We start from the raw sequence: 72,089 nt of genomic DNA, 5'->3' as shown, positions 1-72,089 counted from the left end.
ATTTTCAATGACAGCTCTAATAGCTATCGAGCCTGGAGCAGGACCTTGCCACTGTCCTTAATTCTTCTATGGTCCACTCTCCTCTCCTATCAGATCCCTTTCTCTCCAGCCCTTTAGCTTTCCCACCCTCGGCCTTGCCTATCACCTTCCAACTATCCTCTTTCCCCTCCCCCATCCTTTTTATTCTGTCATCTTTCCCCTTCCTTTACAGTCCTGAAAGGATCTCAGCCCGAAATGTGGACTGTTTATTCATTTCCATGGATGCTGCCTGACTGCTGAGTTCTTCCAGCATTTTGTATGTGTTGCATCAGCCAGCCATCTGTGCTGGGAGAGAACCTGCACAGTACTGCATTTCCCTGGTTTACACCAATACGTTGGGTGCCAACTTTCCAGCCCAAGGCTGCACATAAAACTACATTGAAGAAAGCAACCTGGTTCAGGGCAGTTAGCCAAGCACAAGCAGCAAAAAAACCTAATTTCCCCCTCAAAATTACAAAATGAAAGTAATTTCAGGATAATACCAAATATCAAGAGTGTCTTTCTACATGGTTAGTGATTAAATCGATTTGATATTCAAAACGGATTCTACACCACATTCAGAATGTTTAGACAACTTCTGGTCTTTAAGTCACATTTCCACCTCATGCCATTTTTCTTTTCCACTGCAGCACGGTTGAAGGAAAAGGAATAATGAAAGGATTGGTGAGGAGGCGCACGTGATGGACTTCCATTCGTAACATTTCTTGTTCTCTATAGAAGGACGTCTTTTCTAGTCCTTTCATTTTTCCTATTTCTTGATGACCGGCACATATAATTTCTTCTTCATACAGATTTTTGAAAATATAGTGGAATAAGAACATAAACAGTAAAAAGGATATGGCGATCTTCAATTAATAATTTACTTAATGTTTGCAAGAGAAGTCTAAATATTGTAAAACTCTATCATTAGGCCAGCAAGCACAAGGTAATCTGGGGTTTTATATGGTTTCTCAGGTTGTCATAGCCAGGGGTGGGGTGATGGGAAGTAGTGGGGACAAGCTCCCACTACCTATTAAATGCTCCCAATGGTGTGTGTCTCAAATAGCCTATGATAACTAAGTCCAGCTCCTATCCGTCACATCTGCTGAGCTACTAAGTTTCTACTGACAGGAGAAGGAGCAAAGGCAGATTACTGGTGCCTTAAAACCAGTCACTCCAGGCTGATGGGGCTCAACAGCACATCTAAAAGGAAAACTCTAATCTCAAACCTCTGCTGCTTTGTGGCTAAACCCACTTGTGGGGAAGGCTTCGGGAGTAAACTCTGAGGAAAAATCCAGAGATGAAGAGAAGAAAGCAACCTCTCCCTCAATGTCGCAAAAACAAAGGAGCTAGTTGTGGATTACAGGAGGAATGGAGATGCGCTGACTCCTATTGACATCAATGGATTTGGGGTTGACAGGGTAAATGGCTTTAAGTTCCTCGGCATCCACATCACTGAGGATCTCACGTGGTCTGTACACACCAGCTGTGTGGTGAAAAAAGCACAACAGCGCCTCTTTCACCTCAGACAGTTGAGGAAGTTTGGTATGGGCCCCCAAATCCAAAGGACTTTCTACAGGGGCACAATTGAGAGCATCCTGACAGGCTGCATCACTGCCTGGTATGGGAACTGTACTTCCCTTAAGTGCAGGACACTGCAGAGAGTAATGTGGACAGCCCAGCGCGTCTACAGTTGTGAACTTCCCATGATTCAGGAGATTTACAAAGACAGGTGTGAGAACATTGCCTGTGGGATCAACGGGGACCCAAGTCATCCCAACCACAGTCTATTCCAGCTGCTACCATCTGGGAAACAATGCCACAGCATAAAAGCCAGCACCAACAGGTTCTGGGACAGCTTCTTCCACCAGGCCATCAGACTGATTAACTCACGCTGATTTGCGTGTATTTCTATGTTATATTGACTGTTATATTTATTATAAATTACTATGATTGCACATTGCACATTTGGATGGAGACGTAATATAAAGATTTTTACTCCTCACGTATGCGAAGGATGTAAGAAATAAAGTCAATTCAATTCAATTCGATCCTAAGGCAGTCCTACGTTGAGTTCAACACTGACTGGCAACTCCTGCGATGTCACTGGTGTCAAACTATGGGGGTCTCTAGCATTCCTTTGGATTCATCAGCTGCATGGAGAGGGGGAGCCTGCTGGATTGGAAACTGCTTGCTCTCCAGAACATACTATTGCAGTTTGTGTATTATACAGACAGATAGGGTGCAATATTCATGGTCGACCCTCACCAATGGAGGACCTCAATCACTCTATATGATTGCATAATGTATATGGAACATATACATTAACCATCATATAGTTATTTTAAAGTGATATTTGATATTGGATTACCACATTGAAATTGAATTTTCTTGTGTTTCGGGCCAATGACTAATAACATTTGATATTGAGTATGGAAAGATCCTAGTCTTGGAAGAGGAATAAAGGTCTCAAATATCAAGACATGGTCCTGTGGGTATAAGAGGTTGTATTGTGATTTGATCCCATGTCATTCTCCTGGGAATCATATGAAAATGCTAGTTCCTGTGTCAGGAGATTTTGGTCCTTGCCCTAATTCAGAATGTCTTGCATCACAGCTTTGGAAATTTCAGAATTGTGGTTTGATTCACTCGTCTACAATTTGGCAGTCTTCTAATTAAATATACTACAGTGGGAAACACAGAAGTTAGCATGTTGATTTTCATGTTCAAAGATCCATTTCAGCTTGACAAATACTTACAATCTTTCATTAGCACGCAAATAAAATCGTGATCTTCACTAAGGGCTGATGAGATCTGTGCAAGCTCTGCTAGGGTCTCGGCCCAAAACTTCAATTGTTTATTAATTTCCATAGATGCTGCCTAACCTGCTGAGTTCCTCCCGCATTTCATGTGTGTTGCTTTGGACTTTCCCCATCACAGAATTACTTGTGTTTATGATTGAAGAAGATACAAGACTTCCAGGAAATGGCATAAAGAAGAGACGACTTTGCAGTCATCTGAGGCACCAGGAGACATTTCAAGTTCATAAGGGGAAATTATTTATTTACAGAAGGGCACAGAATAAGCCCTTCTGGTCCTTAGTGCCATGCCACCCAGCAATCCCCCCAATTTAATCTGAGCCTAACCAAGCGACCAAGGGACAATTTACAATGACCAATTAACCTACTTTTGGACTGTGGAAGGAAACTAGAGCACCAGGAGGAAACCCACGCCATCACAGGGAGAATGTACAAGCTCCTTAAAGGCAGCTGCAGGAATTGAACCCAGGTTGCTGACAGTATGAAGGATTGTGTTATCTACTACACCACTACAGTACCCTAAATTAATAGCTGCTTTAAAGCTAAACTTGTGTTGGCGCGTGGCCAAGTGCCTAAGGCATTGGTCTAGTGATCAAAGGTCGCTAGTTTGAGCCTCAGCTAAGGCATTTAACCACACATTTCTCTGCAACGACACTGGTGCCAAGCTGTATTGGCCCTTGCCCTTCCCTTTGACAACTTCTTGACGTGGAGAGGGGAGACTTGCAGCTTAGGCAACTGCCAGTCTTCCATACAATCCTGCCCAGGCCTGCGCCCTGGAAACTTTCTTTTAGCATAAAAGATGACAGGGGAGTATATGGAACAAATTGCCTGAAGAAGTGATTGAACAGGTACAAGTTCAGCTTCTAAAAGATATTTGGACAAGTTCATGGATAAGAAAGGTTTAGAGGGATATGGGCCAAATGCAGAAAAATGGGCCTAACTTGGCTAGGCATCTTGATCAGCATGAACAAACGGGGCTGAACTGCCTGCTTTGATCCTGTTTAACCCTATGTCACAGATGCATCATGTGAATGATGCTCAGGAAGGTTAATCTTCCCAGCAAGAATAATTCCATTCCAGAGTTTTGTAAAGAGATATTCCATTATATACTATTTGGTTGGATGCTGAGGGAAAGATATTTTTCACTGATTTTAATTACTTTGAAGAAACCTGTGTTAAATAGGTCCCCTTTCTGTGGCAAAATTTATTTATTTTTATTTATTGAGATACAGCGTGGAATAGGCCCTCCAACCCTTCAAGCTATGGGCCCAGCAATCCCCCGATTCAATCCTAGCCTAATTGCACAGCAACTTACAATGACCTATTGAACTACCAACCAGAAACAGGAGAAAATCTGCTGGTGCTGGAAATACAAACAACACACACAAAATGCCCAAGGTTTTCAGCCCAAAACATCAACTGTACTTTTTTTTCCATAGAAGCTGCCTGGCCTGCTGAGCTCCTTCAGCATTTTGTGTGTGTTGCTCGAACTACCAACCAGTACGACTTTGGACTGTGGGAGGAAACTGGAGCATCTGGATGAAAACCGGCGGCAGAAAATGAGCCCGGGTCCCTAGCATGGTAAAGCATTGTGCTAGCCACTATGCTACCATGGAAACTTTTTGTTTTGTAATCACTGTGATTCTTTTATGGTTATCAGATTTATAGAGTATGCCCACAAGAAAATAAACCTCAGGGTTGTACATGATGACATATATGTACTTTGAACTTTGCACTCAGCATGGCCACGAGCAGAAGGATAACAAGATCTAAAAACAAGGTTACCTTACCAGAGCAAGTCAAAAGAAGAGGGAGAAGTTCTGCTGCCAGAGGGACTTAAGCTCCATTATACTGACTGTATGCCTGAGGCTTTTATCAAGGAAGTCATACCAGAGAAGAATTATTCTGTCCAGCTACAGAGTTCTGCCTGGATCTCTAAATTAGTGATATTGAAACCCACAGTGGTGTTTAGCATAAATAAATAAAAAATAAAGAAACTGGTGGAGGAACTATAATAAATTGATGGCATGAATTTCTAGTACAACTTGCACCAAATCAAAATGGTTATCCTTACCAGTTTGGCCAGGTATTTTCTTAACTGTGTATATGTTCTCCCCATATTGTCCAACTCATGGCATTAAACCATGCTTTGGGTCATTTTCACTTCACATTTTTGAAAATAAGCCTATTCAATGGTAATATGCCTTTTAATAAATTTGGAACAGAGTCCCAGTAATAAAATGATTAGATCGAAAAATGATTACAGATCATTAACATCCATAGTGTCTGTGTAAAACTCATTAAAGAAAGTCATTGTGAACTCATTGTAAATTGTAAAGGGTAATGCCAAGATTCCAGAAAATATTATTAAGAAAATGTAAGGACAAAATGACTATGTGATAATTGCTGGCAGCAAATTAACCCCTGATTTGAATTATAGATGAGCAGAATCAAAGAAAAATAATGTTTGATGGTGTATGAGGCAGTGGTACAGATATAGTTAGTCATGTCAAAGTGAACATCAGTGTTGAAGATGCTGTGAGAAGCTGACTATAGTCAAAAATGGCATAATTCATGAGCAGCGTGAACTTATATTGAAAACATTAGCGTGATCTAAGGAAGTAGCAGCTGAGAAGTAAGTACAGTTATATATAGCTGCAAGACAATATATATTTCAAATATACATTTCAATATTGTAAAGAGTAAAGCCAAGCTTATGATTCACAAGTTATTGCATAATAGATCAACTAAAATGGTGAAGAAGCATTTGGGACATTACAGAGAACCTTGATATCATTGGAAGAATAGAAACCCAGCAAAGACAGCTCAAGGGATTTGTCACCTCTAAAGCTACCCACCCACCTACCCTATCAAACATTCTACCCCACTTATGGCAACGTCTGCATATTGCACAATGGCTGCATTCACTGGACCCAAGGAAACGGAGCAGAAACAACTTACCTTCAATGCAAAGTATCTGCTGAAAGATATCTTTAAATAGGAAAGAGTGCAGAGAAGAGTTTCATATATGCTATCGACAGCTGAGAGCCTATATGGATGAGGGCATATCCTAACGTGAGGGCAGGCTAGGATTTTAGTTTCTGGAACACAGAAGTTTGAAGTGACTGTATAAAGATCTATAAAATCATGAGGATGTAGACAGGGTAAGCATACTGATGCACCATCAATACCTCCCGGAGACGTGAGGCGAGAGATAGGCTTTTATTAGCTGGAAGAGAGCACTGTCAGCAGCAAGAGACCATCACACAACATCCTGGAGACTGAGGGAGGAGCAGTGCCTCCAATCGCCTTTATACCGGGGTCTGTGGGAGGAGCCACAGGAGCAGTCAGCGAGGGGGGCGTGTCCAGACAGGTATATGTAGTTCACCACACATACATAATCTTTTTCCAGAGAAGTGGAACTAAAAGCTACAAGACCTAAGTTTAAGCTGAGAGACGAAATGAGATGAAAATTCAAAAGGGATCTCTTCATGCAGAGTGTGGTGTACATATAGGATGAGCTGCCAGAGGAAGTAACTGAGGCAAGTACAATAACAAAATTTAGAAGACATTTGTATAAGTATATGAGTAGGAAAGGTGAAAGGAAAATGAGTCAAACATGGGCAAATGGGAATAGCTTGGTTGGTGCCATAGTCTGCATTGACTTTGGGCCAAAGAACTTCTTTCCAACCTATGTTCAAGCTTTCTGTGACTCCAATTGAGAGAGTTCAAAAGAAGAAAAATTGAAAATGGAAGTATTGACAAGTAAAAAGAGGTAAGGAAGTGTAGGGCTCTCAGTACCATTAACTCTGATGTTAACTGTTCAGGCTAACAAAATGGCTTTTCTGTATCGTTGTAATGAAATGGCTTCCCTGTAGTGTTACTTAATGCTGTAATGGGTTTCTGGAGCTGGAATGTTTGGGTTATGACTGCAGATAAGGGGGAGAACTAACCAGTGGAGAATTGTTATGCTATCTTGTATGTGTGAGCTGAGCAGGAGTTTGCAGTCTTTTTCGGGAGGCGAGCGAGAAGGACGGATGTGTGAGGAGTGGACAGTGGTTCCAGGGCAGCGGATACAGGAAGTTGGTGGTTCGGACGGTGGCCGAAGGCTCAGTAGGTCATTGTGGATGGAACCGAAGGCGTGAGCTCAAACATATTAAAATATTATGTGCACAAACTGATAGACTTACTGATTTGGCGCCTTTAAATTATTTGTTTCTACTAACCCATCAATACGAAATAACTATAAAGTTGTAATTATTTACTTGCCTTTGGGTATTGTCTGATATTTGTGTCGCGAGCGTGTACGGGGGGGGCATTACACCGTATTTACACTGAAGTATTGCACTGTTGGCAGGGCAACGGCGTTTTGCCCTAGGCGAACGGGGGTAAATTGGGGGCACAGATACTACAGAAGGTACTAAGAGGCATGGTGATTGATGACTCAGCATCAAAAGTCTAATAATGATTATGAAGAGGAGGATTTTACAGTAAGAGGTTTTATTAATTAGAATCAGAATCAGGTTTAGTATCACTGGTATATGTTGTGAAATTTTCTGCTTTATTATTATGCAATACACAATAATACACAATACACAATACCCACTCATGGGAAAGGCTTCAGGGGTAAACACTGAGGACAAATCTGGAGCTGGAGTCCCTAAGGCAGTCCGACGTTGTCTTCAATCTCGCTCTGGCAACTCCTGCGACGTCACTGGTGTCAAGCTATATCGGCCCTTGCCCTTCCCTTGGACAACATCGGTGTCGTGGAGAGGGGAGACTTGCAGCATGGGCAACTGTCAGTCTTCCATACAACCTTGCCCAGGCCTGCGCCCTGGAGAGGACACTCCAGTAGACTGTCCAGGCGCAGAGCCATGGTCTCGCGAGACTAACGGATGTCACCACACAATAATAAAAACTCTAAATGTGTGTGTGTGTGTGTGTGTGTGTATGTGTAAAATAAAATAAATTACAAGTAATCTGATACTGGGTGGAAGAAGCTGTTCCTGAAACATTGAGTGTGTTTCTTTAGGCTTCTGTAACCTCCTCACTGACAGTGGCAATGAGAACAGGGCATGGCCTGGGTGATAGGGGTCCTTAATGATGGGTTTTGTCTTTTTGAGGCATCACCTTTTGAAGCTGTCCTCAATGCTAGGTGGGCTAGAGCTCATGATGGAGCTGGCTGAACTTACAATTTCCTGCAGCTTTTTTCCAATCCTATGTAGCGGCTTCTTCCTAGCAGATAGAGACACAACCAGTTAGAAAGCTCTCCACCGTACATCTGTAAGAATTTCCAAGTTTGTTTTGGTGACACACCAATTCTCCTCAAAATGCAAATGAAATATACTCATTGTCATGCCTTCATTGTAATTGAATCAACATGTTTGGGCCCAAGATAGATCTTCAGAGATGTTGACACCTAGGAACTTGAAACTGCTCAACTTTTCCACTGCTGATCCCTCAATGAGGACTGGTGAGTGTTCCTTGACTCCACCTTCCTGAAGTCTACAATCAACTCCTTGGTCTTGCTGACTTTGAGAGCAAGGTTGTTATTGCAACATCACTTGGCCAGCTATTCTACCTCACCCCTGTACACATCCTCGTCACTATCTGAAATTCTGCCAATAATAGTTGTGTCCTCAGCAGTTTTATAGACGACATTTGAGCTATGCCTGGCCACACAGTCATGAATACAGACAGACCAGAGCAGTTAGGAAATGACAGAACAAAATCAACAAAGAACAAACAAGACAGGAGGACTGCTGCAGAGGCAAATAGGGAAGGTGGGAATGAAGCAAAGAAGGGCGGCTGTAGCAAACTGTAGCACTCAAATGTGTCCATGAGTTCCATGTATTTTGAATTAAAGCAAGAATAGACAGGAAGATGATGGAGAAGGGAAATGGTGGTTTGAGACGATTGAAGAGAAGAAGAAGAATCTCAAACTTTTCCTGCTGTCTAGCTCTGTTAAGTTCTAAGTGCTTAACCACTTGGCTGATGGATTTAAGATATCAAATCTTGAGTAAGAGAATGGAATCTGATTGTGCAAATAAATCCGCATACATCAAAACAAGTATAGATCAATATTATAAATCATGTGTACTTCTATAGAATGAAAATTGTTAACATATAGGTGCTAGCGACAGCTATAGTAGACATAGTTAAGAAATACGGTAACAAAACATAGCTCATCAAAATGGTTTCACATTTTAATTATGTGTGGAACAGAATGGATTCCAAAATAATGATAATAAAGATTATGTTTAGTTTGTTTAGATTTTGTTTAGTTTAAGTAAATACAAGAATATTCAGAAATAATAATGAATAATGCAATTAAAATGCATTCAGGTACAAAGTTAATGCCTGTTGGTATAGTATAGATACCAATAATCATAACAAATCTTGCAGGCTCAAAACTAACTCTTTTATGATGAGTTTAGGGGTTCAATATCAGCCTTTTTCCAATTGTTTGGTTCATTTCAGTCATTTTTAAGGATATCATTATTGAAAAACAAATGGTTATAATGAAATCACATAATGTTTACAGAATGATCATTAATGATTAGTATTTGTGCTATTTCCCTGATGTCTAAATTTTTGCAACATTAAATTTAGTTCAAAACCAAGTCTGCTTATTGATTTTGGGATATCAGTTGAAATAATATTCCGTACAGTTTTGTACTTTATAGATTCACATCGGCATATAGAAGTGACAAATATCATTTTCAATAATTACATCATTGCATAACACATCAATTCAATTCAATCTTGATATATAGCATTGCAAAAATCTATTTTTAAGGAGTTTCAGATTAACTTTATTAAGATAATTGAGTATTCTAATGGAATAGACAATAACTCAATTCTTATAGAAGCTTAAGATTATACATCTGCTATATTGAGAATGAAGACAAACATTAACTGAAATGCTTATTGCATAAATTCAAGTTCAACTTTAATCATCATTCAACCACACATGAATAGCCATGACTAAAGCCAAACAAAACCACACTCCCATGGTGCCAAGGTGCAAAACACAGTACCAACAGTTACAAGCAGCAGAAGACACATATAGCGCATATAAGGTAGCAAGTAAGCATACAATCACACAAAAATTAAAAATAAGAACTCATAATTCAGATTCAGTTTATTGTCATTTAGAAACAACAAATGCAATGCAGTTAAAAAATGAGACAACATTCCTCCAGAATGATATCACAAAAGCATATGACAAAGCAGACTACACCAGAAAATCCACATAACATTTGGCAATTCCCAATCCAGAGTCCAGAGAGGCTGCTGCGTATTAATATCGCGCTACTATCTTAGCACATTCCCCGGAAAGGAGCTTCAAATCCACCAGACAAAACAAGACTAAAAACTAAAGCTACAAGACCTGCACAAAACCACATAGTTACAACATATAGTTACAACAGTGCGAACAATAGCATAATTGATTAAAAAACAGACCATGGGCACAGTAAAAATAGTCCAAAGATGTTAAAGGACTATAAGTTCAAAATAAATCACCACACAGTTTCCACAAGTCCCCAGGGTCCCGACAGACTTGCCATCCCACGCCGGCAGCAGAAGGGAATACCCCCACTATGGACTTCCACGGCACCGCCCAACTCAGCCTCACAGTCACAGCACACAATGAAAGCTCCATTGAAACCAGCGTCGCAGACGCAGCACACACCGAAAGTGACCTGACCACAGCAGACTCCGAGCCCATCGAACCTCCGAGCCGACGACCATCCCCTCCGGCACAGCTTCTCCAAGCACCATCCTCTGCCGAACGTATTAAGATGGCCCCGCCAACGACCATCGGCAATGTGACCCCGAGGACTGAGGGCCTGTTCTTCCCAGCAGAGACCCAGACCTCACTGCAGCAACAGCAACAAAGAAGGTCTTCCTGGAGATTTCCCGATGTTCCTCCATGCTCCCACGTCTGTTTTCAATGGATTATGATTGCACACAGCACCCTGCTTCACAAATAACAGATAATCAGCTCCGGAGTGGCTGCTGCAAGCTGCGTCGCGCCGCCATCTTGGAAAGAATAACCACTAGCAAATCAAAATAATAACTACTTTTTCGCAGCAACCTATGCCTGTCTGTTACATTTGTTCCCAGATATAGCAGAAACCAAAGGTTGCATTTACTACTCTGTCCATGAAATTTACTCCTACCACTCTTTGGCAACAGTGTCACTACCCCTCATTTTACTTCCTCTGAAAATACCTTTGACTTGTTACTGGAGGATGAAGCTTGAGGCCCAACCCTGCCCCCAAACAGATTTGCTTTACTAAGATAATAGACGAGTCAGAAGAAAAGAGAGACTTAATGTGCAAATAAATGTGCTGCCTGCAATTTCATTTGATTTGCTGAATGGCTAGAGATGAGCTGAGCGGATCTACTCAATGGATTATCCACAGTCAGCCAACGTGCCATTGTTCATTACAGTGGCAAAGAATCCTAAAGACACCTGAAATCTGGCAAGACATCTAACAAGAATGAAATCCCAGCAGTTAGCAAAATTGTTCTTGTAAAAATACACGGACCAAGTAAAACAGCTGCAGAAGTTTAACTAGGCTTCCACTGCTCAAAGGCAGAAAACGTTCACTTTGCTTGGAGCAGAAAGTGGAACCAATATAATTTTAATCAGGTCAACCAAACCTTTTTTCTTTGAAGAAGTTTTGGGAATTACTCTGCATAAACTGGGCAGCTTAAATATGTTCAAACAGATCATGTGTTGAGAAAGGATCTAGTGCTTTCCCGGCATATATGATGAGTAAACTCTCATATAAACAGGTCATATTCCTGAAATGATATCTCTGCTTCCCTCTCCACAGATAATGTTGAATTGTAGTGTATTTCCAGTAATTTTGCTTTATTTTCAGATTTCCAGCATGTACAGGCTTTTTTGTTCTTTTTTAACATTGAGTACATGACAACAGAACAAAAACCTTCACTTCCCAAAATAGATCTTGCATGGCAAGTTGAGTCAGCGTAGAAATGTTATCTGTATACGTACTACAAAGACAATCTGAAGAGTAGTTTCTAATGAGTCAGTAGCAATTCCTCAGATTCTATGCAAATGGATCATGATACTGACAAATACGTTTTATTCTCCAGAAAATTGTAGATTTATTATTCTGATTATTCCTTAGTCTTTGCTTTGTTGTTCAATTTTGATGAGTTGGTCTGCTATTACATTGAACGTTTAATGATACATGACATATTTTGTTTAGTTACCAGTCATTACATATTATACAGTTCCATTATATTGCTCAACAGTTTAAAATTACCAATGATTGCTATTATTACTCGAGTATTCTTTACTTAGTCTTTAGAATCACTGTTGTGCTCTACTACTTGTGACAATCCTGTAGAGTTTCTGTTATAAATTGGTCATTACATTATATAGGTTTGAAAGTAACAAATCAAATCATCTTGCAATTCCCGAGGAATTACAGTTCCCGAGGAGACATGGAATTGTGTAGCAGGAGAAAGTGTTTAAAAGAAGCAAGCAGGGTCAGTCAGCATATTTTGCACATCACAGTTCCCAAGAAGACAGTGGATTGCACATAATTAGCATATTGGCAAGGTCCAATAAAAAGAAGTTAGGTTTAAATAGCGTAGCCATTGTGTGAGTGGGACAGTGTTAGAGCGAAAGTTGAGTCTTTGGCAAAGAGAGGTGTAGGCTGTGGGTAGATTTCTTTTCATTATTTATTCTTTTTTTGTTTTTTATTATACATTTCAGAACAGTGGCGATGCCAGGATAGTGGAATGCTCCTTTTGCAGGATGCAGGAAGGCAGGAAGACCTTTAGCATCCTGATGCAACTTCTAACAGACCCTAGAGGCAGTTGGAGCTGAAACTGGATGAACTCTGGATCATTTGACAGGCTGAGAGGTTGATAGACAGGGCATGCAGGGATGTAATTACAGCCAAGGTGCAGGACACAGGTAACTGGATGACTATCAGGAGGGGAAGGGGGATAGGCAGCCAGTGCAGAGTACCTTTCTGGCCGTTCCCCTCAGCAACAGGTATACTTCTTAGGATACTGTTGGGAATGGTGGGGATGACTTAACAGTAGAAGGCCGCAATGGTCAGGTCTCTGGCACTATCTGGCTCAGAAGAGAAGAGGGGGAAAGAGGCAAGCTGTAGTGATCGGGGATTGGTTGGTTAAGGGAACAGAAAGGGGGTTTTGCCAATGAGAATGAGATTCCCAGATGGTAACTGTGAATAGGGATAGGATGTTTTCTGACAAAGTTGCACTTGGTAAGTGGGAAGCCTTCAAAAGTGAAATTTTGAGAGTACAAAGCTTGTATGTGTCTGTCAGAATAAAAGGGACCCTTGGACTTTCCAAGAGATACTGAGGCAGGTAGGAACATACGAGGTACTTGGTGAGTATAAGAAATGCAAGAGAATACTGAAGAAGAAAATTGGGAGAGGTGAAAGAAGACATGAGGTTGCTCTAGCAGAGAAGATGAAGGAGAATGCTAAGGGCTTCTGCAGATATATTAAGAGCAAGGAACAAAATTTGTCCTCTGTAAGATCAGAGTGGTAATCTATGCATGGAGCTGAAAGAGATGTAGGAGAATTTAAATTGAATTTTTTATCTGTATTTATTCAGGAGAACACAGATTCTATAGAAATGAGGCAAAGAAGCAGTGAGGGAATAGACCCTATACAAATTAGACAGGAGCAGTTGTTTGCTATCTTGAGGCAAGCTAAGGCGGATAAACCTCCAGGCCTGACAAGATGTTCTCTCAGACCCTGTGGGAGGCTAGAGCAGAAATTGCAGGGGACTTAGCAGAGATACTTAAAACATCCATAGCCAAGTATGAGGTGCCAGAGGATTGGAGGAGAGCCAGTGGGTTTCCTTATTTAAGAAAGGCTCTAAGATTAAGCCAGCAAATTATAGGCCAGTGACCTTGACATCAATATTGGGAAAGTTAATGGAAGGTATTCTAAGGGACCGCATATATAAGCATTTAGATAGACAGGGACTGATTAGGGATAGTCAACATAGCTTTGTGTGTGGTAAGTCATTTCCAACCAGTCTAATAGTTTTTCAAGGAAGTTACCAAGAAAGCCAATGAAAGCAAGGCAGTGGATGTTGTCCAGATGCACTTTAGCAAGGCCTTTGACAAGGTCCATCATGGGAGGTTGGTCGAAGAGATTAGCATTAAAGATGAGATAGTAAATTGGATGAGATATTGGCTTCAAGGGGTGAAGTTAGAGAGTGGTTGTAGATGGTTGCGTCTCTGGACGCCTGGGACTGGTGGTGCACTGTATGGATCGGTGCTTGGTTTGTTGTTGTCCGTCATCTATATCAAAGATCTGGATGATAATGTGCTAAACTGCATCAGCAAATTTATGGATGAATGATTAGGGGTGTAGTGGATGGCAAGGAAGACTATCAGAGCTTGAGGTGGGGTCTGACCAGCTGGAAAAATGGGCTGAAAAATGGCAGATGGAATTTAATGCAGACAAGTGTGAGGTGTCACACTTTGGAAGAACCAATCAGAGTAAGATTGTAGACAATCTCTCCTTCATCAAATAATAACGATGTACAATTTTAAATTGAATCAGTGAATGGCTAGCATAAATCAAGGAAAAGTTAACCAACTTCAAGATCCACATCCAGTTTGTTATAAAAGTCAAATTAAGTTCCTTTTCCCAATCTTGTTTAGTCTTAAAAAAAGGGCACTTATCCCATTGTAATAGTAAATTATAAATTCTTCCAATGGAACTCTTCATCAAAGGGTTCATACTCATAATAGTATCTAACAGGTCGGCCTCTAATTTGCAAGGAAAATTATTTAAATATTTTTGTAAGAAATGTCTAACTTGAAGGCATTGTAAGAAGTGTGAATATGAAAGAGAGTATTTATCAACTAATTGTTCAAAAGACATCAGTCTATCTTCTTTAAATAGATCCAGAAAAGAATTAATATCTTTATTGTTCCAAAATAAAAAAATTGGATCACTCAAAGAAGGCTTAAAAAATAGTTTCGATAAATTAAACTACAAAGTTTAAGTTTTTTAAGATTAAAAAAATTACAGAACCGGAGCCAAATTTGTAAAGAATACTTAAACACAGGGTATAAATTTAAATTAGCAACTTTAGCTAATTGTATAGGTGGAGCAGCTCCCAATAACGAAGTTAAATAAAACTGTTTCACAGCTTTCAATTCCAAATCTACCCAAATTGGCCGCTCATTCTTATCAACCCAGTATAACCAAAAGGACATATATCGCACATTAACAGCCCTGTTATACATTCTTAAATAAGGCAAAGCAAGACCTCCGTCCTTTTTCAATTTTTGTAAGTGACATTTTCCAATTCTTGGCCTTTTATCATTCCAAATAAAAGATGAGATAATAGAATCAATTCGATCAAAAAAACTTCTTAGTCAAAAAACAGGGATATTCTGAAATAAATATAAGAGTTTTGGTAAAATCATCATTTTAACTATATGGATGCAGCCAGGAAGTGAAAATGTAAGTGGGTTCCATCTTGTAGTGTTCTCGCTCGGCATGTTAAGATAACGCTGAGCTAAACACTGAGTTAAACCTTTGTCAATGATGACAGGATCCCAGTAAGATTAACCGTTTACTGTTCACTCTTCCACATTAACGTATGGTGAAAACTGTTGATAAAACAATACAAGATTTGTACAGCATTTGTTTCCTTCTTGATATTACAATTACATTGTAAATACTTGCAAAAGTAAAACTACAACAACTACATTACATTAAAGTGCAGCATAGTCAGAATCTACCTACGCCATTGACTGCTTTAAATACACTTCAACACAAACTATACCGCAACTCTTTAACTAATGAAAACATAAACATTATCGACCGTCGTTACTTTTAACAGGATCAGCGTTAACATTTTAATTCAACATATCGATTATCTCAGCGTTGCCTTCACAATGTTCCTGGTGCGTAGAGAGAAAATGTTGCTGCTGCTGCTTGCGCTCGCACATGTCTCGACCTCCACCTTCCCATTTCTCCAAACCGGAATTTTCCCACAGGACGCGGCGAAACCAGATGTGATGTCATCGCATGCCGTGATATCTCACAGACAATGAATTTACATTAAACAATCCTAACTTTAACTAGAATGCTAACAAACGAATTACTAAGCAAAAATATTATAAACTAAATAACTGCCATAAAGGCAACACACATCTGCTAAATAAATACTTCATAGAATCTACCGAGGAAACAAAATTAGCCTTATAAAGATCCTTATATTTTTTTAGTGATTATAATGCCTAGGTATTTAAAGGAATCCATAACTTTGAAAGGAGTATTATCATGTATAGAAACAGATTCATTTAAAGGAACCAATCAGAGTAGGTCTTACATGGTGAGCAGTAGGGCACTGAGGAGTGTACCAGAACAGAAGGATCTGAGACTACAGATCCATAATTCCTTGAAAGTGCTATCACAGGTAAATAGGGTTGTAAAGAAAGGTTATGGCATATTGGCCTCAATTTTAATATTTAAGATAAATTTGGAGAGGTAGATGGATGGGAGTACTATGGAGTACTATGGTCCACGTGTAGGACTAGGCAGATTAATAGCTGGCATGGGCTAGATGGGCTGAAGGGCCTGTTTTGGCACTGTAGCGTTCTATGATTCTATGATATTAGTAAATATGAATTTAGAACATAGAGTGATAGAAAAGTACAGCACAAAAACTGGCCCTTTGCCTATCCAGTACACACTGAGCCATTTAAAATGCCTACTCCCATTGACCTGCACCAAGATCATAGCCTTCCATACCTCTATCATTCATATACCTATCCAAACTTTTCTTAAACTTTGAAATTGAGCTCACATGCACTATTTGCGCTGGCAACTCAGTCCACACTCTGACTACTGTCTGCATGAAGAAGTTTTGCCTCATGTTCCCCTTAAACTTCTCACTTTTCACTCATGATGTCTAATTGTAGCCCCACGCAACCTCAACAGAAAAAGCCTGCTTGCATTTACCCATATCTGTATCCCTCATAATTTTGTATACCTCTATCAAATTTCCTCTCAACCTTCTACATTCCAAGATATAAAGTTTTAACCCATTCAGTCTTTCCATTTGACTCAGGTCCTCCAGACCCAAACTCAATGGAAAAAGCCTGCTTGCATTTACCCATATCTGTACCTCTCCTAATTTTGTATACCTCTATCAAATCTCCTCTCACTTTTTTACTAAGAGAACTCTTACAGCATTTAAGAAGCGCTGTGTATGTGTGCACAACAAAACTATAAATAAAAACACTTTTGATTTATAAAAATATAAATATGGAGCTAAGTTAACAGGGATTTTTACTTACGGAACCCAAACTGAACACACATATAAAGATCAATACACGCCCAATAGCACATGCTCAATAACGTGTTACTGCAACATAAAATAGTCCCATATTATACAGTAGGCTATATGGTACAAGAAGTATCCCGGCAAGCCAAGGCACAAGAAGACAACAGACCAAGTGACAGCAACTGGGATTAGAGCAGATGAGCACATCATGTTAGCATGGGTATAGTGAGCTGAACAACATTTTTTTTTGTATTTATGTACATATGTATGTACTTATTAATTAAGATACACTGCAGAATAGGACCTCCAGGTAATTTAACCCTAGTCTTTGGACTGTGGGAGGAACCCAGAGAACCCAAAGGAAACACATGCAGTCATGGGGAGAACGTACAAATTCCTTACAGTGAGAATAGAACCCAGGTCTCCAGTACTGTAAAGCATTGCGCTAACCACTACACTACTGTGCCGCATATTTTTATACTGCATAACTTTGTGATTCTGGACTAACTTTGAGAAGCATGTTTGCATTGATTATGCTTAATAATTCAAATAAATTTCCAGGTAATTCAAGGCACGTTCATGTATCCAATATATGTTTATTCATCAGTGAAAATGCTATATCTCTCCTGCCTGATCTTAAGAAAGTTCTTCAAATCATAATTGCCAATGGCATTGCTTTGTAATTACTTTGTTTTGTGCAATCAGTACTGGGAGTTAGAGCTATGTTTCAACTTAATTAATATATGTTTTAGAAAGTGGAGGCCACTGGCAATATCAGCTTCTCTTGTCCATCTCTAATTACCTTTAGAAGTGATGGTAAGCCACCTTTTCAAACCATTGCTGTCCTTCTGGTATTCCCACAATTCTATTGAGCATGAAGTTCCAGGATTAGTCCCAGTGACAATGAAGGGATAGTGATACATTTCTAAGTCAGGCAGGTGAGCATCTTATAGAGTTACAATGGGCCACACAGTGGAATAGTTGCCACATCTGCTGCCTGTGCACAGATTCAATCTTAACCTCCAGTCTTGTATGCATGGAGTTTGCACTCTCCCTGTAACTGTGTATGTTTCCTCCTGATCTCAAAAGTGTACAAGTTGGAAAACTGGAATTTGCCCTAATGTGTGGGTGAATGGAAAAATCTGGGGATAATGAAAATATGAGGACAACAGGTAAGAAAAAATTCTAGTGAAGATGGAATTCATCCATCTATTGGCATATGCCCAATGGTACAAATGTCTTCTTCTTTGTTGAATGGAAAGAGATAATAAATATGAGTTTTCATTGCAATCCTCCTACTGCCTTTGGCCTTTGATGTTGGAAACTCAAAGTTTGACAGATGTCATTGTTACAGCCTAGGCAGCAACTGCAGTGCACTTGGTAGGTGGCAGACAGTGCACCCACGTGTGACAGTGATGGATGGAATCTCCTTCTAATGTGTGCCTTGTTGATGATGGGAGATGAGTACCTCAACAACTTACCCAGCTTCATGCCTGTTCTTATGGCAAAGGTATGAATGTGGCAGGTGACGTTGAATTTCTGGTCAATGGTGACTTCTAAGATGTATTGAGGGGAGATGTAGTAATAGTAATGCAACTGAGTGCCAAGGATAGATAGTCCGACTCTCTCTTTTTGTAGGTAGTTCTTCCTTGGTATGTATGTGGCATGAATGTTATTAACCACATAAGCCAGTTCTGAAAGTTGCATATAGGCATATACCACTTCATTTCTGAAATTCCCACGAATGGATTTTAACATTATGAAATCATGACCAAACATCCCACCATAAGACCTTAGGATAGAAGATCACTGATGAGCAGCTGAAGATGGTTATCCTAAGGAATTCTTGTAGAAATATCCTGAGGCTTGAGTGATTGATCCGAACAATCACAACTATTGTAATTTGTGAAAAGGATACTTTTGAGTCCATGACACTGTCTTTAATTACATCGTTCATATCATCAGCAGTAGGCACTATTCAGCTAAATATCCAGACAGCTTTGGTTCTGCTCTTTTAATTGTAGTGACCAACTGCACATTTTCAGAATGGTTTCATTTGTGTGCACAGTGCAGGAGATCTCTGAATTGGAGCTAAGCATTTAGAATGTTCCTGGTATTTCTTTGATTTAACATAATTTTTCATAACAATAAACTTGACAGTGAATAGGATGTTACATCATAGGCACTTCCATTTTTGATGACTGTCATTAAGGTGTTACATCCATCCAATGAAAAGAGGATCAGTCTCCCATTCTTAGTAATAGGACTATTTATAATAGTCAATCACTGCTTACTTTGCAAAGCTGAATCATTTTTAGTCTTTTGTTGTCTCTTAGCGGCTATTCCACCTAGACAACTGTTTGTCCCAGGTCATCAGGTCATTAATTCTACAAGTCTCTTCTGAAGGTGTTATATGAAATTTAAGTTTTAATAAAATTTTCTCCTTGGGCTTGCTTTTGCGCCCTATAGATAAAGCTAGTCTGTTACCAAATTGGGTGAGTTCATGTCCAATTTGAGCTATTTCTAGCACTGTGTGTGAAATATTATTGTATAAATTCTTATTTTTGAGCTATATTGGACAAAATAATCATAGAAAAATTACGACAAAAATGAAAGCCTTTCAATCCAGCACGGCTGTGCAAGTCAAAAGGGAACTTTCAAAGTAATTCCACATTCCTGGGCTAGGTGCCTAGACTTGCAAATGACATTGCTTCATATACTCATTCATCTATCCATCCGTCCCACTTGCAAGCAATGAATTCAAGATAATTACCTGGAAAAAAACATTTTTATATTTGTTGTGAGAAAAAAGGCTATTGGCCCATGGGGTTCATCAATCCCATTCCTGAAACTAATTTGATATAGACTATTCACTTTCATAAGACCACCAACTCCAGACTGGTTATTCTATCATTTATCTGCATTAGTGCAACATGACATAACCAATTAGCCTATCAACCTGAGTATCATTACAATGTGGGATGGAACTGGAGCCCACTAGCGAAATCCAGTCAGAGAACCTGCAAACTACACAGAAACAGCACTGGTGTCCAGGACCTCACTGTACTGCCCACTAATCCTTTTCCAATGTAACCCCGTAATATGGGTGTTCCAGCAATGAAATCCTCTTTTACGGAATTCATAATTCATTTTCAAAGAATTTGAGATTTGGAATAAAATCTCACTCTTTTGGGATTTATGTGAGATAATAAATAACCAGATTAACACAAAATGTAAATGAAGCAATAAATTTTTTCAACTTTTGGAAAGAATTTGCATGAAAAGGAATTGTTCCTGATTGCAACATCAACAGTGTTCAGGTTAAGAGCATTGATAGCTTCAAGTTAATAGGAGTGAACATTACCAACAGCATGCCCTGCTCCAACCACATAGAGAGCATGGCCAAGAAAGCTCACCTAAGGCTCTACATCCTCAGGAGGTTACAGGGATTTGGCATGTTCCTGTTGACCATTACTAATTTATATCAATGCATCCTATCTTGGAATAACAACTGCTCTGTACATGACCACAAGAAAATGCAAAGAGTTGTCAACACAGATCAGCACATCACAGAAACCAGCCTCCCTGCTAGGGACTCTTTATACTTCTTGCTACATCAGTAATGCAACCAGCATAACTAAAGACCCCACCCATCCCAGGCATTCTCTCTGTTCCCCCTTCCATAGGGTAGAAGATTTTAAAAAGTCTAAAAGCAGTTGCTATCAGACTCAAGGACAGCTTCTACCCAATCGTATTGACTATTGAATGATTCCCTGATATGTTAAGTTGATCTCACTATCTACCACGTTATTTTCTTAGTTAAACTGCTCTGCGCTTTTTCTGTTGATGTTACACTTTATTCTGGATTCTTTTTCAATCTTTTTATTATTATTGATAATATGAACAAAATACAATTGATATATTGGTAATGGGATTACAAACATACACATTTCCATTGTACATGAAAGAATACATAAGCAATGATTACAGTATAAATGACTTTATTCTGGATTCTGTTATTGTCTTACTTCAATGCACCGTGAAATTATTTGATCTGTATGAGCAGTACGCAAGACAGGTATCAGATCTCTCAGTGGGAGAGCATTTTGGAGATAGTGATCAACATTCTATCTCTATTGCCATAGCATTTGAGAGGGATAGGAACAAACAAGTTAGGAAAGTGTTTAATTGGAGTAAGGGTAAATATGAGACTATCAGGCAGGAACTTGGAAGCATAAATTGGGAACAGATTTTCTCAGGGAAATGTACGGCAGAAATGTGGCAAATGTTCAGGGGATGTTTGTGTGGAGTTCTGCATAGGTACATTCCAATGAGACAGGGAAAGGATGGTCAGGTACAGGAACCTTGGTGTACAAAGGCTGTTGTAAATCTAGTCATGAAGAAAAGAAAAGCTTACAAACGGTTCAAAAAACTAGGTACTGATAGAGATCTAGAGATTATAAATCTAGCAGGAAGGACCTTAAGAATGAAATTAGGAGAGCCAGAAGGGGCCATGAGAAGGCTTTGGCGGACAGGATTAAGGAAAACCCCAAGGCATTTTACAAGTATGTGAAGAGCAAAAGGATAAGGCATGAGAGAATAGGACCAATCAAGTGTGAAAGTGGAAAAGTGAGTATGGAACCAGAGGTACTTAATACTTTGCTTCAGTATTCACTACGGAAAAGGATCTTGGTGATTGTAAGGATGATTTGCAGCAGACTGAAAAGCTTGAGCACTTAGATATGAAGAGGATGTGCTGGAGATTTTGGAAAGCATCAAGTTGGATAAGTCACCAGGACTGGACAAGATGTACCCCAGGCTACTGTGGGAGGTGAGTGAGGAGATTGCTGAGCCTCTGGTGATGATCTTTGCAACATCAATGCTGTTGGAAGCATTCCAGAGGATTGGAGGGTTGCAGATGTTTTTCCCTTTTTCAAAGGGAGTAGAGATAGTCCAGGAAATTATAGACCAGTGAGTCTTACTTCAGTGGTTGGTAAGTTGATGGAAAAGATCCTGAGAGGCAGGATTTATGAACATTTGGAAAGGCATAATATGATTAGGAATAGCCAGCATGGCTTTGTCAAAGGAAGGTCGTGCCTTACGAGCCTGATCGATGTTTTTGAGGATGTGACTAAACACATTGATGAAGGTAGAGCAGTAGATGTAGTGTATATGGATTTCAGCAAGGCATTTGATAAAGTACGCCATGTAAAGCTTATTGAGAAAGTAAGGAAGCATGGGATACAAAGAGACATTGCTTTGTGGATCCAGAAGTGGCTTGCCCACAAAAGGCAAAGAGTGGCTGTAGAAGGATCATATTCCACATGAAGGTTGGTGACCAGTGGTGCGTCTCAGGGATCTGTTCTGGGACACCTTCTCTTCATGATTTTTATAAATGACCTGGATGAGGAAGTGCAGGAATGAGTTAGTAAATTTGCTGTTGACACAAAGGTTGGGAATGTTGTGGATAGTGTGGAGGACTGTCAGAGGTTACAGCGGGACATTAATAGGATGCAAAATTTCGCTGAGAAGTAGCAGATGGAGTTCAACCCAGATAAGTGTGAGGTGGTTCATTTTGGTAGGTCAAATATGATGGCAGAATGTAGTATTAATGGTAAGACTTGACAGTGTGAAGGATCAGAGGGATCATGGGGTCCAAGTCCATAGGACACATAAAGCTGCTGCACAGGTTGACTTCTGTGGTTAAGAAGGCATATGATGCATTAGACTTCATCAACCATGGGATTGAGTTTAGGAGCAGAGAAGTAATATTGCAGCTACATAGTACCCACCCCAATTGGCGTACTGTGCTCATGTCTGGTCGCCTCACTACAGGAAGGATGTGGAAACCTTAGAAAGGGTGCAGAGGAGATTTACAAGGATGTTTCCTGGATTGGAGAGCATGCCTAATGAGAATAGGTTGAGAGAACTCAACCTTTTCTCCTTGGAGCCACAGAAGATGAGAGGTGACCTGACAGAGGTGTATAAGATAATGGGAAGCATTGATCATGTGGATAGTCAGAGGCTTTCTCCTAGGGCTGAAATGGCTAACAAGAGAGGGCATAGTTTTAAGGTGCTTGGAAGCAGGTACAGAGGAGATGTCAAGGGTAAGTTTTTTACGCAGAGAATGGTGAGTGCGTGGAATGGGCTGCCGGCGACGGTAGTGGAGGCGGAAACGACAGGGTCTTTTAAGAGACTCCTAATAGATATACGGAGCTTAGAAAAATAGTCAACTACAGGTAACCCTATGTAATTTCTAAAGTAAGTGCGTGTTCGGCAGAGCATTCTGGGCTAAAGGGCGTGTATTGTGCTGTAAGTTTTCTATGTTTCAGAACATATTACAATAATAAATAATTTCTAATTTCAATTTGCATATGGAAAATTATGATATTACCCTTCAATAGTATGTGGGTACACTGTACCAATTACTTTAAATCTATGCCTTTTGTTATTGACTTCCAAGCTAAGAAAATAGGTCCTTTCTATTTATTCTATACCAGTCAATAAGTCTCCACTTAACTTTCCATGTTCCAAGGCAAGGATTTGAGCTATTCAATCTTTCACTGTTGCTCTGTTTTCCATGTCTTGCAATGTTTCACCCTCTCCAAACCATTAAGCATTTTCTTTAATGTATCCACAACTGGTTTTGCACTATTTATTGATTTTATAATTTGTAACAATTATTCTGTCTTTGCACTGTATTTCTGCTGCAAAACAACAAATTTCACCTCACAGAATTCAGTGATAACAAACCTGAACTATATTCTGAACTGTAAACAGTACACAAGCCGTGATCTAACTAACATTTAATATAGTTACAACACAATGTCCTTGCCCTTATATGCTATGCCTCAACTCATAAAGAAAAAAGCTCCTGCCACTGGTTAACTGCCACTGCCACTGGTGTGTTGTCCTGTAAAGAGTAATTAATTACATTTGACTATACACTCCACAGTTTTGAAGAATAAGATGTGATCAAATTTAAACATAAAATCTTTACTAGACTTCACAAAATTAATGCAGGATAATGATTTCCCTTGCTGGGGTATTGAGTTAAAGGGATCACAATCTCAAAATAAGGAATCAGCTTTTCAGGGCTGAGATCAGAAAGTGGAAGTGAATCATTGGATTACTGAGGCTTCACGAGTGAATATTTTTAAATCAAGAGGACATCAGAATTTTTGATATTAAGGGAATGAAGGGCTATGATGTTAAAAGAGAAAAATGGCACCGAGGTTAAAGATCAGAAATAAATAGCAGAAAATGTGGAAGGGCTGAATGGCCTTCTCCTACTATTTATATTGTTATATTATTTCTACATGTTTTTATCCAGCATTTGATTGCCCTACAACATTAAAGGATTTTTTTACACTGCTCAATATCCTCTCATTTATTGTACATTCTCTTTCCTAGTTATAGCTGCCCAAAAGCATTACCTTTCTAGTTTTGGTGGAAATTTTACATTTTAAGTAAGGGCTGTGCCGGTGTCACATGAGGAATGGGACTTTTCTTTTCTATGGCCTGGAGCAATCTGCACACTTTTTTGATACTGAATATGCGAGGGAGCACAGTTCCTTGTGGAGTATCTGCTGCTCAAGTTCTGCTTGCACTTCAATTCCCCCTCCTGATCTTTGGTGCTAGATGCGGAGGGGTGGGGACATCCTTGTTGGCACCTCCACGACCCAGATCAACACATTGACATCATATGGAGGCTTGTGTACTTCAAGGACTCCGTCAGATAATGCCAACTCAGGGCCACCCATGTTGGAACGTCAGACAAAGACTAATCCAACCCTGGCTCCCGAACAGACAGACTCATATCTGCCCTTCCTGGGCCACACTCCATCATGAACCAAGCCGACTTTTCAATATATACCACGAGCTGGAGGAGTGGCTTGACAAAAAGCAATTAGAAGTGTGAATAGAAAAACACCTGCCGACAACTGGTAGGCAGATCCAGGGAGCAGGTCATGGAGATTCCTACCCAAGCTGCTTGCCTCTCTTCTGAGGATATGAGTGGCTCTGGAGAGAGAACAGGCACTGTTCACTAACTGGCTGAAGATCTTTCAGGAATGGTGAGCATCCTGGAAAGGGGAGGCAATAGTTTAATGTATATTTGTAAATAGTGATTTGAGAATAATATAAATATTGGAATGATGTACATAAGCATGTCTAAAACAAAACTGGATTCAATATCTATGACTGAATTTGATGTCGTGTTTAGAGGAGTATTCAATGCACATTCCATGGTTAGCTAACATTCAATTCACACTTTCTCAGTCCAGTCGATTTTATTTAATGTAAATTGCCACTTAATGAAAATTTCATTCACTATAGTGAAGAATAGGTAGAACATTGGGGTACTGACTGTATGGCTGAGTACAGCTCCAATGCCATATTCAAGTTTGCTGACAGCACCATTGTTGTTGACAAATTGGCATATAGGAAGGAGAATGAAAATCTAGTTGAGTGGTGCAATAACAACAACCTCTCTCACACAATGTTAGCAAAACCAAAGAGCTGATTATTGACTAAAGGAGGAAGAGATTTGGGGGCCATGAGCCGGAGATCAGAGGTGGAGAGGATCAGTGACTTTAAATTCCTGGACATTATCATATCAGAGGATCTGTCCTGGATCCAGCACATATACACCATCACAAAGAAGGCACAGCAATACTTGTACTTGTTTGCACAAGTTTGGCATGCCATCTAAAACTCTGACAAGGTTCTATTGATGCACAGTGGAGAGTACCCTAACTGATCTGGTATGGAAACTCCAGTCAGGAATGGAGAAGCCAACAAAAAAAAAATGGTGGCTACAGCCCAGTTCATCACAGGAGAAGTGTTCCCTATTATTGAGCACATCTACAAAGAGCACTGCCACATGAAAGCAACATGAATCACCAAGGACTCCCACCATGCTTTCTTCTTGCTGCCATCATCAAAGAAGGAAATACATGAGCCTTAGATCCCATACCACCAAGTTCAGAAATAGTTATTGCCCTTCAATCATTAAGCTCTTGAACCAGTGTGGACATCTTCACTCACCAAAACACTGATCTTGTTATTGAACACAACTCTTGGACTCACTTTCAAGGACTCTACAATTCATGCTCTTGGTATTATTAATTTACTCACTTCTTATTACTTGTTTCTCATTGTATTTGCACAATTTGTCAGTCTCTATGTGCAGTTTTTCACTGGTTCTATTGTAGTTCTCTGTTCTACAGGGTAGTATTTGGTGACAGGTACTTACTTTGATAATAAAATTTAGTTTGAACTTCAACTTTGTTGTTTTCAAACAACAATATTTAAGACATTATAAAGTGAAGGGATGTGGGAAAACAGACAGACAGACAAACATACTTTATTGATCTCGAGGGAAATTGGGTTTCATTACAGTCGCACCAACCAAGAAGAGTGTAGAAATATAGCAATATAAAACCATAAATAATTAAATAATAGTATGTAAATTATGCCAAGTGGAAACAAGTCCAGGACCAGCCTATTGGCTCAGGGTGTCTGACACTCCGAGGGAGGAGTTGTAAAGTTTGATGGCCACAGGCAGGAATGACTTCCTATGACGCTCAGTGTTGCATCTCAGTGGAATGAGTCTCTGGCTGAATGTACTCCTGTGCCTAACCAGTACATTATGGAGTGTATGGGAGTCATTGTCCAAGATGGCATGCAACTTGGACAGCATACTCTTTTCAGACACCACCGTCAGAGAGTCCAGTTCCACCCCCACAACATCACTGGCCTTACGAATGAGTTTGTTGATTCTGTTGGTGTCAGCTACCCTCAGCCTACTGCCCCAGCACACAACAGCAAACATGATAGCACTGGCCACCACAGACTCGTAGAACATCCTGAGCATCGTCCAGCAGATATTAAGGGACCTCAGTCTCCTCAGGAAATAGAGACGGCTCTGACCCTTCTTGTAGACAGCCTCGGTGTCCCTTGACCAGTCCAGTTTATCCTCAATTCATATCCCCAGGTATTTGTAATCCTCCATCATGTCCACACTGATCCCTTGGATGGAAACAGGGGTCACCGGTGCCTTAGCCCTCCTCAGGTCCACCACCAGCTCCTTAGTCTTTTTCACATTAAGCTGCAGATGATTCTGCTCGCACCATGTGACAAAGTTTCCCACCGTAGCCCTGTACTCAGCCTCATCTCCATTGCTGATGCATCCAACTATGGCAACTACAATGTGTTTAAAACTGGGGGGGGGGGGGCTTTCAAGCACCTTTCAGAAATGCTTATTGGATGAATTACTTGTAAGTTTCAACTTGAATGTTTACCTTATCAACACAAACGCGGTTTGCTTTTGTCTTCCTGCTGACTGAGAAGAGACTGACTCGTTTCTGATTTTTCTCACTATCTGATACACCTGGTGTCGAAGGATGAAGGTTTCGTTAAATCGGGAGATTAGTGTTGGCATGTGGGGTAGAGAAATCTGTGATGCGCAAGTCCAATTAATTTGATCTGTGCATATCCAGCCTCACCCTTCCCCACTGCTCAAAGTTGATTGGTGTGAAGATGCAAATTACGGTGCCTTGGAGAGCTGGTGATTTATCGATGCTGCTGCCAGTCAAACTAGCAAGCTTAGGTTAAATGGCAAAGTCATTGTACATTTTGAACGCCCTTTACATTATTGATCGCATATTGTAACGAGGTTTAAGTTATGCTGCAAGTGCTATAATAATCGTATTTTTGATAGCCACAGAGGAGATCCACGACTTCGACAACAGCAAAAACAATATGGACTGTCAAGAATGTTTACAATTAATGCCTTGTTTTCCTTTCCACTCATAATATAAATGGATGGGTGGCTTTTGATTAACTAAAAGCTTGTTAAGACGTTTAAAAGATTGTATTTTAAAAAAGAACAAAAAGTTTCCTCGGGACATTAAGATTTATTAAACCATCTTGCATTCCTGTGTATAACGATGACATTTATGCAATTGTCACTAACAAATAAACCATGGGCACACCAAGAAACAGCGCTGAAGAGGAAATACAATTCCAGAAAAAAAGTTTGGGTAGATAGCAGCTTTGAGCGGGTTTCGTATGGGGCTGTACTACCAAGAAAGATGCAACATTAGCTTTGTTGACACGTGGACCTTCCTGCGGTGCGCCTTAAAGGAGAAGCACTCCTAGTCTGATGGCAGCTGCGGCAAAATGAGTCAATATTTACTTTATATTAAGATACGAAGTCGTCCACGATAATTTGCACTGTTTGCAAATTATGCGGGGTAGTTCCCGGGATAGTTTCCCGGACAGTTGCAGAATGCCACGCAGGCAGACCGTAATCGCAGCAACTCTGTGGAAGGAGGAGAAGCGGGGTGAGTAGCTGCTGCGACATTCCACAAACGCGGAATGACCCCCGGTCAGAAACCAAGGCAATCAGTCGGTCAGTAAAATGACGAAAATAAGGAAATTGTTCCGAGGCAGCGGCAGGATCCTAGGTCTGATTTTTGCGGCTTCGATTATCTGGCTGATCTTTGACATGGCAGCGCTGAGGTTTTCCTTCACCGAGATCAACAGTAAACTTTCCAAGGAGGAATTCCTGCGCTTGGAGCGTCTCAGGTCGAAGGTGCTGCAGGACGAGGGGTTGCACAAAATGTTCCGGAGAAGGCCGGGTGGTGGGCTGGTTGGAGGGGAGAGGGTCACCAGGGCTCTCCGTGGAAACCCCGCCGCCCCGAGCCGGCAGCCGGGCGGTGCGGTGGGTTTTGTGCGGAATAACGAGGATTTGCGCGCCCGTGCGGCCGCCAAACAGGCCCCAGACAGCCAGCTGCCTTTGGCCGCAGCCGGAACGGTCTGGAAGGAGCCGGACCCTCAGCCCACGGGACCCCGCAGCGACCACCCCCCACTTGCGGACCGAGCCGCCGGCGCCCGGACAACTGTCGCGCATCCCGGACCGGCGGACGCGGCTTCTTCGCCCACCTTCCTGCCGGGCCCGGGGCAACGATTATCTGCGGTCCAAGCGCTTCAGCCTGGTCAGCCGGCGAGCCGGGACGCAGCAGACGTCGGGGTGATAGTTGTGACAGAGCTGGACCGGGAAGGACAGGTGAACCGCAGCGGACCGGGCAGGGCAGGCGCGGCCGAGGCAAAGGCTGGCACAAACCGCTCGGGAGTGTCAGTGGCTGCAGATGGACTGGGTTACTGGGTGCCCCTGCCAGGCGGAGACCAGTGGACAGCAGTGAATGCACCGGTCCGGGCGGCCGGCGCTGTGCAGATGAAGGATATGGTGAACCAATCACACAATGAAGCTAAGAATGGACTAAAGGGTGGATTTACCAATAATACGGAAAATAAAATTACTGTCGGTGGTAAAGCATGGGATGGGGCCCCAGGTGACCCTGTCAACAATATGGATCGTAAGATTCCCGTCCACAGTAAGATTTGGAAGGGGTCGCCAGGTGAACCTGTCAATATTACTGACTCAAAGAATGTTGGATTAAAGCAAAACATGATTAAGTATACACCTTTAACCAATGTGGTAGACAAAACGCCAATTAATCACGTTGAAAGTAAAAACATGCCACTTGTTACCGAGAAAAGGGATTCTTCGGTTAAGATTGTGGAAAAAGTAAACGTTAAAATCAATGAAACGAACGATCACCGGCTAGGAGGCAATGTTTTAAAAGGACCAGTTGCTAATTTGGAATCTGCCGTAGCAGTACACAAGGTTTTATCGATTGACAGGACTATATCGCCACGTAACCCTGGGGCTGCCGGTCAGTTTGGGCACCCTGCGGTTGTGCCGAAGGAAGAAGAAGAAAGGGCAAAGGAGAAATGGAATGAGGGGCATTTTAACGTCCATCTCAGTAATATGATCCCACTGGACAGGAGTATCCCAGATACAAGGCCAAAAGGGTGAGATTACCAAAGCAAAAAAAAAAGATTGTGCAGTCATTATTTTGTGTATATGATTTTCTAAATGTAATCTTGTGTTGGATGGCAATTTACCATTTTCTGATAATAGGTCAGATATTCTGGGTCAATGACGTTTCATTGCAGCTAGAAAAAATAAACAGGGCATAAGGAAAGAGAACAAAAAGAATGGTGTGGATTAGGATAGCAGACAGGAAACACAACTTTCCCCAATTCTAACAGGTCTACAAACACAAGAATAAAGGACTTAGAAGAATGTGAGTAGACTTCTCAGTCCCTCAAACTTACCCAACCATTCAATATAACTTCTAACAACATCACTTGCCCCATCACTGAAATGTTCCCACAACCAATGAACTCGCTTTCAAGGACTCTTCATCTCATCTTCTCGTTAGTTATTGCTGTTTATTCATATTTGCATTGCAGTTTGTTGTCTTCAGCCCTTTGGTTCAAGGGCCTCATGGTTGAGGGGTAATAACTGTTCTTGAACCTTGTGGTGTGGGGGTTGAGGTTTCTGTACTTCCTTCCTGACGGTAGCAGGGTGAAGAGAATTTGGCCTTGGATGGTGAGGGCCTTCATGATGGATGCTGCTTTCCTGCAACAGTACTCCTTACTACCGTGCTGAATGTTGGAGTGGGCTCTCGCTGCTATGAACTGGGCTGTATCCAGGACCTTTTGTAGGTCTTTCCATTCAAGACATTTGGTACGAAGCTGTGATATAACCAGTCAGTATACTCTTCACCCTGCCTCTATAGAAGTTTGTCAAAGTTTTAGATGACATGCTGAATCTGCACAGACTGCTAGGAAAGTAGAGGTGTTGTCATGACTTCTTTGGATTAGCGTTTAAGTGCTGAATTCTCTGAAATGATAATACCAAGGAATTTAAAATTGCTGGCCCTCTCCACCTCTGATCCCCCGATGAGGATTGGCTCGTGGATCTCTGGTTTCCTCTTCTTGTAGTCAGTAATCTGGCTGACATTGAGTAAAGGGTTGTTGTTGTGGCACCACTCAGCCAGATTTACCTGCACTGCACTTCCTTTTTAACTGTTAGATTTCATTTTGTGTTGCTGTTGTTGTATCTTGTTCTATGTCAATGCTTTGTGTAATGATCCAATCTGTATGAACAGTATGCAAGACAAGTTTTTCACTGTATCTCAGTAAACCAATTCCAATGCTTTAAGATTATTCTGGAATAGATGAGGATTTGACACGTTCAGACATGATATTAGTATGGAAGTTTAGTACTGGAAATTGATCAACTTTTTTCCCTCTCTCTCTCTGTCTCCATTGTTACTTTGTGAACTGGATTTGCTCTCTCTTTTCTGCTGCTTAACCCACTGAGTATTTCCAGTATCCCTTCTTTTGCTTTTGGATTTAATCGTTATATCCTTGGGCATGTGTTTGTTACAGGTGTTCCGACCAATTGGTTCACAACAGCCTTCCAACAACCAGCATTATCTTGTGCTTCGTCGATGAAGTGTGGTCTACACTTTTAAGGTCTGTTCATAGCATCTTCAATAGATCACCTGCTCATCTCATTAAGGAAGTTATTCTTGTAGATGACTTTAGCACTAGAGGTAAGAAAGTAGTGGTTTTATCAATATCGCTAAATCATATATTTCTGATAAGCTCTTGATTATTATTCTTTGTAAATGGAAGTGAAATATAAAAATGTATTTAATCTTACAAATTAAATGAAGAGTCTTTTTATTTATAATTATTTGTTCTGCCTTTAAGTTATAAACACTTATTTTATCACTTTTTCCAAAATGACTTGGATTCTTTCTACCTTCTGTCTAACCATGATACAACCAAAATGATATTTACAAAGTATGCTGCTTGAGTTAACTGTACCTTCAGACTCGTTATGTTCAATTTGCCTCCAAATTTGATCTTCAAACTCTCACCTGGTTTTCCATATTAGCAACATCGTATTTTGCTAAAACTATAATTGGGTGGTTTGACTATGTCTTCGCTATGAAGTCAAACTGAGAAAACCTCAAGGGATTTCCTAGCAAATGTCAGTAGTTATAAATGTAAGGAGCTCATTGACTTTGTCACTAAAATTGAGACCATCAGGTTACTTATAAATGCAGGTTCCTATTTTTCAGTTCCTGAACCTAACATGACAAGCGTCTCCCTTGTCCCACCCTAGTACTTGTATAAACACCACCCCCCTTTTCTCAATTCCTCTGTCTCCACCGCATCTTCTCTCAGGATGAGGCTTTTCATTCTGGAACAAAGGGGATGACGTCCTTTTTCAAAGAAAGGGGTTTTCCTTCCACCATCAACACTGCCTCAATTGCATCTCTTCCATTTCATGTGCATCTGCTCTTTCCCCATCCTCCTGCCATCCTACCAAGGATAGGGTTCCTCTTGTCCTCACCTACCACCCCACCAGTTTCCGTGTGCAGCACATAACTCTCTGAAATTTCTACCACCTCCAACAGGATCCCACCACCAAGCACATCTTTCCCTCCCACTTTATGCTTTCTGCAGGGATCACTCCCTATGCGACTCCCTTGTCCATTTATCCCTTCCCGCTGATCTCCCTCCCGGCACTTATCCTTGCAAGCGGAACAAGTGCTACACTTGCCTCTACACTCTTCCCTCACTACCATTCCGGGCCCTAAACAGTCCTTCCACGTGAGGCGACACTTCACCTGTGAGTCTGTTGGTTTCATTTACTGTGTTCGGTGCTCCCGGTGTGACCTTCCTGTATATTGGTGAGACCCGACATTGATTGGGAGACCGTTTCGCCAAGCATCTACGCTCTGTCCACCAGAACAAGTGGGATCTGCCAGTGGCCACCCATTTTAATTCCACTTCCCATTCCCATTCCAATATGTCCATCCATGGCCTCCTCCACTGTCGTAATGAGGCCATACTTAGGTTGAAGGAACAGGACCTTGTATTCCGTCTGGGTAGCCTCCAACCTGATGGTATGAACATCGATTTCTCAAACTTCCTGTAATGTCCCCCCCCCCCCACACCCCCCTCCATTTCCCATCCTCTTTTCCTTCTCTTACCTCATCTTACCAATCAACTTCCCAGCTCTTTACTTCATCCCTCCCCCCCACCCCCACAGGTTTCATCCATCAACTGGTGGTTCTCTCTCCCCTCTCCCTCCTCCAGGAGTAAATCTACTCCCTAGCTTTTTTTCTCCAGTTCTGCTGAAGGGTTTCGGCCTGAAATATCGATTGTACTTTTTTCCATTGATGCTGCCTAGCCTGCCGAGTTCCTCCAGCATTTTGTGTGTGTTGCTCAGATTTCCAGCATCTGCAGATTGTTTTTTGTTTGACAAACATCTGGAGTTTCTTTCCTTCCATATTTCTTTTGTCTCTCCTATTTCCTTTTAAACTTTCCAGAGTTAGATTTTCTAGCATGCCACCAATATAATTATATGGAATAAAATTCTCCAGCACTTATTTGCATTTTATCGTCACTCTGGTGGCAGGTAAGAAAAAATATGCTATAGAAGAGTAATCATAATACGTGAGAACTTTGCAGTGAAGTATATTCCAAAGTTGCAAAGTAGATTACGGTTAATGGTTAGGATGCACCATTGTCAAATAAATTTGTTTATTAAGTAGAAAGACTAATTTTGATACTGATTTTGACTGTAAGTGGGATTGATTTTAAAATGTAGAATCTGCTTCAGGAAAAATACTCATAACTAATAAATATTGTAAGTCCATTTAGAACTGAGTTTGAACTACAAGTTATGGCACAAACTAATTAAAGGACTAAGGTCAAGTAATGCATAAAGCAAAATAGTGACTATGCTTTATATACAACCCACTATCAAATCAGGTTATACTTTAGATTCAATTGAGACTTTTTCCATGTCTCATTCACAAAATATGCAAAACAAAAATAAAACATTTAAGTTCCAGGCATATGTAAGCCTGTTCCTTAAGCTCAGTCTCTTTGACCATGGCACCTACCAATCATTGTTCATGGCCAGCAGAAATCACTGGATCATAATACAAACAATAGCAGTAGTTGGTTATTATTTTCCTTTTTAGGGCTATTCAGATTAGTTCATTTGGCTCTTGCTAAACAAGGTACCATGAAAACAAATATCTGCTATGCTATGTATTCTTGTAAATTTTACAAGTAGAGTGCCTTAATCTATGCACTGACTTTTCAAAGTGACACGATGCAAGACTACCCTTCTAAATCCATTAAGATCCTGGTCTTTTAATTTTGTGAATGATAACATAATTGATTTTGTATTGAGGAAAACTCTTTTGGAAATACTTGATTCTTTTGTCAAAGCCAAAAACTTAAGCCCGTTTTAAGTAAAATAATATTTCTTCCTTATTCTTGAAGGATTAGCAGAAAAGGAATAGCTTTAGAAACTGTAAAGTCATCTTCAGGGAAAATATTTTTTTATTTGACTTCCAAGGGATAAAACTACAAGCTGCTCAGTGAAATCGTGCATATTTCAAAATACCCGTGGAGGGAAAGAAATTAAGTTCTTTTTTCATTGTTGAACTTTATTTGAAGATGTGTGCTCTCATGTAGATTCTGGCTCTTTAATTTTGTCTAGCCTTTTGGAGCTGTCATTAGAAAGTTCTGTGACCTCTACTGAAAGCTTCTTATTTTTGGTCCAAAACAAAAATTGAGTCTACAGACTGAAAATGCATTGAACAAAATGTCAGTTCAATCCATGTGAAAAGCTAGTCCCGGTCTTAAAAAGACTGTTTCTTAAAAAGAAGAGATAGTTTGGCAGCTATCTCTCTTGTGGGGAAACTGCGTGACAAATGTCACAATTCATTCTTAATAGTCTTAAGTTCTTTTACTAAAACTTAGGCTTGCAGTTCAGTATTTCTGAATGTAATTTTATTCCAAAGTTCTGTAGTTGTTGGTTAAAACATGGATGAAATGATATAGCCCAGAAGGAAGTCATTTGGTTCTGCCTAATATAGCAGCACTGGCTCATTTGTGCAACTAACCAATCAGCAACATTTTCCTTCTCATTTCCAAAGACTTGTAAATGTTTTCACATCTGAGTATTGGTCAAATGTTCTTTTGAGTGCAACTAAATCCCTTCTATCGTCCTTTCCAGATCAAACTCACTGTTTAAACATCTTTTTTTATGCCTTATCTGTTTCTTTTGCCATTCACCTTAAATCAGAGGACATGACTCCTTATCTTTTTGGAAACGGCTTCTACATCTTTTTGCTTAAACTTTCCATGCTTTTGAACGCTTCCATCAAATCCATTCACCTTTTTTTGGGATTCAGTAATATATCCTGAGCTCTACTAGTATCTGCTTGGAACAGAAATGGTTCATCCTCATTAACATTCTGAAAAATCTCGCTGCACTCTTACACCCTTTTCTGATGTTCAAACTGAAGCCATTTTCCTTCCTAATTGCTTGCTGTCCCTGCTCCTCCTAAACCAAGATTTCTCTACACACCATCATTGACTCTGTTCACACCTTTAAAACATACTGTTTTCTTTCATGGCAAGGAACATTGCTGATATTTGCCAAATTTAACCTTTTTGTGACATCTTCATAGCTTGCATCTCCAGGAAATGATTGACGACAACCCCACCCCACTCCTCACCCCACAATCTATCTCTTGCAACGTGTCTCTCATTAGTTAACAACTGATTCTTTCCATGCAAGTTATTGGACTGAATGGTGCTGGTGGTGGTATGCAGTTATAAAGGAAACCACTGAACTGTGAAGGGAATTCATTGTTGGATGTGCCAATGTATGCAAAGTTGACCCAATTACTTCTGAGAGGAAATCAATTTAATGAATAAACTCTACTTTTTCCCCTATTATATAGAATACCTGAAAGAGAATTTAGACATGTATATGTCACGGTTCCCAAAAGTTCATGTTATTCACCTACAGGAGCGTCATGGTTTAATTCGAGCCAGACTTGTGGGAGCAGCAAATGCAACAGGTATGATGCAATTTTTCCGTTAGCTGGTATAGACAAACCAATTATCTCCCCTCTATCTTTCCAGTCCAGATAATGGGTCTCAGGTTGAAACATTGACTGTCCATTGCCTGACCCACTGGAGTCATCCAATGTCTTCGTATGTTGCTGCAGATTTCCCGTCGTTACAGTCTTGTTTCCCTCACTGGTATTTAATGTGATGGGTTCAATTCATTGTGGCAAACGTTTCTGAGAAATGCTGGCAGTTTTGCACATAACAATTGATATGTTCCCATAAAAGTGCCAGGAAGTTAAGGATTTTTGCATGCAGACACAAGGGGCACAGGAGTCACTTAACTTAGTGATAATTCCTCAATGCTCTAGAGGTTTATTCCATGGACTTGATCATGAGACAATTAAGACAAGATTCCTAGAAAATCGTATAGAGAATGTGTTTGAACAACCTGAATCAGGCATTACTTTGTAAAAAGTCATGTGAATGGGCACGCTGAAAGGCATAATCATTTCTTATATAGTGGAATCTTTTTAAAGTTTTAGACTATTACTGAATGTTTCTGAATATTAGGAGGATGTCAACAGGATAGGACAGGAGGTCTGCGGCCTTTTTTTTTCATGAGCAGGAAATGTTTTAAACCCCTCCCAGCAATGTACAGCCGAACACTGTCAGTGAACCTGCTGTTGCATTGCATGAGGATTGTGCTCCCCTGTGAACAGAATCTAGCGTCAGAGCATCGCATAAACTAAGTATAGACATTGTTCAAAGTTCAGCTGCACGCAGGTGGCTCCCTAATGATGACAAATAATTAATACCTTTTTTAAATGTACAACTTTATTCATCCTAATTTGCTAATTAAGTTCCATCATGATGTGGAAGTGCCAAGTATGGCATAGGCCTAGTTTTAAGCATAAATTTCCAGATTACAGTTTCATCAGCCTTGCATTGAAGTAAGGGAACATTTTTTAAAATAAAGATCACAAACATGAGAAAATCTGCAGATGTATGTTGCATTGTAAAGATTTTCTTGAAACATGTAAAGTAGATTTATTTTTAAAACATATAACAATGTACACTAGAATTAAATTTTCTTTATAATACACTGTAAATATAAAAACAAAATCCTAATGATAGTAAAGCCAGCCAATACAGTGATCGAAACCCTTTGTATCATGATGATATCTGTTGTTAATGGAACTGCTCATATACATTTACAATTTCTGCAGTTTTCTTTTTCTTTATGAAATTATATCAGCTGACAAGCAGCATCTTTCAATAAAAGCACTTTGCATAACTGATGGCGTATGGTCATGGGGTTTTAGTTGTCCCTTGAGGTGAAGTGACAGTGGTTGAACGATTTCAGCTCTGTACAATTGTCTCATCATAGTCCAAAATCATGCACTTTAGTTACATGTTAAACTATTTCTTCCCTTTGCATTTTCAGGAGATGTTCTAACATTTTTGGATTCCCATGTTGAATGTAACGTTGGTTGGCTGGAGCCACTTTTGGAAAGGATCCACTTAAAGCGAACAAAAGTAGCCTGCCCTGTCATAGAAGTTATCAGTGATGAGGATATGAGGTACAATCACATAATCCTGGTTAGTTGACTTTCGGAGAATGCCTAAGGAAATAAACAGAGTTACAGTCTTTAATTTTGACTTCACTAAATGTAAACCACTGAATCTAGCCAATCAGTTGCCAAAACTTTCACAAAATTATCAGCTGCAACTTGGGATAGATGTCCAACTGGGACATCCAAAATTATACCTGTAAATCATGTAATTTCATTTCTAAATTACATTCAGTATGTGCTTTAAAGTACTTGCATTCTTGATCCTTGTCAATAGCTTTATGCAATGTCAGTTTTACAATTTGCTAAACTAAAGATGGGGCGGCCAGTGGTGTAGTGGTATCAGCACTGGACTTCGAGGTGGGTGGCCCGGCTGGGTCCCAACATGCAGCAGCATCTGCACGGAAGAAAGGCCTGGCTCTGTATCTTGTCATGAAAACCCTATAGACAACTACATTATCGATGGCACTCAACAACAAACTAAACAAGGCTACATAGAGCATAGCACAGGACGGGACTTTCAGCCCATGATGTTGTACCAACCTATATAGGCCTACTACATGGTCAGCTTAACTCTTCCCTCCTGGTCCTTGTCAATAGCCCATAACCCTCCATATTTCTTACATCCATGTGCCTATTCTAAGTATCTTATTAAATGTCCCTATTGTATCAGTCTCTACCACTACTCCAGGCAGCGCGTTCCAGGTAAGTGTAAAACACTTACCTCTGACATCTTCCCTAAATTTATGTGTGCCTTGCGTAATCTTAAGCACTATTACTTAGTCGCCTATCATACTCTGTTGCTCCAAAGAGAAAACCCTAGCTCTTCCCTCTTAAGACATGTTCTCTATTTTCAGCAGCATTCCAAAAAATCTCATCAGCACCCTTTCAAAAGCTTCCACATTTTCCCTTTCATGAGGCTACCGGAACTGAACACAATACTCCAAGTGTGGTCTAACCAGAGTTTTAAGGATAAACACAAGTGGTTCCGCAGATGCTGGCGATCCAGAGTTTTGTTTAGCCAGAGAATGTTGAAACTGTGGGGATTCTTTGCCACAGGCGGTTGTGGAGGCCACGTCTTTATGTATATTTAAAGCAGAAGTCGATAGATTCTTGATTGGTCATGTCGTGAAGGGATACAGGGAGAAGACAGGAGATTTGGGCTGAGAGGAAAGTTGGATCAGCCGTGATGAAATGGTGGAGCAGACTCGATTTGCCAAATGGCTTAATTCTGCACCTGTATGTTATGGTTTTAAGGAGCTGCAAAGTCACCTTGCAGCTGTTCTGGTAGTTTTAAAGGTGCTCTTATTTGTAGTTTTTTGCTTGAGATTAATTGGTACTTATTTTCTCAGAGTATTTGTAAGAGTTTTCAAGACAAAAACTAACGGACATGATATTAGGTTAAGTGAGAGGTTTTTGAGGTTAAGATGACTGAGTTCAGAGTTCCAACTTATTGTCAGTGTCCTGAAATTTTCTGACTTCTGTGTAGTCATTGAAATAGTTCAATCAACTTTTTTACGACTAATATCTCCTTATCCAGCTTGTTTGAATTGCTTAGCTTGTTCCAAACATTTCATCCTCTAGACAATCAAGGATTTACTCTGATCATTCCCAATACTTATCTAGATATTGTCCCTAATCACCATTACCACCAATCAGGTACCAAATGGACGACAATGACATCAGCTCTTCTTCTGCATCACCCCACTACCTCCCACCACCACTACCCAAGCTCTACCATTGTCACTGGAATAATTGCTGATTCCTTCAGCTGAACTCTGGAATCACTGAATCCATCTCCTTTCTTGCCATTCTTGATCCCAAGTCAATCTTCTAGTCTTGTATTCCTTCCATGATAATAGCAGCATGTGTCGACTTTTATACTAACAACCATTTCTCTTTCCTCAACTATTGGGTTTTGAAACTCCCAATCATTTTTTTTTTGTCTCATCTAACCTCATCTTTTCCACTGATCTCCCAGTAAACCTTTCATTTTCTACATTCCATGAACTCAAAACTCTTTGACTCCTATCACGTCCTACATCATTTACTCTCATTTACTCATCCCCATTATATTTTATATGGATTTCTTATAACTTTGGACCATTATGTTGCATTTAAATGTCTTTGGGAATATTTTTCAAGACAAAGCAATATCAATGCTTCTTGCTTGCTTACTTTAATTTTCTGTTACTCCTTTGGAACTGCTTGTGCACAAGGTGTGGTACAGTTTGAGCATCCCTCATCCAATAATCCAAAAACCTTCAATCTGATCTTTTTTGGTTGCTGACATTATGCCACATATGGAAAATTCCACTAAAAATAAAAATACAGTGTACTGTAACCTTTTAATCAAAGCATGGCATTGTAGGTGGAGACTGAAAGCCTTTTGTTGTTCCACAACTGATTCAGGTATTCGCCTAATACAAAATATAGAAAACCTACAGCACAATACAGGCCCTTCAGCCCACAAAGTTGTGCCAAACATGTCCTTACCTTAGTAATTACCCAGGGTTACCCATAGCCCTCTATTTTTCTAAGCTCCATGTACCTATCCAAAAGTCTCTTAAAAGACCTCATCATATCTGCCTCCACCACCATTGCTGGCAGCCCATTCCACGCACTCACCACTCTCTGCGTTTTTAAAAAAAAAACTTACCCCTGACACCTCCTCTGTACCTACTCCCAAGACCTTAAACCTGTGTCCTCTTGTCTCAGCCATTTCAGCCCTGGGAAAAAGCTTCTGACTATCCACATGATCAATGCCTCTCATCATCTTAAACATCTCTATCAAGTCACCTTTCATCCGCCGTCACTCCAAGGAGAAAAGGCCATGTTCACTCAATCTATTCTCATAAGGCAAGCTCCCCAATCCAGGCAACATCCTTGTAAATCTCTTCTGCACCCTTTCTATGGCTTCCTGTAGTGTGGCAACCAGAATCGAGCACAGTACTCCAAGTGGGGTCTGAGCAGGGTCATATATAGCTGTAACATTACCTGTTGGCTCCTAATTTCAATTCCACGATTGATGAAGGTCATACACTGTATGCCTTCTTAACCACAGAGTCAACCTGCGCAGCTGCTTTGAGCGTCCTATGGACTTGGACCCCAAGATCCCTCTGATCCTCCACACTGCCAAGAGTCTTACCATTAATACTATATTCTGCCATCATATTTGACCTACCAAAATGAACCACTTCACACTTATTTGGGTTGAACTCCCATCTGCCATGTCTCAGCCCAGTTTTGCATCCTATCAATGCCCCGCTGTAACCTCTGACAGCCCTCCACACTATCCCCAACACCTCCAACCTTTGTGTTATCAGCAAACGTACTAATCCTTCCACTTCCTCATCCAGGTCATTTATAAATATCACGAAGAGTAGAGGTCCCAGAACAGATCCCTGAGGGACACCACTGGTCACTGACCTCCATGTAGAATATGACCTGTCTACAACCACTCTTTGCCTTCTGTGGGCAAGCCAGTTCTGGATCCACAAAGCAACGTCCCCTTAGATCCCATGCCTCCTTACTTTCTCAATAAGCCTTGCATGGGGTACCTTATCAAATGTCTTGCTGAAATCCATATCTACTGAAATACATATCTACATCTACTGCTCTTCCTTTATCAGTGTGTTTAGTCTCATCCTCAAAAAATTCAATCAGGCTCCCTGATCATATTATGCCTCTCCAAATGTTCACAAATCCTACCTCTCAGGATCTTCTCCATCAACTTACCAACCACTGAAGTAAGACTCACTGGTCTATAATTCCCTAGGCTATCTCTACTCCCTTTTTTGAATAAGGGAACAACATTCACAACCCTCCAATCCTCCGGAACCTCTACCGCTCTCATTGATGATACAAAGATCATCGCCAGAGGCTCAGCAATCTCCTCCCTCTCTCCAGAGTAGCCTGGGGTACATTTCATCCAGTCCCAGCGACTTATCCAACTTGATGCTTTCCAAAAGCTCCAGCACGTCCTCTTTCTTAATATCCACATGCTCAAGCTTTTCAGTCCGCTGCAAGTCATCACTACAATCACCAAGATCCTTTTCCATAGTGAATACTGAAGTAAAGTATTCATTAAGTACCTCTGCTATTTCCTCTGGTTCCATACACACTTTCCCACTGTCACACTTGATAGGTCCTATTCTTTCACGTCTTATCCAATTGCTCTTCACATACTTGTAGAATGCCTTGGGGTTTTCTTTAAATCTGCCCGCCAAGGCCTTCTCATGGCCCCTTCTGGCTCTCTTTCTTAAGCTCCTTCTTGTTAGCCTGATAATCTTGTAGATCTCTAACATTACCTAGCTCTTTGAACCTTCTGTAAGCTTTTCTTTTCTTCTTGACTAGATTTATTACAGCCTTTGTACTCCATGGTTCCTGTACCCTACCATAACTTCCCTGTCTCATTGGTACGTACCTATGCAGAACTCCACACAAATATCCCCTGAACATTTGCCACATTTGTTCTGTACCTTTCCCTGAGAACATCTGTTCCCAATTTAAGCTTCCAAGTTCCTGCCTGATAGCCTCATAATTCCCCTTACTCCAATTAAACACTTTTCCAACTTGTCTGTTCCTATCTCTCTCCAATGCTATTGTAAAGGAGATAGAATTGTGATCACTATCTCCAAAATGCTCTCCCACTGAGAGATCTGACACCTGACCAGGTTCATTTCCCAATACCAAATCTAGTACAGTCTCTCCTCTTGTAGGCTTATCTACATACTGTGTCAAGAAACCTTCCTGAACACACCTAACAAACTCTACCCCATCTAAACCCCTCGTTCTAGGGAGATGCCAATCGATATTTGGGAAATTAAAATCTCCCACCATGACAACTCTTAATATTACACCTTTCCAGGATCTGTTTCCCTATCTGCTCCTCGATATCCCTGTTACTATAGGGCGGCCTATTAAAAAACACCCAGTAAAGTTATTGACCCCTTCCTGTTCCTAACCTCCACCCACAGAGACTCTGTAGACGATCCCTCCATGATGTCCACCTTTTCTGCAGCTGTGACACTATCTCTGATCAACAGTGCCACACCCCCACCTCTTTTGCCTCCCTCCCTGTCCTTTCTGAAACATCTAAAATCTGGCACTTGAAGTAACCATTCCTGTCCCTGAGCCATCCAAGTCTCCGTAATGGCCACCACATTATAGCTCCAGCTCCTGGTCCACGCTCTATGCTCATCCGCTTTGTTCACAACACTCCTTGCATTAAAATAGACACATCTCAAGCCTTTGGTCTGAGTGCGTCCCTTCTCTATTACTTGTCTATCCTCCCTCTCACACTGTCTCCGAGCTTTCTCTATCTGTGAACCAACAGCCTCTTCCCCAGTCTCTTCAGTTCGGTTCCCACCCCCCAACATTCCTAATGCAGGGAATTAAAGCAGTGCGGCAGCATACATTATGTTAATGGTATGTAATAATTTTTATTGTTAAGTACACGTGTGATGAACATGTGTAAAATGCAGAGCCGGGAATGGTGATACTGCCTAACAGCCACTGACTGTTCCTCTGGGCAGCCGAGGTAGTGACTTTGCTAAGTTTGCATTGGTACTTATTCCAATGACGTTTTTTCAAACACTTCTCTAATACTGTATATACAATTGCACATCCTTCCTTATCATTGTTAAAACATCCCTAGAGACGACTGTTCAGCAAACCTATTGCTCTGAGTTTATGTGCATCTACTGGGGATGATGCAATGAATCTTATGCTGCTGTCTTGTCATATCTAAGTTCAGTTGGTAGTCCAACTGTAGATGCCACTCTAAGATTTATTTTCATTGCTGAATGTAGCTCGTCTTATGTTCAAGGCTGCTAATTTAATCTGATATATGGCAAGTGGTATTTCTATGACTAAACAGAAACAAATATATTGTGGTTTCCACTTCAAGTAATTTAAGTAAATACTAGTAATTCTACATTTCAAAAGATGATAGTCTGTTGCTTGAAAGCTTGAAGGTTTACCTTCAAAGTTTCCTGTTGTTTTGATGATAGGTTTATCTTCCTCCTTGTCATAATTGTGTTCTTCCCCCTCCACCACTCACCCGTCGTTCTCTATGACCCATAAGTTACTCATTCGAACAGTATATCTTTGCCCTTCATCTTCCACAATCTCCTAAACTATCTCACCTCTTTTCATTTCTAAATGTAATATTTACTTTTAATGGAATATTCTATATTTTTCAAGGAATATCTTCACTGTGCGTTGCTGATATTTGCTATTAATATCCAAAATTTTTGCTTTTTCTTAGTTATATAGGAGTGAATGGTTTTTTACGAGGAGTGTTTACCTGGCCGATGAATTTTGGGTGGAAGACAATACCTGAAGAAATTATTAAAAAATACAATCTAACAGAAATGGATCCAATAAAGTGAGTTGACTTACGAAAAATAATGAATTGTATTTAGAGTCGTAGAACACTAGAGCAGAGAAACAGGCCCTTTGGCCCATCTAGTGTGTGTCAAATTATTAATCTGCATAGTCCCATCTACTGGCACCCGAACAATAGCCATGAGAGCAAGATTAGGCCAATGTGTCTGCTCCACCATTCCATCATGGCTGATTTATTGTACCTCTCAACACCATTCTCCTGTAAGACCATAATACATAGCCCTCCTTATCCCTCCTACCTATCCATACTTCTCTTAACTATTGAAATCAAGCTTGCACGCACCACGTGCGCTGGCAGCTCGTTCCATTCTTACCAATCTCTGAGTGAATGAGTTCCCTCTCATGTTCCCCTTAAACATTTCACCCTTAACCCAGATTTGCTGATCCAGTTTACTACATTATCATGCAGATAGTTGATGCAGATGACAAACAGCAATGGATCCAGCACCAGTCTCTGTGATACACCATTTGTCGCAAGACTCCAGTCATTTTCCCTGATTAGTAATGCTGCCCTTTAAACCTTCCCGCTCGATCACATCTCAAAGGACGGAACCGTGGAACATTAGCTGCCAGTCTTGCCCCTCCTGCAACCGTCTCTAATGGCTGTGATGTCACAATTCCATATGCTGATCCCCTGCAACTCCAGTTACAACTCACAGCAATGGGTGATCTGTCCAGCTGTTTTAAAAGAAATATAGAGGGAACGTTGATTACCACTTCTGCATTATTTGTTACCGTTTTCGAGGTTGCTACATCTGTTCCTGCCTCAGTGGCCAGCTTCTCGCCTAATTCAGTTGTTTTATTGCATCAGCATTCCTTCTTTTGCTTAAATTTCAACCCTAAATTTAGCAAAAGGCCCTTGAGTAATTTTGAAGCCACTCTCTAGAACATTACTTTGGATACTGTATTTATCTAGTTCCAAATTGAAGCAATGATTTCTGAGGCAGTATTTTCTACTGTTACCTCATCTTCATAACTTTTTTTTCTAGATGTCCAATAATGGCAGGAGGATTATTTTCTATTGATAAGAAATACTTTTATGAACTGGGTACTTACGATACAGGCTTGGAAGTCTGGGGTGGAGAAAACATGGAGCTGTCTTTTAAGGTATTTCTACAGGTCTTTTTTATCAGAATCTGGAAATGTACATGTGCTATTAATTTATAAAACAGAAATGTCTAGAAAGATATGCTTAGCTAACATTTCAAAATAAATATCTTTGGTATTTTAATGAGAGACGAGTTTCCTGTCCATAGCATTAGAGTTTGGATGCAGTTAAGTATGTAAGTTTGGAGCAATCCTAGTATTCTCAGATTCAGGAAGTTACTATTTAATCAGCCCATGCACTTTCTCTTCTGTAGCAAGTTTCTTATTTTAATTAATTTCATCTCAGCATATGAGCTCAAGGACAAGCTAGCAATAAATGTAATTGTCCCTAAACGAAGGTGATGTAGTGTTGCATATCATCAAAATAATGAATTACTTGAAATAACATTTATTATAAGGCCCAGCTAAGTAGTTAACAAGTGGAAGACTGCTGGGAAAATTGCAACTGAGTTAAATTCAACCAGTATGGATTCAGAAATGGAAGATTATGCTTTAAGCATAATCAAGGGTTGTGATGGAGGCAGATATGATAGTTTGAGACTTTTAAAGAAACATGTGACTATTCAAAAAATTAAGGGATTTAGACATACAAAAAGAGTAAATTTGGCATCTTGTTTGTCACAGATATTTTGGGCTGAAGGGTCTGTCCCTCTGCTATACTGTATTACAGTTTTTTGTTCTAAGCATTTAATAAAAGTCATTTTAAATGTTCCTGCTGTGACAAATCAGGAAAATAAAAGCCACAGTTCATCATTAAATAAAATACCTACATTGTTGTGGCAAATAAAGTTGGGAAGATGAGAAATTCCGTGAATGCTCTGTTTTGTGTAGATTGGACATTTGAGCATCACCTTTTGAGAAGGAAGCACCTTCCATAAAATCTCAGTGTGTTGACTACAACCAGTAATCAGGGTATTTATTTATAGACATGTTCCATGTGTATTTATCATGGCATACCTGCCTTTACTGCTGAAACAAAGTAAAAACCTTGCAAATTGCTATGCCATGACTGAAAGATTGCCGTAAAAATTTGGATTATTTTCCCAAAATTATCACTCGGAAAACTATGTACCGTCTATGCCACATTGTATACTATGGGGGATGTTCACTGTGATTGTAGTTTATTTCTAAATCAAGCGTAAAAATAATTGCCCACGATTTGTAGTGTTGGTGCTTTTTCTGGTAGACTTTCTGGCCTTCAGGAAATTGCCGACGTTTCACTTAGCTTGAGCTCGAATATAATACCCAGCCATATCTTGTGCATGTGATAATGTCACTGATATGCACTGCCCTTCTTTCCGACTACCAATAGAACGTGGATCAGAAGGTTGCAACCAGTAAACTTCTCATTCACAGTAAGACTAGGACATTAATTTTTACTCTCACTTAGTCCCCATATGAGTTTCCATTTGCTGCCTTGATAAAGATCATACTGCAAGCTGTTGTGAATTTTGGACCCAATAATCATTAGGGCAGCAGGCCAATTATAATCAGTTGCCTGATCACACAGCTTTGTGTGCTGGAAGGATCTCTCATTTACCATTGTGTTGTTTAACACTTTCACCCCTGTTTCTTTCCTTCCTCTTTGTTCTTCCCTCCTTCTCTCCACTTCAATGGAGAGCTTGTGTTAACAATGCCTTTGAGCAGTGTGACTGAGTTGGCAATTGTGAGTTCTGCAGCAGCTCTATCTGGTTAGTTTCTCACCCCAATAAGAGAGAACTTCGATACATGGAGCTTAGAAAAATAGAGGGTTATGGGTAACCCAGAGTAATACTTTCTAAAGTACGTACATGTCCGGCACAGCATCGTGGGCCAAAGGGCCTGTATTGTGCTGTAGGCCTTCTGTGTTTCTAGCTACAATGGTGATTTCTTACAGTGAAGATGTCTCAATTTTGTGATTTGAATTTGGAATCTCCAACTCATTTTTGAATCTGATGTATTTCCCTGACACCTAAATTTTGACTTGAAGGAAGAGGCATCTAGTAGACTTTTGTCTCTTCTATTAATCTGATGTTTAGTACTGCTTATTGTTCGTGACCTCACTTTTCAGGATTCTTCCAAGTAATGCAGATCTTTTAAATGTGCAGATATTTAAAACTGCAATTCCCACCAAATTTGGTCAGTGTTGGTGGCAGAATCGTGTGAAGTTACGAACTTGCCCTAAGACACTTCAACAGCAGTTATCAAAAATTGAAAATCCAACCACTACATATATAACCATATAACAATCACAGCACAGAAACAGGCCATCTTGGCCCTCCTAGTCCGTGCCGAACCCTTAATCTCACCTAGTCCCACCTACCTGCACTCAGCCCATAACCCTCCACTCCTTTCCTGTCCATATACCTATCCAATTTTACCTTAAATGACACAACTGAACTGGCCTCTACTACTTCTACAGGAAGCTCATTCCACACAGCTATCACTCTTTGAGTAAAGAAATACCCCCTCGTGTTTCCCTTAAACTTCTGCCCCCTAACTCTCAAATCATGTCCTCTAGTTTGAATCTCCCCTACTCTCAATGGAAACAGCCTGTTCACGTCAACTCTATCTATCCCTCTCAAAATTTTAAATACCTCGATCAAATCCCCCCTCAACCTTCTACGCTCCAATGAATAGAGACCTAACTTGTTCAACCTTTCTCTGTAACTTAATTGCTGAAACCCAGGTAACATCCTAGTAAATCGTCTCTGCACTCTCTCTAATTAAATTACTTTTTCACTATTACAAAAAAACATAAAAACATACAGTACAGAAACAGGCCATTTGGCCTGAAAAAACTCATCAAAAACACCCAGACACTAATTCCTCCTACCTACACCATGTCCATATCCCTCCATCCTCCTTGTATCCATCTGCCTATCCAAACATCTCTGAAAAGACTCTTAATGTGTTTGTCCCTACCACTATACCAGGCAGCACATTCCAGGGTTCCACCACTCAGACTAAAAAAAAATTGCCCCTCACAATCCCCCTTGAACCTACCTCCTCTCATTTTCAATGCATACTCTCTGGTATTAAGATGCTTCTAAAGTTTTATATGTGCACTTTTTGTTATAATTTAATACCTAGTCAGGTTGAGAATATATATTTGTTTAAATTATTTTATTTATTTCAACTTTTTTTATACTTGTGGAACAGGTTTGGATGTGTGGAGGAGAGATTGAGATTATCCCCTGTTCAAGAGTTGGCCATATTTTTCGTGATGGCAATCCATATACATTTCCAAAAGATAGAATTAAGACAGTGGAGCGGAATTTGGCACGTGTGGCGGAGGTTTGGCTGGATGAGTACGTTGACGTCTTCTATGGTCATGGTTACCATCATCTTCTTAACACAAATAACATTGAATTTAACATTGGAGACCTAAGCAAGCAGAAAGAACTCCGGAAAAAACTTCAATGTAAGAGCTTCAAGTGGTATTTAGAAAACATTTACCCTGATATACAAACATCTTTAGTGAGATCTGATGGCTTGGTAAGTTTTTATGATGAAGCTATGTTTCTTATAAATTTATGGAAGGCACTCTGGGGAAAAAAACAACTTGTATAGTTCGTCACCTTTAAATTCACTTTCCTTGGAATCATGTGTTTGAATCCCTTCAATCAGACTTTTGTGCTGTCAGTAAGTCAAACAGTTCGTAGTTCAAGTTTAGTTGTCCTTGAACACATGAATACAGACAAATGAATCAGTGTTACTCCGGGGCCAAGGTGCAAGCACTGTACCAACAGTTACACATAAGGTATCAGTAAAGTACAGTTACACAAGAACAACGCAGGCCAGGAGTTCTGAGTCCATGAATGTTGCAGAAATCTGCGATCAATCTCAGTACAGCTTGTCTTCTACTGAGCAAACACAAGGGGGCAGCACCAACTCCAGCTTGGATGCCGTGCCACACAGTGACTCCAAGGCTTTGCTCCTAGGCAGCTGTACGCAGGCGACACCTCAGCTTGACGTGCAGTCCTTCCTACAACCGAGGCCATGCAGCTCCCCTGCTGTCTAACAATAAACCAGTTACTGTCCAGCAGGATCTTGCGATCATAAAAAAAAATACATTTAAGTAGCACAGTAACACCTTTGGTTGACCCCATAGAAGCTGCTGCGATCGAACATGCTGCCATCTTACTGGAATTTTGTGCTATCAATAAATCAAACTGTACATAGCGGGATCTTAAATTTTATGTGACTGTAAAACCACGAAGGGTCGCAGCCCGAAACGTCGACAGCGCTTCTCCTTATAGATGCTGCCTGGCCTGCTGTGTTCCACAGCATTTTGTGTGTGTTGTTTGAATTTCCAGCATCTGCAGATTTCCTCGTGTTTGATGATTATTTTCCAGTAGTGACATGGTTAATTTAGAGGATGAGTTAGTGACAAAATAATACAGTTTTCTCAAAGGACTTCACATCCTTATCAATCTTCCCTCAGCTTTTGCTGTGTTTGCTTTCCTCCTTAAACTCGAGTTCAGCATCATTTAGCTGAATGGAATTCTACTTGCCTAGTTTTCATTGTTCATTCGGAGGTCTGCTGCCAATGTGCAATTCGAATCAGGTCCCATTCCATTTATTTTCTGATCTACAATGGGACCTGATTTCACTATGTACCAATTTTTTTTTAAAAACTTCCCCCATGACGTTGACCCTCTGTAACCTGTCAAGATATCAGCGGTATTCGAATTCTTGCTGCCTAAACAACCTGAAAATTGTGGAAAGAGATGGGTAATATTTCAGGTCCGGGACCCTACAACAGAACTGGGAAAGAGAGAAAACAAGTTAGCTTTCAGAGACAGAGATGATGGATAGAACAAATAGAACATCTCCTGTAGAAAGACACCAAATTATTTAATGTGGCTGTTAAGTTGCAGATTATACTTCTTTGTGTAATTTGTTGTTAATATCATAGCTGCGGGATATGCCCACCAGGCTAGACTCGAACAGTTTAAAACAAAAAGATTGAATGGAGCAAAAATAGAGGGCAGAGAAATGGCCAAGTCTGATAAAGGCAGAAAGAGCTAGCTTAAATTGGAGAATTCAGTATCGAATCCTGATGACTGCCACGAGCCATGTTCTTGTTTCTCAAACTATTGTTGGGCTCTATTGTAACAGTGCAACAATGATCTGATTGAAAGTGTGATGGTGAATTAAAATGGTAGGCCATTGGAATTTCTCATGGTTGATCCTGCAACAATCATTAATTGACATTCAGACTTTATAAACAAAATCTGTAATAAAATGATGGAAAATATGTTCAGAACTATTTCATTGTCATCTTAATTTAAAGCAAGGTACAAAATTTACTTCAATTTAGTATCACATATGCATCAGTGTTTTCTGCTCGTGAAGTGTATTGTATTTTACTCCCCTGATTCTGACACCTAGCTGTATTTAACGCTACGCTATATAGTCAAAATATGAAACTATTTCTGTGAGATTCTGCTTTGCGCCATCAACAAAAAGGCACTATCATCTCTGGTCGTTACTTCACAGGATGCAGATTTACAAAAGCTTTATGTGCTACTAAATTTCATCCAATTGCTGCTTTTAAAAAATAATTCATTTTCATTTTAAAATGAGAAAAGTGATTTTCAGATTACATAACAGGCCAAGGGTGTGCAAAGAAGTCTTCAGTTTCCTCTTTGCCAATAAAACATTCTGATGATTTAGCATAATTTCACATGTATTTTAGAAATATAGATAGAAGGATAACTTAAGATTTTACCACATTTTAACATTGTTGTCTTGTTATTGTTCTTAGCTGTTTAATGTTGGAACAAGGAAATGCCTTGCTGTTGAAAATGGCACATTTTCATTTGAATTGTGTGATATTAATAAAAAGGTAAGATATTAAGTTATTTGGAACTTAGTCTTTGTGCCCTTCTGTTTTTGCACATTTTATTGTATTTTTACTTTCTTTGTAGCTTCAGCTATTTTAGAACCATTGGCCTGTACAACAAGACAACAAGCACTTTGGTACACTTGTCACGCTGCCACTGGTCCCTTTCCGAGTTAGTTCATTGCTCCACATCCCTCTAAACTTCTCCTATTCATGAATCTGTCCAGATCTATTTTAAATGGTGTAATTGTACCTGCTGCCACCACTTCCTCTGGCAGCTCATTCCATTTATCCATCACCATCTGTATGATAAACTTGCCCCTCAAAGATTAAATTTATTTCCCGCTCACTTAAAACAATGCCCTCTAGTTTGAAACCCACCTGCTTTTGGGGAAAAAAATGATGGCTTGCTACTCTGTCCAGCCTTTCATGATTTTATACGGCTATAAAACAGGGATTCCCAACCTGGGGTCCTTGGACCACTTGGTTAATGGTAGGGGTCCATGGAGTAAAATGGTTGAGAATCCCTGCTCTAAAATATTACCACTCAGCTTCTCCAATCCAGGAAAACAGTCCCAGCCAATCCCGTCTTTCCTTGTAACTCAAGCTGCTCACCCCCCCCCCCCACCCCCAGCCCTGGCAACATCCTTCTGAATCTTTTCTGAACCTTCTCATGTCTATCCCACCCTTCCTATGCTATGGCAACCAGAACTGCATACAACATTCCAGAAGTCTCAGCAACTTCCTGTACACCTGTAATATAACATCCCAGCTCTTGACCCAATGAAGACAAACGTGCCATACACACCTTCACCACCATGTTCACCTGCATCACAGCCTGGTATGGTAACACCGTGCTCTTGAACAGAAAATTCTACAGACAGTAGTAGTTATAACCCAGTTCCTCACAGATAAAGCCCTCCCCACCACTGAGCACATCTGCATGAAATGTTGTTGCAAGAAAGCAGCCTCCATCATCAGGGAACCCTGCCATGCAGGACATGCTCTCTTCTCACTGCTGCCATCAGGAAGGTGGTACAGGAGCCTCAGGACTCAAACGACCAGGGTTATTGCCCCTCAACCATCAGGCTCTTGAACCAAAGGGGATAACTTCACTCCAGCATAGAAATGTTCCCTATGGACTCTTGACCTCATGTTCTCCATGTTTTTTTGCTTGTTTATTTACTATTATTACTTTATTTTTGTATTTGCAAAGTTTGTTGTCTTTTGCACACTAGTTGAATGCCCAGGTTGGTGTGGTCTTCCATTGATTCTATTATGAATTTATTGAAGAACATGAATCTTAGTATGGTGATGTTTATGGACTTTGATAATAAATTTAGTTTGAACCTTGAATTTTGAACTTTCGATCACCCCTTTCAGGGAACTGTGTATTAGAACCCCTATGTCTCTGTTCTCTCAGGGCCCTGTAATCTACAGTATACCTGCCCTGGTTTAACTTGCCAAAAATGCATCACTTTGTATTCACTGGAGTTAAATTCTATCTTCCAATTCTTCGTCCACTTTCCCAGTTGGTCAATACCCTTCTTAGACAACTTAGACACTGTCGACCACACCATCATTTTGGTGTCATATGCAAAACTTAATCATGCCATTTTGGTCCAAGTCTTGAAATAATCTAAAATGCTCTTAGAGTTGGTTAAAGGCCTCGCTAATATATTGCAAATTGTGGAGGAATAACTTATGTTGCCTAGAATCCCAATAAAAGTTTGGATAAATCGAGAGTGCCCAAGTTGTGCAAGGCATATTCCTAGCAATAACATTGGACCACAGCTGCAACAACATTGGGAAGTAATTGAAATTGTGGATTCTCCTTACTACTTGAAGTAATTTTTAGATTGGATTTCACCTCTTCAGTCACACCACTTTGCACAACCCCTCCCCAAGGAAGTTTCTGTTTACATTGAGTGATCAGTGGCTGGAACAAATAGCAGTAGTTCAACTGAAGCAAATAGCAGTAGTTCAAAGGCATTTAGACAGGCTGAGAATGGAGGAGCTTAGACCATGTGGGATTAGTTTAAACTGGCATCATTGTAGGCACAGATGATGTGGGCCGAAGGGCCTTCTCCCAGCCTATAATATTCTAACACCCCTCGCAAGCAGTAATGTGCTTGGTATTTTGCAAAAGCCTTGTTAAAAATGTTTTAAATATTTTCTTGACAGAACCAGCACTTTAGCCATTCATGGTTAAGGCTAATACAACAAAGGGACTTGTGCATGGCGTTGTTGGACACCAAACGGGAAATTGGCATGAAACCTTGTAATAAAAAAAGCAACAATCTGAGGTGGCTCCATCAGTCATTTACAGCTGATTCAACATTAGTAAGTAATCACATTACTTTTTCATAAAGTAAATTGACATCTGAATCTCTTCTCTCATCCCCGATTGAAAGTGAATTAATTTATTGTAATAAATTACAATGTAAGTGGAATCTTGCTCCAGTGTGGGGAGTAAACACAATAAGTACTTAGACCCTGATGGAGCACTTCATGAATACATAGGCCATTCATTGCTTTGTGCCCAATTCCCAATTGCAGAGGGGGCATATACCCCAATCTTTCAAATCAATGTCACCCTTTCAGATGTGTTATTTCAGTAACTTCTAATTTCATCAAGGCTGGAATGAAAGTACCACATGTAGAGTATAGGTACTATTTAAAATTGCTACACTGCAGTTTTTCAACAACATGTACTGTCAACCATTAACAATTAACATTTGAAATATCAACATCTGTCAAGCTACATCAGCATCTACTGATTATTTTTACTGTAGAGTAGCCTTAGTAGAAAATATTGATTGTGTCATGGATTCCTGATAACCTTCTCCATAAGTTATAAACAGGAGTGCAATTGGCCACTCCATTTCAAGTAGTCTTTCTTTGTAGTGTTACAAGAAGTTTCAAACTTTCTTAAAGTAGATCTTTGACCCTTTTTCAAATTTAGTTCATTTTTGTCTGCACTGTAGGCTGAAACCACTAGGAAAGATTGAGAATGAGGCAAAGCATGCCTACGAGTTTTAAAGCTGCGGCAGATGAATGATTATTTATTCACTTATTTAATCTGGTCTTAATCAGGGGACAATTTACAATGACCAATTAACCTACAAGTCAGTAGGTCTTTGGACTGTGGGAGGAAACTGGAGCACCCAGAGGAAACCCACATGGTCACAGGGAGAACAGACAAACTCCTTACAGGCAGTGGCGGGAATTAAACCTAGATTGCCTGTACTGTAAAGCGTTGTGCTAACCACTACACTACCGTGCCATAGAATATAATGTCATAGATTGTCTTGCGTTATTAGCACATGCTAGTAATACGTCTCTTTTGTTTTGTAGATAGATCATATCCTTTGGGAGGTCTCTCAGTTTCCTTTGTGTTTAGAAGGTAATCTGTTTGGAAAAGTCTTGATGATAAACTCTTGTGATCCAGATAACTCCCGTCAGAAATGGAAATTTACGAACTATTATAAGGATTAATGGAGGTAATGGTGCGATGACAGCCTGTGGTGATACGGGCATTTTAAAGGGCTACCTGTTTGAAATATTATTTGTTTGGGATGATGATGCCAAAGCCAATGACGTTGAACAAAAACGTATGATCTTAACCTCAATAGCCTGAGAAGAAGTTTTAAAGATAAATATTTCCAAGTGGTACCAAAGAGAACTGGAATATAGGGCATTTTGCAATACTTGGCTTGAATCATGAACAATAATATTTTTCTGCTCTTACAGAAAAATTAAACCTTATGTTTCATCTAATATGATGTAATTTCTCACCTACTTTATATTTAGAAAACTGGAAATTAATTTATTACAACAATAGTAAACACAAATCACTTGAACTTGCTTTCAAAATCATACTTTGATATCTGTATCAAAAAGAAAGCTTTAAGTATTCATCTAACTCACAAGATGGGATAAGATAAAAATAATTAAAACAGTATTTCTGTTTTTAGGTTTAAGTTTGTGTTTCATTTGGTTCTAATGAAAAGGGAATTTTGCTTGCAGTCTTCTATGATGGATTAGTGCTTCTATTTTCAAAAAGTTTCCTTTTAACATGAGCCTGAATATTTTGGACAATACTCTAAGGAATTTTCATCTGAATGTTATATAGCAATTTGTAATTCAAACGTGTAATCAAGTTTAATAACCACCAGAAAGTGTTTGTGACCAGCAAAAAGACCAATAACAGTGAAGGAAAATGTAATAGTAATATTGTAAACCTGTGATGTTGTATGAGTAGACACAATGCAAACGAAGCCTGTACTTGAACAAAATGAGAAGTGACCTTCCCGAATCGCACAAGATTGTGAGATGAGTAGACAGAGAGTTAGCGTTCCCCTGGCTGTATCAGGTGTGATACAAGTGTGGCCATATTCCAAACCACGATGAGAAGTGTCTTCAAGCAAAGAATGCTGAATCTTCAGGATTCACAATGTAAGAGTGCTATGGAGTCCGGTCACTGAGTATGCTCATCGAGAGACAGATAGTTGTTTAAATATTTGGAAAATAGAGATACATAGTGTTAGTGCTGGAAAGTGACATAGATGTAAAACATCTACTTAACATCTTGAATGCCAAAGCAAGCGTGGGGAACTGAGGTAAGAAGCTATTCTTGCTTGTCTGCCTTTGAACTCGTTGAGGGCAAACAAGACATAAACATCTGTGGAGCAGATGACAGAAGAATAGGCTGAATTTCGTTAGTTGAACCCCTTCTTCCTTCCCCTCCCTTATCCTGCCGTATGGGTATTTATAGAACAATCTGGTCTGGTGAGGGTCTTGTTTTACTTGAAATCAGGTGTTCCAAACTTAGAAGCAGAACTTAAATAGACTCAAATATTTACTTTCAGAATCGCAGTATAGCCTTATTGGCACTAATGGGATGTGGGAAATCCATTGATTGATCATCGTCACCTCTCCTCCTATGTACACGTATCACCTACACAGCCAAGCTGATAGACAAAGTGCAAGTGTATAAATAGTAATTGCTCCTTCTGGGAAGCAAATCCCTTCCGCACCCCCCCCCCCACCTTTCTTTATTCCCCACTCACACTTTTTTCTTCTTCTCACCTACTTATTACTTCCCCCAAGTCCCCTCCTCCTTTCTCCTACAGTCCGCTCTCCTCTCCTGTCAGATTACTTCTTCTCACCTTTCCCACCTACCTGGCTTCATCCATCACCTTCTTGCTACCTTCCTTCCGCTCCCTCACCTTTTCATTTTGGTGTTCTCCCCCTTACTTCCCAATCCTGAAGAAGGTCACCCCCCCCCCCAAAAAACATCGACTTGTAGTCTCTTCCATGGGTGCTGCTTGACCTTCTGAGTTCCTCCAGCATTGTGTGTGTTGCTTTGAATTTTGTTAGTGTTGGAACTCGAACATGGTACTATCACTCATAGAGACAACGGTAATCGAAGTTTTCCTTGCAACCGTTAAGGAAGATTTACTTAATTCCAAAAATGCAAATATTGACAATTGATTGTTCAGAAAAGGGATTTGTATATTAAAAAAACACAGCAAAGAGATATTTCTGCTTTGAACTTGGCACAACTTTTAGGTTAGACATCTTGGATGCCGGAAGAGGTTACGCTTTAATTACAAATACATTGTCCAATCACATTGTCTACAAGCAGTGCAATGTCCAATGTCAAAATAATTTTGCACTGTTGTGAAATAAAAGACTTTTCTCTAATTTTGGTTTCTGTAAATTGTAAACAACTCTTCGACGGATAATGGCTCACACATTTATTCCTCGGGAGCTGTTTCACTCAGTTTGCCGATGAAAACAGGCCAAAGCTAAGTGGGAATCATGTTTTCAGCTTTAATACTAAACTATATTTTAATTCTGAATAATGCAATAGATTAGACAAAAAGAGAAAGTACTGCCTTCTGTTTGAGGAATCTAGGTATAAAATTCTACTTAAATGTTCGGTAAATAATTTGGTCACACTGCTGTAAATATCTCATTTATCACAATTGTTTAACATTTTAGTCAAATAATAATTTCTTATTACAGCTAAATATTTTGAGTCCCACTAGGTTATTTGACTGCTTTTTTTTTGTCATTTTGCTTTTAAAAACTGATGGTCACTTTCTTAGCATCTAATGGTTTTACTAAGTTACACACAGAAAATGCTGGAGGAACTCAGCAGGCCAAACAGCATCTTTGGAGCAGAATAAATAGTTAATGTTTCCCTCTTCATCTCCACTCCCTACCCACCTACTTTCCCCCTCACCTGGCTTCACCTATCACCTTCTAACTTGTTGTCCTTTCCCATCCCCTGCTTTCTTATTTTGACTTCTTTTTCGTTCTGATGAAGGGCCTCGGCCCAGGACGACGATTGTTTGCTGTTTTCCAAAGATGTTGCCTGGTCAGCCGAATTCCTCCAGCGTTTTGTGTTGTTGCTATGGGTTTCCAGCATCTGCAAATTTTATTATTTGTTTTACAAAGCTGTTCTTTTTTCTCTTATTTTAACCTAAGTATTTATTTGAATTTGTCAAGTGGTGTGCTTCAGGCCTTTGTCATTATTATTCAAAATTGTATCACAAAGGCAACGTGTCACCTCACAGAGAAGAAACTTGCTGCGGGAGAAGATACTGAATGATGTAGAATCTATCCCCACAAAGAGCAAGAAGTTGAACAATGTTGTGGTAAATATAAGCACCAGTATGTTCCATTGCACATATGGTGGTGAATAAACCTACTTAAACTGAAATTGCTGACTAAATTGTCTTATTTTAAAGTACCAGCAGTTTTAATACATTTAATACACTGAAGTGAATTAATGCAAGAAGTATACTGTCCACTTTATTAGGTACCTCCCATATCTTATAAAATTGTTACTGAGTGTATGTTTAAAATTCAAAGTACATTTATTGTCAAAGTATGTATTACACAACCTTGATATGTCTCCTTACAGACAGCAAAAAAAAATCCATTAAAAAAAATAAAAAAACATCCAATGTGCAGAGAGAAAATACAATTTAATATAAGTAAGCAAATAGCATTTATGGCTTCTGCTGCTGTAGCCCATCCACTTCAAGGGTTCGACACGTTCTCTGTTCTGCACACCACTATTGTAACGTGTGGTTATTTGAGTTACTGTCGCCTCCCAGTCAGCTTGAACCAGTCTGACCTTTCTCATGAATAAGGCATTTTTGCCCATGGAAGTGCCGCTCACTAGATTGTGTTTGTTTCTCGCACCATTCTCTGTAAACTCCAGAGACTGTTGAGCATGAAAATGCCAGGGGATCAGCAATTTCTGAGATACTCAAACCATCCCATCTGGCACCAACAATCATTCCACAGTCAGTCGCTTAGATCACATTTCATCGCCATTCTCAAGTTTGCCCTGAACGACAACAGAACCTCCTGACCACACCTGCATGGTATTATGCCTTGAGTTCCTGCTATATGATTTGCTGATTTATATATTCACAATATGTATCTAATTAAAGTGGCCACTAAGTGTATAGAGTTATTTTAGATTGAATTAAAATTAACCGAGTGTGTGATATGAATATGTATAAAATGATCTGGTGAGGATCATGTTTTACTTGAAATTTGGTTGAAAATTAGAAACAGAACTTACATAGACTCAAATATTTACTTGTAGGTTCTCAACTTAGTCTTATTGGCACAAATGGGATGTCAGAAATTAACAGATTTGTCACCTTCACACCACCTATGTACAAATATCACCTACACTGCCAAGCGGATGGAGAAAGTGGAAGTGTATGAATTTCTCCTTCCAGTAAACAATACACCCCACCCCCACTTTTCCTTATTCCCCCTCAGACTTTTTTCTTATCATCTGCTCAATACTTCCACCTGGTCCCCTCCTCCCCTTTTCCTGTGGTCCACTCTCCTCTCCTTTCAGATTCCTTCTCCACCCTTTGACCTCTCCCACCCACCTGGCTTCATCTATCACCTTCCAACTAGCCTCCTTCCACTCCCCCACCTTTTTATTCTGGCATCTTCCCCCTTCTTCCTCAGTTCTGAAGAAGGGTCTCGGCCTGAAATGTCAACTGTCTATTCATTTCCACAGATGCTGCCTGACCTGCTGAGTTCCTCCAGCATTTTGTGTGTGAGTGTGTGTTGCTTTGAAAGTGGATGTGTGGATATTTGTATAGAACATTATGCCAATCCAAGGAAGTATCATGTGACGCTATATGCAGAGCAAAGGGCTCTCTGCTTGGCCACCAGAAATAGTACTGAGAGATGGAAGTACTTCAGAATCTCCTCATTTTGGGGCAGAATGCCAAGTGTAAAATGGTAGCCACCACTTAGGCAAGTACCAATTATAATTACAAAATATAAGTAATAATGCTTTGGATACTTCTGAAATACAATTTTTAAAAATATAACAAACACAGACAGTGGTATCCTACACCAGGTCTGAACTTGCCCAAGAGAAAGACAGATGAAAATAACTCATCATTCCCACCTCCCCCCCCACCCCCCAGTGAGGTCCTGTGCAGCAACAAGACATTCCAAGGCATGATTCTTATCACATGGGAGTGCAGAACCAGCCCTGCCTGCCAAAATGTTGAAAAAGACTTTGACGTTCAGTTAAGTCAATCACCTGCCTCAGCCCAATAGCAAAAATATCATGTGCAGTGATGCTCAAAGCCTTATGAGATTATCAAAACATTCAATCTATTAAACCTGAAAAATAACTAAAATATGCACTTATAAAGAAATTCATTAAAATTTAGAGACTGACACAATGCCAAGACATACAAATTATCTGGTATTTGCATTAGTGCTCTGCAGAAGAGAGGCATTATTCTGATGACAGACCCCAACTGGCAGAAATTGCTCAAGTGGATTTCCAGCTACATGGTGAAAAATTTGCACAATTTTAGTTAGTATCTCACAGATCATAGTAAAATGCTTCATAAGGAAGCAATGCGAGGTGAAACCCTGGAAGAACTGTTCAGTTGTGGTGACCTCATTACAGAAAGGATGTGGAAACTTGAGCGGGTGCAGAGGAGATTCACCTGGATGCTGCCTGGACTAGAGGGCATGTCTTATGACGGTAGGTTGAGCAAGCTAGGGCTTCTCACTTTGCAGCAAAAAAAATGGAGAACTGACTTTAGATGGAGATGTACAAAATGATTAGAGATATCATTGAGTTGATATCCAGAGAGCTATGAAACCCTACATCCCAGGGTGGATAATGGCAAATACTAGGAGGCATAATTTTAAGGTGATTGGAAGAAAGTGTAGGAGAGATATCACAGTTAAGTTCTTTACACAGAGAGTGGTGGGTGTGTGTGATAAGACCGTAAGACATAGGAACAGAATTAGGCCATTTGGTCCATCGAGTCTGCTCTGCCATTTAATCATGTCTGATCCTTTTTTCTTCTCCTCAACCCCCATTTCCCGGTCTTCTCCCCATAACCTTTGATGCCACATCCAATCAAGAAGCTATCAATCTCTGCCTTAAAAGCACCCAACAACCTGGCCTCCACAGCTGCATGTGGCAACAAATTCCAGAAAGCCACCACCCTGGATGCCCTGCTAGGGGTAGTAGTAGAGGCAGATACGTTAGGAACATTTAAGAAACTCGTGTAGGCACAAGGATCATAGCAAAATGGACGGTTATATAAGAGGGAAAGGTTGGACAGACCTCAGAGTAGATTAAAAAGCTGGCACAACCTTATCAGCCAAAGGGCTTGTACTGTGTTGTTAGGTTCTATGTACATGCACAGGAATCCCAAACATGCTGACACTCAACAGGAAAGTGTCAGAAATCAAATGTGAATTTCTCTACAAAATCTAGATAATTTTTTTTACTCTAACTGACCATGGCAAAATCAGAACTCCTCCAAATCACAGACGCCACTCATTCTTGGAAGCATATCATTGTCATTCTATGTACGTCAAGGGACTCCCCTCCCAAGAACCCTGCGACTACCTTCATCATAGCTATTGTAGCAGTTCACCTGTGATGTACATTCACTTTCCAGGCACCCAGGACCTTATTATTAATCACAGTTTCCTTTTAAGCACAACAGCTGAAACTTTTCACAGATCAAGTAGTTCATTGTTCATTAAATGAAATATTTTTTCAGCTGTAGCACAAATTGTCCAGGGTTCAAGAGGGTTACATAGAGTAGTATAGCACAGTACAGGCCTTTCAACCCACAATGTTGTGCCAACCTTTAAACACCATCTCCCATATAACCCACCCCCCCACCTTAAATTCCTCCATATACCTGTCTAGTAGTCTCTTAAATTTCACTAGTGTATCTGCCTCCACCACTGACTCAGACAGTGCATTCCACACACCAACCACTCTCTGAGTAATAAACCTTTCTCTAATATCCCCCTTGAATTTCCCACCGCTTACCTTAAAGCCATGTCCTCTTGTACTGAGCAGCGGTGCCCGGGGGAAGAGGCGCTGGCTGTCCACTCTATCTATTCCTCTTAATAGATAAACTGGTTGTTGGCCAATATGTTAACGTTTTAACTTCCATTATTTGCTCACCCTCTTGACTTCTAACTGGACACTTTTCTCACCCTTTTGATTTAATCGAAACTTACACAAAGATCCATGGTGGTCTAGTTAAACTATGCCCCAATGAAGAGAAACAGGGGAGTCCATGTTGGCCTAATTAAACACTCCATCCACCTGGCCTGATAAATTAGTTGAGAAGCATTGCAAACCAATGATGCCAATTAAGAGGAAAATTGAATGTCAGAAGGCAGGTGGAATTGGTAGAGAGCAGGTATATAATTCATGCTTCATCAATGGATGACTTGTCCATCTGCAAATATTTGGTATGTCTTTCTAGTTTATAAGATCTGTACTCGTATTTAGAAATTCTATAAGTCATAAATTTCTGTTAAGTATTACTCCTCAGGATTAAACATTGCTTCACTTAAAAATAATCTGGTTTATTAGCAGAAAGTGTCTCCTCCTTGGTGGGAAGGGGGGCCCACTACTCAAAATGGTGATTTTTGACAATTAGACCACTTTGGGAAAAGACTAAGTAGTGAAGTGAGCTTGCCCTTGAAGTGAATGATGACACCGTAAAGTTACTTATAGAAACTTACACCAGATGGAGCATAACATTTCCATTTAAGCTTGGTGTTCCCACGTTCTCAAGGGGATTCAGTTTATTATGCTAGGAAAAACAGTCTTGATACATTGCATGTTGACTATACAAATCTGTCTTAATATAGATATTGTACTATAACTAAAACATGAAGAGGTAGTGCCTTGAAATCTAGTCAACAGTTTGAATATGTTGAAGAATTCTCAGTATAGGATGAACTTGAAAAGTGTTTGATAGTATGAATAGTCTTAAATATTAATTTCTGTTTAATCTTGACAGCACGGTGGTTCCTGGCTCCTTTTTCATTTTAAAACTTTATCCCATACTTAAACATCAGGAAATAGTTTTCTGGCCACGAAATTACCACACCCAGAGAACTAAAGCTGTCTGATCATAGTGCCAACAATCTACTTCCCAGTCATAAACTCACTACCACATTGTTGGGATATTGGGTACAAGAAGATATTGATTGGGAAAAATAACATTTGAGTAACAGGGCAACACACACAAAGTGCTGGAGGAACTCAGCTGGTCAGGCAGCATCTATGGGAATGGGTCCTGGCCCCCAAGCATGTCGAGGCAATTGAATCTGCTGTTTGGATGCTGATTTAGGCTCAAAGGTCAGGGTGTCAGGGCCCAAGCCCGAGGCGAGGGATAGGCCGGCTCCACAACCCAGCTCTGTGCTGAACTATAGGACCCTCTTTACAGACTTCAGTTTAGAATGCTATTTGCTTGCAGTTATTGTTTGCATATGTTCTTTTTCTTGGCACATTGGCTGTGTGATGGTCTTTTATTTTTTTTGGTTTCTTTTTTTATGGGCATGATGTTTTTTCTTATCTGCTCTTCGGGTGATTGGCAGGTTTTTTTTATTTGTGTTCTTTTGGGTTTCTTGTATATGGAGGAACTTAAGCTGGAGGGTTATATGGGAGGCAGGGTTTAAGGGTCGGCACGATATTGTGGGCTGAATGGCCTGTACTGTGCTGTATTGTTCTTTGTTTCATGGCTGCCTGTTAGGACACAAATTTCAAGGTTGTATAATGCATACATACTTTGATAATAAATGTACTTACAACTTTGAATGGATAGTTAATGTTTCAGGCCGAGACCCTTCCTCAGGACCTACCTGACCTGTTCCTCCAGTGTTTTGGATGTGTTGTTTTGGATTTCCAGCATCTGCTGACCTGTTCGTGTTTATGATTTGAATAACAATATTTGTTGAACAATCGGTCTTCATTTTGTGATGCATATGAAAGAATGTTACTCAAAACTTGCCACCAAGTAAAAGACCAAGATACAAATTGTTCAAGATGGGTGGTGTACTGATTTATTATTTAAGCAGAGAATGAACCAAAACAAATATTAAGACAGAAAAGCAATGGGTAATAAACAACATAAGAACTAATCATATGTTTTAAGTTACATTCATGACAATTGCTAAATTCCTAATTGCAATAGTCTTGTTCACAACAGACTAATACAAAGTTATAAAGAAAACTTCAACAATACACGTGATTACCACAATATCTATTTGACCTGATTAACAATGGTCACATGAAACGAATAAGGTTTAATTCAGATTATCCACTAACATAAGGCATAGTTGTTCAGCATTTAATTGCAACAATCTTGCTGAAACATTCTGATCCTTAAGGGGCCATTCACTACTTAATATTGTGCAATATATAATTATTTTTAGTCTAAAGGATGAATTAATCACTTTCTTAAAAATGGATGTTGTTGATTTGCTTCATAGTTGTGATGCAGAATAATGAGATGATATTAATCTACAAAGTTAAAACATGAACTCTGCAGGTTACAGTTCTCTTTGGATTACTGCTGCAATAAATTTATTTCATGTACTTTGCTGGTTTGAATTCAACAAGCCATATAATTTTTGCATTTAAATTGTAATAAGTTGTGATATGTAGAATCTAAAGTGAAAACAATGGCCTAGAAATTGGATAGTGTAATGCCAATTCTATTACGTTGTCCTAATTCTTTAAAAATTTCCATCATAAGGGCTTGCCCTTTTCCCCCCTCAAAGTTATGATTTTTTTTTCATCCAGATCTTTTATGCATCTGCAACACCAAGCTTCATATGTCCAGATGTGGCTTTGCCGATTCTGGACCATGCATGCAATGCTGGGAGATGGCAAAGACCAGGCACATAGAAGCAGAACTTCATAATGCTTATGAGCCCTTTCAGATGCACAACTTGCCTAGTCTTCCATTAAGCTTTTACATCTTCCCAGTTCCCCCACCACCCCATCCACAGATGTCCCTGTTAATAATGGACAGAACTAGTTCAATATTGGGAATGCACTCAATAATCTCCATAGTATCGGAAGACCCATTGTATCTCCCCTCCCAAGCATGAGGTCTGACCAGTGGGGAATCTGTGGAATTTGTTGCCGCAGATGGCTGTTTAGGCCAAGTCGTTGAGCATATTTAGGGCAGAGGTTGATAGATTCATGATGTGTTAGGGCATGAAGGGATACAGGGAGAGGGGAGGAGATTGGGCCTGAAAGGGAAAACTGGATCAGCCATGATGAAATGGTGGAGCAAACTCAATGGGCCGAATGGTCTATATCTGCTCCTGTATCTTGCGATCTTTTCTCCCTCTGGGGTCCCAGCCATTATCAATCCATCCATTTGTCTATTTTCTTTTGAAAGTGTAAGGCTTAACCTGCAATTTCTAGGACCTCACTCCGCACAATTTTGCTGCAATGGGCCTTCAATCAAATAGCTTTTACCCCACTATTCAATTTCTAGGCCAATTAATTCAATTAAATTTAATGACAGGAGACAGTAGTTATTGCTGCATATTTGTAGCAGCATTTAATTTATTTGTAACATTGACTCAAATTCATCAATACGCTGCTTAGTATTTCCTTTTTTGATCTTGCGATAAGAGACAGTATTGTACCTGGAGTAGCTGTGTTTGGTAACATCAGGTCGTCTTGATGGTCTTGATTGCTCCTCAGCATAGTCGGTATTAGTCGGTGATTCTGGTTGAATAGGACTAGTTGAAGGTGACTCTAAGTCACTGCTCTCTTGGAATTCTTGTGAGTCAATCTCTTCATCGGCCTGTATTTCATCGCCATTTTCATTGGTATTATGATTTATTACATTTTGATCTGCTTCTTTCTCCTTGCATACTTCTGATAATTCGATTGCCTTCTCCACTGCAGGAACTAATGTGTAAAAATATTAATGCAAATTTTGCCAGAAGTCCATTTCTGTGTCTAATTCTGATTCAAATGCTCGAAGTAAATTTATTATTGAAGTGCATTTATGTCACCACCTACAACCCTGAGAGTCATTTTCTTGCAGGCATACTCAATAAATCCAAAATAGATTAATAACCATAACAGAATCAATGAAAGCACACCAATTTGGTTTTCAACCAGTGTGAAAAAGACAACAAACTATGCAAATGCAAAAAGGAATAGATAATTATAAATATCCAGAACATGAGACAAAGAATCCTTGAAAATGGGTCTATTGGCTGTAGGAACATTTCAATGATGGGGCAAGTGAAGTTGAGTTCTTGTTTCAAGTGTGTTGCTGAAGCTCCTTTTCAGTGTTATGTGTGCAGTTGTAAGTTCAAAAGTACACCAAACAGAGAGGATAGAAATTTATCTTGAGAATTAGCAAGTAATATTGTATAAGCTAGGTTTGTTGTCGGCCCTATTCATCATCTAACTGTTGAAATCCATGGAACCAAGTACATAATTGTGGTATCTATTATAGGCAGCCAACCTGAAGCTCACACTCTTCCAGAACCCAATAAATGTTAATCACCTGATAAGTAATTATATGCTAGTCTGCCTTTTGTATTGAAGTTACCATTACCTCAATTATCTTCTCACTCTTAACAAAGAACAATATGATCATACAATATTTTCATCATTTATTTCCAACCCAAGGGTTCAAAATATGATGACCTTCCAAATCTCTCTACATCATGGAATCGTGCTGCCAGTCACAAGACTTCAGTACTTCAATAGCTAATCTGGTGGCTTTAATATATTTATCCAGAAAGTGCAAGGACAACCTCTTCAAGATTTACTGAATAACATTGTGCTAATCTAGATGATACTTACTTTGTTGATAGTCTCATTAAATTGTATGTGTAAATTTTTGTGTTTAAGGTGATATCAGCATTGGTCAAATGATCAAAGAAAACAGTTTTTAAATCTTATAATTGTTATGCCTTTGCAAGTATGTATTGGGACAGAAATTCACCCTGGGCAGAATCACTAAATGGACAATATTGCTTCACCATGTATTGATTAATGAAATACAGTAATTTATTTCTTTATTGAGACACAGGGCAGAATAAGCCCTTCCAATCCTTTGCACTGTGCCATCCAAACCCCAAACGTAACCATAGTTTAATCACAGGATACTTAACAATGACCATTTAACCTTACTGCTACATCTTTGGACAATGGGAGAAGGCCAGGTCCAGAAACCAGGAATAAAATATTGTATGAGATCATATAGTTCTTTGTTAAGAAGAAAACCCATGCATTCCATAGGGAGAACATACAGACTCCTTACAAATGATGTCAGAATTGAACACACAACTCCAAGCTTTAGTAGCATCACGTTAACTGCTACACTACCATCGCTACCACAGATAATTGACAGGTTGGAGAATGGGGTTCATATAATAGAATACATTCTGTAATAAGAAGCAAGATGAATTTGGTTTCCTTCTGTTTGTCATATTCATAGTATTAACTTCAAAGTAAACAGTATGACTGATCTGCAATTGCCGTGTATTTTGTTTTACCTTCTTTGAAAGATACTTGTTGAAAATTACAGATTATTTTATGTTCTATAATGTGTGTTATTTTCCCAGTATTTGGGACTAGTAGCTTTAGTTGCAATGAATCCTTAAATTTATTTTAAATATGAGTTAGCAATTTTTGTGCAGCTATATGTAGCAAGAAATAGTTACAATATTACTTGTTACTGCTACTCATTTAAAATGTTTTCTTCTAAAATATGTAGTAATTAATTCCAAATCCAAAAAAAAAATCCTCAACTTTACCTGTTTCATTTCTTTCACCATCAGCAGAGTTTTCCAAAAGAGTGCTCGGTAGTGTTATTCCTTCTTCTATGAAAGAACTTGAAGGTGTTACCTCAGACTGTAGACCTGTACTTTGAATCGATGTTACTTCAGGAACAACAGTTTCTGCTGTGAATGATTTGGCACTTTCTGTAGTTAAGACCATGTCCTCTGTGGGCTGATTTATGTTTTCAGTTGAGGAAGTTGTCTCCTGAACAAGTGTCTGTTCACAAGGGAAATTAGTTTGCGTGGGAATAGGCACAGCCTCGACAGCAGAAGAATCACTTTTCTGGGCAGTCTGCGTGGCCAGGTCTGGAGATAAACAGTATTCCTTGGTACATGGGGTAATCTCGTCTGCAGGATAACGGATTTCCTTTTCAGTTGAAACAACCTGTTCAATAGTTAAACAGGTTTCCTCATTACATGGGATGCCCTCTGGAGCTGGACAATTCTCTTTGCTATGTGACTCTGTTTGTTCAGTGCCTGTAATGGTCTTGTTATCTGCAATTATCTCTTCTGAAAGTGAACAATTTTCTTCAGTAGTTGATTTGGCTCCTTCACTGGATGTAATATTTTCAGGTAAAAGAAAATTGCTTACCGCATCTGATGGGATATTTTCTTCTGTTGATGGGATGGCGTCTACTGCTCCTTTGATATTATCAACCATTTCTGGATGATGTACACTAGTTATAGTCTTCTCAGCTTCAGCTGAACAAGACACCGTAGAGTTTTCTTCAGCCATTCTCTGCTCTGCAGATCTGCTAGACTTCACTGCAAAAATATTACCTTTTTTTTCTGAGAAGTAAATTCAAATGTAAGAAAAGTGATTCGACAATATGAGAAGTACCTTAAATGCTGTACATCCTGTTAGTGCTCATCAGAGGCTGACCGGTTAGAGGCCACCCAGTGAATGACTACTTACTAGGAATATAGGAGCCAATGATCAATCACATGCCCAATTATATTCATCAGATTGCACAATGAGGTGAAAGATCCACTTTACAGTTTAATTAATATTCAGTGTTGGAAGTTGAGCTCTCGCCTGTTGGTGGCTCATATTCTTTGCCGCACCAATCAGTAAACAAAAGCCTTCACTGAAACTATAATGGCTCTTTGTGTCCTGACCCCTGAAAAATGTGTTAATTGTTCTAAATCTTTAATTCCTCATGAGTAACCACCTTGTATCTCAGTGTCAGGCAAAAACAAATTTATGTAGACAGATTAAAATTCTCAGTCATTCGTGCATTAGTAAAACCCCAGTCATCTTGTTGGCAACATCAACAGAAATGTAATTCCAATGATTTCTAGAAGTATTAGTGTTAGTCTACAAATAACTAAATATGAACTGTGAGGTTGGTGTGGTCGCTCACAGCCTTTTATATTTCTGCCAATCAAATCACTAACATTCAAAATTTTGCCCAGGTGATATTTTTCTGCTGACTGGGAAAACATTAATAATTGCAGCACATTGTTTCATATGCAGATCTAAAGAGAGCATTGAATAACAGGAGCTGATTTTGATCTCAGTTCTATGGTTTTAATTTGCTGGAACTGGAATGGTGCTGATGCCAAATCGTTGTCCTGTTTATACTGTCATTCCATGGTTTCACAATGGGCTACAATATTTCTTCCAGCAACATATTTCCAAATACAAGTTAAAATCTACAATGTATGTGAGATCATTTTAGTTAAAAGGGAACTGGTCTGAAGAAAGTGACCAGAAGAAGAGCTTCAGAGGAAGAGGTGACTCCAGTTGTTCAAAGTAAATTTATTATCAAGGTACATAAATATCACCATATACAACCCTGAGGTTCATTTTCTTGCAGATATACTCAATAAATCATTAATAGAATAATAACCACAATAGAATCAATGAAAGACTGCACCAACTTGGGCATTCAACCAGTGAGCAAAAGACATCAAATAGTGTATATACAAAAAGAAAGAAATAAGATTGATAAATAAAGAAGCAATAAATATCAAGAACATGATATGAAGAGTCCTTGAAAGTGAGTCCATTGGTTGTGAGTGCAATGATGGGGTGAGTGAAGTTGAGTGATGTTATCCCCTTTGGTTCAACAGCCTGATGGTTGAGGAGTAATAACTGTTCCTCAACTTGGTGTGAGTCCTGAGGCTCTTGTATCACTTTCTTGTTGGCAACAGCAAGAAGAGGCATGTTCTGGGTGCTGGGAGTCCTGATGACAGTAGTAGGTAGTAAATTACTATAAATTACAAATGATAAATGTTACAAATTTAGACAAAAAGAAAAGGGAAGCATAATAAGTTATAGGAAGCTGAAATTAGACAGGGTCACAGATTAATATAAAGGGAGAGGACTGAAGCAGAGAATCAGGAGGGACAGAAAGGGCCATGAAGTGTCCTTGGTGAGAAGGACCCTAGAGAATTCTAAGCATCGTAAATATTAAAAACAGGAGGGTAACTATGGAGAAGGTAGGACCGCTCAAGGGCAAAGAAAGGAATTTATGCCTGGAGCTGAAGGAAATGAACAAGGTACTAATTGAGTATTTGGCGTTGTTTTTTTTTAGCAAGGAAAAGGATCTGGAAGATGGTAATATCAGGGAGCAGTATGCTGATATTCTACAGCCTGTTGATATCATGAAGGAGAAGGCATTGGAACTCTTGCAGAACATTAAAGTGGATGTCCTCAGTGCATGCTGGGACTTCCTCAGGAAGGGACTTGCTCAGCATTGGCAAGCTGGGCAAAAGGGCCCATATCTACATAGAACAGTACAGCACAGGAACAAGTCCTGAACATGATACCAAATTAAGTTAAATATTTTCTACTTGTACATGATACATACCCTGCACTTTTGCATATTTGTGTGTTCATCTAAAAGCCTCTTGAACCCGTCTATTGTATCTGCTTCCAACCGCACCCCCCAGCAACCTATTCCAGGCACCTACATTCTATACATTAAAAAAAACTGCCCTGCCCATCTCCATTAAATGTTTCCCCTCTTACCTAGTCGTCTAGTATCTGATATTTCTACACTAGTGGGTGGAGTTAAGGAGCTAATGGAGCCCAACAGCAACTCCTTTGTTTGCATCTTTGGAAACAGCTCTATTTCTACCTTTAATATCTCTGTTTTACTCTTTCAGGGTTCTTTTGAAGACCCTGACCTGGAGTTAAACGTTGCCTTTGGTTCTTTGCAGGAATGGGACCCACACTCAGAGTCTCACAATTGGCCGTTATTTGAGTTACCAAGGACACAGTCTAGATTAGCTCACCTTCAGAGTTTCAGGATTTCATTGCTCCGGAGGTGGGTGGACTTGTGGTTGGTGCCTCTGCAGGGAGTCGGTTTGTCGTGGGAGACGGAAGATTGAAAGAAGCAAGCTGGCTGTGTGCCCAGAAACCCGAGATCTTTGGGCACAGAGCTCGGAAAAATGACACAATGGACTTTTAACGTCGTAAATCAGCAAATTGTTTGTTATGTCTCCCCTCTTACTGTGAAATGGGGACACCTCTTTTTTTCCCTTATTAGGGAGAGCGAGAGCCTGTGTTATGTTGAGTTATTGGGTGAACGAGTAGTCTTTGGGACTTTGCTACACACTTGAGTGTTTGGTGGGGGGGGTGCAGATGCTTTTCTGCTGGTGGGGTGGGGGGATCGTTGCTTTGCTGCAGCTTGTGTGGGAGGAGGGAGCTGGGGGGGCTTTGGGGTTCTAACACTTAACTGTCATTCATTCTTTGCAGCACTCCTGTTTTCATGGATGTTTGCGAAGAAAGAGCATGTCAGGATCTACGTTTCTCTGACATTAAATGTACCTTTGAAATAGTCTGACTGTCTAACTGATCTGTGCTTCCCACAATTTTATAAACTTCTATCAGGTCTTCTCTAACAGGCATTGAGAGGTAAACCTCAGGTGTACCCCCTTTCAAAGCCTCTACATCCTTCCACTAAGGAAACAATCAGAATTGCACCCAATACTCCAAGTGCAGCATAATCAAAATTTTACATACCTTCCTTGCTCTTGTACTCAGTGCCCTGGCCAGAGAAGGTAAGGATGCTATTCACCTTCGATCTACTTGTGTGACCATTTTTAGGGAATCATGGACTTGGACTCAAGATCCCTCTGAACATTAATGTTGTTAAATGTTCTGCCATTAACTGTATAATTCCTTTTATATTTGACCTCCCCAAGTGCAAAACCTCATATGCTTGAATGTTCCTTTATTCCAGCAGTTATGTGCAGTATTATTCTAAGACAATGTCAAAACTGCAAATTGCATGCCTGGAAACTCATTTTAGATCAGGTGATCTGTTTCAAAGCCTTGCTGAACATTTTTTAATTCTTCTGTGGTACTGACAAGAGAAATAATCTTTGAGGCTTCATGCGGTGGCAGTCACAGCAAGCTAAATATTGATATAGTATATTGTAGTGTATGATGGTAGGATTATTATGTAACAGGAGGTTGAGAATCACTTGCACATAATGCACTGGCTCATCAACTTGATATATAAATGAAGATTTAGCTGTTTCAAATAGCTACATCAAAAGCTGAAGCAAAATCAATTTATTAATTTTAAATTTAAATTCGACTGTTGTTGCTGCTAGAAAATCATTGTTAAAAGTTGCACTCTTTGGTACTCCAAAATTAAGTTTATTAATAAATGAGTGAGAATGGTTCAGATGTTTCAAACACATTTAGCAAATCGTATGCAGAATGATTAAGATTCTCGTCATCTGTTACCGGAGAGAGGGGGGAGAGAGAGAGAGAGAGCATCAAACCTGCTACAGGTTGAGTATCCCTTATCCGAAAGACTTGGGGCCAGGTTATTTCAGATTTATTTTGTGGAATTTAGATTATTTCTGTCTATATAATGAGATAGCATGTGGATGGGATGAAATACAAAATCCATTTAAAGTTCAAAGTAAATTTATTATCAAAGTACTAATATGTCACCATATACAGCCCTGAGATTCATTTTCTTGTGGACATACTCAATAAATCCATTATAGAATATTAACCATAACAGAATCAATGAAAGG

At 39.9% G+C, this 72,089-nt stretch overlaps 2 protein-coding genes across 3 annotated transcripts; one reads left to right on the top strand and one right to left on the bottom strand.

Moving 5' to 3' along the window:
* Nucleotides 1–28,140: 28,140 nt before the first annotated feature.
* LOC132392533 (polypeptide N-acetylgalactosaminyltransferase 5) lies at nt 28,141–57,628 on the top strand. 2 transcript variants are annotated; one of them, XM_059966525.1, is made up of 11 exons: nt 28,141–30,059; nt 31,488–31,654; nt 35,885–36,004; nt 37,441–37,576; nt 43,839–43,958; nt 44,968–45,085; nt 48,227–48,562; nt 50,838–50,918; nt 53,100–53,258; nt 54,273–54,418; nt 57,484–57,628. In XM_059966525.1, the coding sequence occupies exons 1-10, from the start codon at nt 28,603–28,605 to the stop codon at nt 54,411–54,413; spliced, it is 2,835 nt and encodes a 944-aa protein (XP_059822508.1). In that variant the 5' UTR covers nt 28,141–28,602; the 3' UTR covers nt 54,414–54,418; nt 57,484–57,628. The 2 variants fall into 2 exon arrangements, with proteins under 2 accessions (XP_059822508.1, XP_059822507.1); XM_059966524.1 differs by having other exon boundaries at nt 54,273–57,628.
* Nucleotides 57,629–64,837: 7,209 nt separating this feature from the next.
* On the bottom strand, nt 64,838–67,821 carry LOC132392428 (ermin-like). Its single transcript, XM_059966253.1, has 2 exons — nt 67,062–67,821; nt 64,838–65,193 (listed from the first exon to the last, which is right to left on the bottom strand). The coding sequence occupies exons 1-2, from the start codon at nt 67,819–67,821 to the stop codon at nt 64,838–64,840; spliced, it is 1,116 nt and encodes a 371-aa protein (XP_059822236.1).
* Between the last annotated feature and the right edge of the window lie 4,268 nt (nt 67,822–72,089).

Source organism: Hypanus sabinus, chromosome 4 (assembly GCF_030144855.1).
Source record: "Hypanus sabinus isolate sHypSab1 chromosome 4, sHypSab1.hap1, whole genome shotgun sequence".
Lineage (NCBI taxonomy): Eukaryota > Metazoa > Chordata > Chondrichthyes > Myliobatiformes > Dasyatidae > Hypanus > Hypanus sabinus.
The sequence above is the reverse complement of the archived record's forward strand: the minus strand, read 5'-3'. Positions and strand labels throughout refer to the sequence as shown.

What these genes read in the sequence shown, in the direction of transcription:
- LOC132392533 (XM_059966525.1), top strand. Translation starts at nt 28,603, where the DNA reads ATGACGAAAATAAGGAAATTGTTCCGAGGCAGCGGCAGGATCCTAGGT. An exon ending in CCAGATACAAGGCCAAAAGG is followed by an intron (nt 30,060 to 31,487) that starts GTGAGATTACCA and finishes TGTTTGTTACAG; the next exon opens with GTGTTCCGACCAATTGGTTC. An exon ending in TAGTGAGATCTGATGGCTTG is followed by an intron (nt 48,563 to 50,837) that starts GTAAGTTTTTAT and finishes TATTGTTCTTAG; the next exon opens with CTGTTTAATGTTGGAACAAG.
- LOC132392428 (XM_059966253.1), bottom strand. Translation starts at nt 67,821, where the DNA reads ATGGCTGAAGAAAACTCTACGGTGTCTTGTTCAGCTGAAGCTGAGAAG. An exon ending in TGGTGAAAGAAATGAAACAG is followed by an intron (nt 65,194 to 67,061) that starts GTAAAGTTGAGG and finishes TTTACACATTAG; the next exon opens with TTCCTGCAGTGGAGAAGGCA.